The sequence below is a fragment of the Contarinia nasturtii genome, unplaced genomic scaffold, assembly GCF_009176525.2.
Source record: "Contarinia nasturtii isolate CC-2019 unplaced genomic scaffold, AAFC_CNas_1.1 Cnas_scaffold_220, whole genome shotgun sequence".
In the NCBI taxonomy this organism is placed as follows: domain Eukaryota; kingdom Metazoa; phylum Arthropoda; class Insecta; order Diptera; family Cecidomyiidae; genus Contarinia; species Contarinia nasturtii.
Window position 1 is genome coordinate 3,147,554 of NW_022197577.1, and position 66,707 is coordinate 3,214,260.

Sequence of the window (66,707 nt, forward strand, 5' to 3'; positions counted from 1 at the left end):
TTTTATGCTCTTTTTTTCGGTACGCGTTCGATTTTTCATCAGCAATCTGAATCGTCAGCTTTCGAACTCATGATTGCGCGGCAAAGATTAAACGAACAATAAAGATGAACCAAGAAAGAAAAAAGTCCGAAATATGGAAAACAAATAAAATATTATAATACAAAATATATATACTGAATAAGCTTCGTTTTTATTAGCATAAACAAATATTTCAAGCCAAAAAAAAAATGCACATAAAAAGTGATCGAAAACTGGCTGAAACTCAAACATTACGGTATCAAAGTTAAGCAGTCGAAAGATGTTAAGCTCTTGCGCGCTGTGTTGAAGTGAGAAATCATCTGCGCGCAACGTCGACTAAAATTATAAGTTATCTTCGTAAAACGGGTAGATTTATATGAGTTTTCGTGTTTTAAAAAATCTCTTTGTCGGACGCCGACTTCTCGTTCAGTTTTTCTGAAAAGATATCGAACGAGAGAAAGACTTTGTGTGTTTTACGAATCTTTGGCTTTAAGTTATGTTGGTTTGTGTTTTTTTTTTTTGAGCAAATAATTCGACTTTTTCCCCCTTTCTTTACACTGTGTAATTATAGATTTCAAATTTTATGTTCGAAGAATAATTTCTTCAAATTCGCATTTTGTTGCTCTTTTAAATTGGTCAAGTAACAAAAAAAATATGTCTGATCTTTATAAACTGTGTTCGTCATAAACAGTTGCAAAACTGAGATCAGTGAACTTGAAATTTATCTATTCGTTTTCCGATCAAAAAGTCACATGTCAATAAGTGAATATGAAGATCACACCGGCACAGTTATTCCGCGTGAAGATACGTGGCACAGCTAGTCGAGTCGGTGAAGTGTCGTTTAAGTTCGCATCATCAACTTGACTGACTCTCGGTGCGTGATTGCCAATTGTTCATTTGAATATCTTTTTGCTTTGGGACGTATCAACTAGTTTTTTCTTCGCGTTTTTTTCTGCAATGAAATTAATACAGAATCAATGCGGTTTACTTAACAGATTTCTCAGGCACAGCAGCACCACTTGATTTTTACAATATATGTAAACGTGTTTATAGTGCACACCGGTACTTGAGTGATTTTTTCTTGCTGTTTCTTGCACTGCGATCAATTTATTATTTGCCCCGTCGATTGTGCTGTTGTTGAACGCTGATTTAATGTTATGCAAATAATAATTAAAGGCGAATAAAATCCATAAATCCTTTATGTATTAATTAAGATTGAAGTTTCATGTCAAAAATTGACTTCAGGCAATATTTAACACACCTTTTATGATACACTCCAGCACAAAATGCTGTTGCACGCAGAACTGAAGAGAAAAAAAAACAAACACACACAAGTACACGCTCACGCAGCTGACCGGCAGTGAGTGTGTATGTGAATGCAGTGGATGCATACGACTTGTAGCTCATTCGAATTTGAGGTTATTTAAAATTAAGTGCCTTTATTATTTTTATTTTAATTTATTGACATTATATAATGAATTTTAAGTACGAAATTTTTCATACCATTTGGCCATTGATTGTGACGGTTAATACATCAACACTTTGCTTGTCACGCGGATGAAATAGTGTTTTGCGAGGTGTATCCTAATTATAATATATATAGCCATATTATTCCTAAGAGACGATCCACAATGGTTTGGCAACAATAAAGGCAATTATATTCTGCCGTTTCTTAGACACACCGTCGCTGTAAAATAAATCGCTAATGTTTTGATTGAAAAATCGTTCACCCTATTTGGTTGATCGGCGCGCGAGCGCGTGTGTGCGAAGCGAACAGATTATTTAAAAAAAAATAATTCGACTTCATATATATATATGCATTTAAACGAAATACAAAAAATGAATTAAATGTGAGACTATAGTCTCTATAGAGAGACGAGATGGAATTAAATGAAGAAAGATGAAGAAAATACAGAGTGAGAGAGAGAGAGAAAGAGAGAAAATGAACACTTCTTAGCTATAACAAACAAGGCAGAGCAACCTTAACTACTTATAGATTGGCTTTCGTGAGGCGGCCGCGGTCAAGAACTGTTTTACATTTTTACTGTAATATTTTGTTTTCGATGCATTAATTCAGTTCATTTACGCTGACGGGTGTGTTTTTTAAAGCATATATAGAAAAAAAAATGAAAATTTTGTCATAAATTAAATCTGAAAAGGTCATTACAAATTGTGGTACTTAAACAAAGAAGCGTTTTGGTTGAAAACTAGGTAACGAGCTTCGGTGTGGATGCTGAAGCATTGAAAGATCGATTTGTTAATTCAACTTTAAAACAACGCTCGTTGTGCACAGGAACATGAAATAATAGCTCGAATTTTTTTAGCTCGAAAAATCGTCCAACGGATAATTACATATAAATATAAGTTTAGACTTAATGAATTGGACAATGGTTTAAGGTACTTTTTTTCCACGAGCAAGGGATAGATATAAGTAAGTGTTGTATGGCACGGAAGCTCATTATTTCATTAATATACAAATAATCATTTATCACTTTGTCCATTTGATTTAAGCAGCACCAACAGCAGCCACCTATTTACCTCTTTCTGTTTGAGTTTGAAAAAGAACAGAGAGAAGACATGTAACAATTTTCATGCATGAGCAATCTTCGTCAGCTCCTTTCTTTGCAAACTAAAGAGACCTTTCGAAACAAAGAAAATGACGAGCTTCATAATACGCATAACGATGGAAAATTAAATAAAATAAAGAGAAATTATTGAGAAGCAAATGTGAAGTTTCTTTAAAGAAACTCTCTTCAGACAGAGAGAGCGAGAGAGAGAGAGAGAGAGAGAGAGAGAGAGAGAGAGAGGTAAAGAGTTGAACCAACATTTAGTCTAGCATTTAGTAACGAGTCTAAAATCGATTACTGAACACCGTTGTCTTAAGCACAGAACAGAATGTTTTTTAACTTTATAATCGAGTGATTAATTGTCTAAGTGGAATCGATTTCGGAAAATTGGATCAACGAAACGGATAGAATCCGGCACAGTTTCCATATAAAATCCAAATCAAATTGAATGGCTGCTGAGATTGTGTGTGTTACAGGTGATGCTAAGCCATTGGACATCGCACAAATCATTAAGCCGTTTTCAAGCATTTTGTTTTCGTAACAGAAGTAATGCTCATTTTTTTTGCTCTTTAAGATTTGTTTGAGTTGGAATTTAAGTGTGATCATTATAACAAATATAACAAATCGATCACACAGCAAATGAAACTGAGAAGGTCGACTGGTATCGCATAATGAAACCATATCGAAATCATTGCATGTATTTTGAATTGTTTGTGAAAACCATATAAAATAATATCTAATAAATCGTTTGTTTGATGTAAATGCATTTTGTTTTTAAGAAATCAGACAGCATTTGTCGGTTGCAAACAACATGGTGTTTGTAATTCATCATTGTTAAAGTAGTAATTTGCTTGATTTTGCCCTTGTTTTTTTTCCTTCTTATTTTTTTTTTTAAATTAACTTATAAACTGGATTATTTGAGCTTCAATTTATTTATTGCTTTCAAATCGCACGACGCAATCGTAAATAAGCACTTTTGAAAAATAATTCATTTCACGCGGATACTTTTGACACTGTTCACTGTGCAACAAAGAACATGTAGTTAATTTCATCTTCAACACCAAAATAGATTCATCTATTACACAGCATGTCGTCATTGGTGTAATTTTCATTTTTTTAAAACGTAAATGTCTTTGATAACACATCAGATATTTCTTGTTCTTCTCTCTGTTTTTTGGGGAAGCTTTGATCGTAGCTGATAACATTTAACATGCAGTGTATATTTCAAAACTAGGCAATTAGCACGAACCGACCGGTTTTAACAACCACCGCAATCGAATAATTTTCGAAGAGGACGGAATCAAATTAACGATAGATGTGTGATGTGTCTAAAGTGATGCGGTGATGGGCAGTTCGAACCAATAAAAATATAGCACTTTTTTTTCGACATCGGTCAATAAAATGCAGCTGCCGCATGTGGTTTAGTTCTAAACGTTTCTCGTGCCATCGTTCAGGCGTTGATCACCGTCGTCTACAATCCCATTTTATGGCATCCATTTGAACTGATCTAGGCATCTTCACGGCAATATACTTCTTGCTGTGATATTCTCGTTCTAAGCCGTTTTATTTGGCACTTTTATTGCTCGATCATATCAATCTCGTGTCAATGCCGATCATTTCGATGCGCGGCATATTTTGATCATTCCACTCATATTTCATTAAAATCTAGCCGACCGACTTTTTTTGGTGTATAATTTTGATGTGCTGAAGTGTTTTCGTCCTTCCACAAAGAGAGATGTAATAAGTGATTGTTCGAACGGAATGCATGTGCATTTGTTTGCCACCAGTGAAGTTAAACAAAGAGCCGTTGTTTTTAGCACTTGAAATTTTAAGGATCGAAAAAAATGGATCCATGTCAAATGTTGCCGCGCTCAAACGATGTTATTAAATTTAATATCCTGAACACCAAAAATCGATTCGTTTTCATTATAAAATCATTCTGGTGATGTTAACACAATGGCCAACAATAAAAATGCAAAACGAAATGCATGTATGTATGTTATTAATCGGTAATATGTAGTAAATGATGCACACGCAACGAGAAAAGACAATAAAACCCGTCACAATGTCGGGTTAATAAAATAATAATTTCGTGTAAAACGTAACCCAAAAAGTCTCGCCATTGGCCAACGACTAAATCTAATATATCCGATGCTTTGCATCACACAAAACAATTGATGGTTTGACGAAACAATGCACACGAAATAAACGAGAAGGCTGTCCATTGTATCATCAATGTGACGTTGCACCTGCTGCTGTTGCCGCTGCTATTCAATTTAATTTGCTTCAAATGTTGTTTGCTCACATGATATCATATACACATGTTTACGCGTATCGAACGGCAATGCTTTTGAGATTATTTAATTTTATCAGTTTTTGCACTGGGTGCTGCGTGAAAACTGTTTTGTTATTTCACACCGTTGACGATGACGACGATGATGCGTATACAGTAAGGAAAAATGCTGGTGGAATTCATGTATATCACGTATGGCTACTAAATTAATATTTTCACGCGTATATCGTTAAAATGAATCAGAGCTCCATATCAAATTTTTGAATCGATGCTTCATTTATTCCAATATAACTTCTTATCGCCTATGAATTGCGGTCTTCTTGAAACTTCCGAGTTTCGGAGATTGAAAGCACATATTTGATTACAATCAAGGTTAAAATCCTAATTGGATTTCTCATCTCTTTCTCTCTTTCTCTTTTCTTTCTTTTCCATCGTTATCGATATTTGATGAAAAATGTGGGCTTCACCCATCTCTCACCTGATTCATCGATATTAAACATTTTAAAAGATGGTACACTTTTCATTTCGTGGAATGGACTTTGTTTGGGCTTTGCCGCTGCTTATTTTTTTGCCCAGATTATGTCGCTTTTGATTATAATTGTGGGAAATCAATTGACACAGCACAACTATTATTAGTCACTTTTTTGCATTAATGCTTTTTTTCCGCTGGAAAAGTGTATTTCAACTAGTCTGGCCTAGAAAACTAACTATCAAGCCAATATGCTGAACATGTTAGAGAGTGAAAAAAAGAATGGTAATGCCACTCGATAGGTCGGCCATTAATTTGTGAATAAAAACGGTCCATTACCACTATAATCGATTGACATCAACGTCATCTACAAACCAAAACCGTTTCGCATATCATATGCACAGAACAGAAGCGTAAAAAAAAATTATCGCCGCTAGAACTTGGAGTTTCATGATCTCTATAATTACAAAAGTAAATCATCATCATTATTTTCTAATTAATTATTATTTATCCATGTTTTTGTTTTGTAACGAATAAAATGTAATCAAATGTGAGAGAAGCGTGAACGTGTGCTCGTTCATCGATGCGAACTTGCCGAGCAAAACACGGTTGAATGTTAAAGATTGCATTTAAATGTCCATTTGCATCAAATTGACGAGAGTGAGAAAATGACGACAAATGAAATGCTTACCATTTTGGTTTTTTTTCAATTTTCCACGTTTATTTTTAATAGACAATTAAACCATGAACAATTTTTACTAAACGCTAAGCGTTTTCCTCCCATTTTTACTATTCTTTTTCCATACAATCACCTTATTTCTATTCGAATTTTACTACATAAACACACGCTCGTTACGTTTACTTCTGGTGCTGTATGCAAACAACAACAGCGAAAAAGAACTTTTAGTGTCTGACTGAGAGCACGTGATTTGGTTTGCCATTCGTTATAATTATAGTAAATAAAATCGGTAATGAAGAAAGCTCGCGAGTTGCATGCAATTCAATTGGAGTGGAAAGTGGCTATGTCGGCGGCAATTGCGACCGCAACAAAATGAAAACACCTAACTGAAAATGGTTCGGTTTGGCGATGCCAGCAGCTATTGAAATGTTCACATTCGAAATCAACACTTCGAGAAATATCCACTAGATGTTCCGAATACAGCCGCCATATAAGATTTTCATCGTAAATAAGAAAAGTCGATATAATTCAAAGTGGAAAAGGCAGCCGCTAACCTTTTTTTTAATGACCATTTTGAATTGTCTCATAAATTTTTTTCTGTTCGGAAATTCGTTAATTTTATCTTAAGAAAATCGTGGTGCTTGCTTTGGATGCACACATAATTTGCTTTGTAATTGTTGTTTTGTTGTTATTTGCATGCGGCATTTTTTCTTTCAAATTTTCAAAGACTCGACCCGAAACACTTCATTAAATCCGTGCAATTTATTTAATGTGGAGGATTTTTGTGTTCTCGTTAATCAGTTATTAACGACTACTTCGGAAAATTAATTAGTTCGATCAATGAAACCGAGCATTTATTTATTTTGTGTATGTGTGCAATATTACAAATCGATTTTCGTTTGGCCGATAAATGTGTGCAGGTGCCAGTTTTTACATCAAATAAAATCAACTGACACCCACACATGCAAAATACACGTTCCATAAGCTAACGAATCTAAACTAATCATAGCAAATTAAAACCACTTTATCGCTATTTTTTTTGTTATATGGGCAATATGCTGAATTTTACAAGTGGATATAAAAATTGAATACAAGAAATGTTTTATGTAAATAAAATATAAGAAAACCCACATTAATTAAAAACCCTCACGGTGATTAATCGGCCTACTCAATTTAACACTTTAAGCAGTTTTACTTTACATAATTCACTTAACAAAGAAAACCCGAATGAAATTACCTGATTTTCAAAGATTTAATACGCTTTGAGCGTAGAATGCACCGTCATTTCAAACATACACACCGCATTAGATGCATTTTTCATTTCATTTTTGTTGTTGTTGCTAAATAAATGTGCAATTTCAGCATTCAATATTCGGTTTAAACAATCCGGTAGCTAGTGGATCTCAGCTAGCATGGGAACTCATGTCATATACATTCATGTGTGAGCGCGTTGCCATTTTTACGCGCTTCGACATGGTTCATGCTCTAAGGTAAATATTATGTGCAATATATGGTAATTTAATGATTTTGTTTTGCTTTGTATAAATAGACACTTTTCTCATATTCAATACAATAATCAACATCTCATGTACTATAGATAGATGGTGGCTGAAGTAAATAGGCGAAAATTGAGCAATTTTGTCCAATAATTCAAAATGTAAATGAAAACGGGAAAAGAAGTGTTCGTATGATTTGTTTTTCTCTGTGCCGAAAGCCAATCGAATGTGTATGTATCGAATTTGATTTCAATCGGTGGAACTGGAAAAGTGAGAGAGAGAGACTGTGTTTAACAGGAATTGATATTTAACAAAGAAACATTTACGAGATTACTGCTTCACAAATTGAGATTTTCCAAGTCATTACATCGATTTGAACAATTGGTTTAAATACTTGTCTCTGCAATTGGCATCGTATAGAGTGTGAAATTGTCACGAAGACCAAAAGAAAAGAGAAAAATAGAATAGTTTCAAGAACAATGCACGCCATGACAAGTGTATCAGAACAAAATTCCAGGCCACTTAAAACCATGTGATCCAAATAGCCATTAATATGATTGGTAATGTATAAGTCAATAAGCAATTCCAAGATTCATATATAATGCCGGTAAAAAAGAAGCCGAAGAATTTATCGAAGCGATTTTCGTTCTGTCTGTGTGAAATCGCTTCATCATGCATGAAATCTTTTCAAATTTCACACTGTACACAATAGCATAGTCCGTCGTACATTGTGTGATGGGATTGTATCAGACTTTCAAGTGCCGACCCGAAAACAAAGCACAAAACCGATCTTTGCGCTCTGTCATTTTGACCAAAAGAAAGAGGCTTCTATTCCATCAAGTAATGCTCTCTTTCTTCTCGTTTGTTCGATGTGTTTGTTTAATTTGTTCAATTATCGGTATGTTTTTACAGAGGTATAAACATTTACAGCAGCCCAGAATAAAAAATCAAACGAAGACAATACAAACAGTATTCAGTGGGAAAATGTCGATCAAAAAGATATGTAATACAAAAGAATGAAGTTATTTTTTGCTTTAAATTTGTATCCAATGGATACATTTCATGAACATTTATTGAATTTTTTTATTTCGTTACTTTTTTATTGTTGTTGGTTTCTTTCTCTTTTCTCAATTGGTATAGATTTTTTTTTGTTGAAATTTCGTTAAATGATTCGAATATAATAGACTCTACTTATGCATTATCATTCACAAACCACTACTCTTATTATTGTTATAATAATCTCATATTGTTTTGCTTTGCTTCTTTCACCGTTAAGTGAGCTTATTTAAAGAGTGATTAAACATTTAAATAATCTATTTCAAAACATTCAAGTGTTTTAATTTTCTAAATTAGACACAATTGTTATTCAATTTACACATCATCATTTCAGTTTTTTTTCTTCCTAAATACCAATCTAAGCTAGTATTACATAATTTTGTCCTGCTTTTCCTTACTATTGCCGTTTGTTTTCATCATCATCTTAATAGTCGCATAGATAAAATTCAATCGATTTTACAAACTATTTACATTCACAAAGCATGGTTTGCTTAAACACTGGGATTTGTTACCTTTTGAATTTTTCATTTTTCTTTCAATTCATTTATTTAATTATTGAAGATCTAACTTAATCGATTTTAAAAATAGCATTCCTGAATGTGTGTTTTCTCACTTCTTCCATTGATATTAAATAAATAATAAAATTACAATTTTTTTCTCTTTTTCAAAAAAAAAAAAAACAAAAAACAAAATTGACACTATGAAAAAAGAGCGAATGATTTAACTTCCGACATATGCAGCTATTGAATTAAACACACAAATTGGGTGGGTTATCATGTGTCAGAATTCATCGGAACAAGTTTTTTGTGTGTTTACAGTACAGAATTGAGGACCACATATCGACTATACAAAATTAGTTTGTCAGTATATAATTATATTGAAGCGGGAAATATTTAATAAAATCCATATTTATCAATTAAGTGCCTCATAAAATTGCCATATATCGGATCACTTCGCATTCCATTTGGAAGCGAACGTTTAAGTATCTTTAGTTAATTTATCATAATAGTACTATAATTATACATCTATATATATAAATTTGTTTACGACACAATCTAATATCACATTTCTAGCAAAGTCGTCAGTGGATTGGATATCGGTGATTCCGGATGGTTTGGATTTAAATGATGCTGTTGATGTAAGCTAAGGGTGTGATGCATCATGCTTTGGTTGAAATATGCGGCGGATGGTTGGAGTCCAGACAATGCAGCCTGATTCATCATGAGCAATGGATATACGGCGGCCGGCGATAAATCGAAACCCATTGAATGCGGTGGATATGGTAAAAATGGTAAACCGCCGACCGATCCATTTCTGGCAATATCCTTTGGCAAATCTAAGTGGTGAGCATGTATTTGTTGTTGTTGCTGCAAATGTGGATGACAATGTGGTGAATGCATCGATGATGGTAATGGTAATGCTTGATTGATTGGCGGTAATCTCGTTGGGACTGTTCGAATTGAATTTTGGCGTTGGCTCAATGTGTGATGATGATGATTTTGTTGATGTGAGCGTATTTCATGTGTATTTGTTAGATTTGTATTGCCACTAGTTTTACGGATTTTATCCGCTTTTTTATCGGGTGTTATAAGTGATTCAATTGTAAATGCACGTTTTGGTCGTGACTTTGCCGTATGCGTTTTGGCAGGCGAATGTGTCGTTGTGATGGTGTCTGAGATGATGATTGGCGGTGATTCTGGTGTTAATGGTCGCTTTGGTGATGCAATACTTGGTGAAGTTTGAGCTGATATTATGTCGGGCGTAATGTCTGTACGATCATCCATTGGCATCATTTGATCGGATGATGGTTGAAAGAAGAAACGATTTATATTGGCCAAAGCAGCTAATTCATCGTTTAAAATGTCCTTTTGCGTTTTATGCAATTTAAAACGCTTTCTTCGTCGCAATAGACTACCATTTTCAAACATATCGAATGCTTGCGGATGAAGTGCCCAATATGCACCTTTTCCCGGTCGATCCGGACGACGCGGTACTTTTATAAAACAATCATTGAAACTGAGATTGTGTCGCAAGGAGTTTTGCCATCGTTGTGTATTTTTGCGATAGTATGGAAAACGATCGGTGATAAAACGATAGATTTCATTAAGCGGTAACATTTTTTCCGATGAACTCCAAATCGCCATCGCTGTCAGCGAAATATATGAATATGGTGGCTTTTGATCACCATACGATTCACGTGATGGTCGTGGCATTTTGTTTTTTCAATTCTTTTATTTATTTATTTTTTGTAAAAATTGCGAATATTTTTTTCTTTTTCAATAAATTTCTTTTAAACAATTTTGCTGTGATTCTTTAACTTTTCATATTTTTTTACATTTAATTGCATGTGCAATTTAAAATTTCACCAATAAAAAATAGCACTCGTTTCGTTGTTTATAGTCAGTTGTTCACTTTGAAATAATCCTTTAAATTTGTTGTCCGTTTATGTTCAAATGCAAATAAAATTCAATAAAATCACTTTATCAATTTTTTTTCGATTAAGTTGCGTCTAGTGCAATTGCCGAAATGATTCTGTTTGGTTGTGAGATTGATTTTTATTTTCCTGTCCGACTTTTCTCGACTTGCGACGACAAAAACAGTTTTAAGCACACAACACAAAAAGACGCATCGACACTTCAATTGTTTGTTATAGACTAGTTCTCCTGTAAACACCGCACAGCAGAGGTGTTGAAATCCAAATTATATCTGCTTTACGTTTTTGATAAACAAGGCGTGCATGTGTGCGCTTATTCTGGTTGTGTGTTTGTATTCCGATGTGCGAGTATTTGTTATAGAGTATGGTTCAGTCCGGGACTTGGTTGTTGTATATGTGTGTTTGTTATGTGCTGTTCTGCCGTTTACTTGTTTGTTTATATCCATATATTCGTATATACGTAACCAGTATGTATCGTTCGTGCAGTGTGTTGTGTATTTTTTGCTGCTTTTTTGTTTAATTCTCTCTTTTCGCTTCTTCCATTTCCATGTTGAAAACACACGTTGCAATTGGATCGAACCGGACGAACAGAAAATAAAAAAAAACACGAACAACATACACATTACCAAGAGAATTTATTGTACGCGCACAAGAAAAGCTGGTCGTTCCAACATTCGAACGGTTTTTGTGGCGTTTGTTTTGTAGGGAGGAGCTTTGACACAATGTGTTGGAAATGGCTTCGTTGTCATTGGCTAACGAATTAAACAAACTGTTTGTGGTGGTGCTTATACAGCGTACGATACGTTTACATAGTCATTTGATTACACAAACAGGTTAAAGTTTTGTTTACATGTATATTACATCAAACCTTCAACAAAATCCGGCAAAACCACAATATTGTTTATATAAAATGTTAGACGATTTCTCTTCATTCCAACCGCTGTAGACGAAAAATGTACGCGAAACGGTATGGACGGTACGATGCGAATGGAAAGGAAACAGCATTAAAGCGAAAATCAATATTTAGGAAAATAAATTATTGTTAGCGTTTTTGATTGCGCTCGCTTTTTTACACGTTGGCCATCATCAGACGAAAAGTGGGTTCGTCTTAATCCGAATCTGGAGAGGCGATTTGATTTTTCCACACACATACAATCGGCTAAATTGTTGCTGTTTGTTGTCGCTCTTCAAACTCATTCGTTCACATTTCGATTGGTGTGTAGTATTTTCAAATATTTATGTTGCTTTTCCGCAATTCATTCGATAGCTTGTTAGTATTTTTTATTTGCTGTTTTCATTTCGCTTATAAAATTCAATTATGCCTAATTTCACATTCATTTATTATCGCTGATGCGATACGATAAATTTATTTTGTAAACATAGTTTCTATATTTCAATCAGATTCGAGCATTTTCATTGAGATACCATGTTGAGCTAGATAAAAAAAAAAGATTCTTCAAGAATATTTTAATTCCATTTTACAACGAATAGACATTTTCAAAGTGGTAAAGTAGCTGGTTTGTGATGTTTTCATTTCCAATTAAAAGAAAATTTGTAACTGAAACATGGAAAATGTGAAGCGTCATGCTTTGAATCATTAAATTAGAGCAATATCGAATGAACAACAAATCTATCGTATTAAATTCCAATATGATTTTCAAATATTTTAGAATTCTAATCAATCAATCAATTTGAGTGCCAAGAAATTTCACTCATTTTTCAGATGAAAGATGAAATACGTGTTCAAATTTCCCAAATAATAAATAGTTTAGAAAACAATGCCATTTTTTCCCGTTAACTTTGACTTTATCGGCTAACCATCACTACTACCTGTTTATTTTTGGAAAAAGAAAAAATTCATTTAAACGAAACACGTATATGAATTGGAGCTACTTTGAATAAATTGTAATTAAACAATTTGATCAACGTGAATTGCGAGCCTGAATTGAGGAAAGTAATGTAAATATTTTCCCTTCATTTACGCATGGTATACGTGGGGATTTATATATTTTGTCCAAATGATCTAAGATAACCTTGTTTCATGTACAAGTGCAATTAATGCGTCAAAAGTTAAATGAATTTTTGGCGTTTCTGAGTCACGGTCAATGAAATTGTATATATATTTTTTTGTGTCGGACAATGAAATTTGGCTTCTGTAAATCGAATGCCGTCGGAACGTAATCAATATCGTAATTCATTTGTTTGTATTCGAAATCGTGTTTTTTTCAGGTTAGTACTTCAGATAGAAAAAAAAAACTATTTGTTGATTATTATTGATTTTACTTAACATTTCTCTAAACAGTAGTAGAAAATCATTCCATCTATTGAAGCCTTCACTTTGTCTATTTCATTATTTTCAATGCGAGTCAACTTGTTTAATTTGCGTTATTAAATGATGAGATCTCTTGAATAATTTTATATTGAATTTTCTAGATGTATCGTGTGTAATTTGTATTTTCTTTCATTTCACTTGATTATATAGCCCATAGATGTATATCATCGTCATATCACTGACATAGCATGTGCTCGCTTCCAACTATCATTCACTACATTTTTATGTGCTTTTTCATTTCGAATAATTGCTCTGCCAACAAAGAATTTAAAGAACGTATCATCAAACCTGACATAATTACGTTAATGTTTAATGTGTAATATGACATTTTCAGTTTGCAGCAGCAAAAGAGCTATCAACGTATACAACAAAGTTGTTGACATTAAAAGCCCGATGTCTATCAAATAGAATTGACTGGAATTCAAATTGAATAAAAGAAAAAAAAACAATAAAGGAAAATATATCGCCAAAGAAAACGTTCTATTTGAAAAGAAAGGGGCTCGAAATTGAATATAAGACATTTCATAAATATCATTTTAATGTTTCAGCGTAAAGTCGGATTTATGTGCTCTAAATAAAATGAAATAGAACGATTATATAGTGACACATCCACATGAAGGTTCACTCTATTACTCTCTTGACAATCGTCGTAAAAATCGTTGTAATGGCATAATTTGTCGCCAGTAAATGAAATGGATGCAGAAAATGCACAATTTGTATTGCATTTATTTGTGTGCCACTGTTCGCCAATTTATTTGTCGGTGTAAAGAGACCACAATATGTTGGGGATTTCTTGTGCTCCCTTTTTACGCTCTTTCTCTGTATTCCTCTTCATCTACAGTTTAGAGGTTGGTTGGATAGCCGAAACGTCGGAACGTTTGAAATACACCAAAATTTTTATTCATGTTTTTTTTTGTTTCATTCGCTCGAACATTTATGTTCGGTGATTTGCTAACCGGCCATATGAAGCAAGCAGCTAACCAATTACACTGAGATTCAAACGTACATAGATAGTTCAAGACGAATGAATACCGAAGAGACCAAAAAAGATTCCGCACATTCAACACACAAAAGTGTGCAATAATAACACCACAGCCATAAGTACGACAAGAGAGATTGTAATCTTGTTAAGGCATCATAATAATAAACAATACCCACAACAATATGTTATTACGAGCATTATAAATTCATAAGAGAAAAAAGGAGAGGGAGAGAGAGAGAGAGGAGTCACAATAGCAACACCAACAACAACAATACGCAAAGAACATTTTACGTGCTGTGCTTGTGTGTTCATTCCATTTATTGTGTATGGAGCATCGTATGAAAATGTTCTTTTGTAAGGTTGCCTCGATGGTTTTTTTTTATTATTTCGATTTGTTGTTAGTTAGTCTTTATGAAATTTTTTCGATTATACACTTTAAGTACTCTATTTAAATCGGATGGCTTGAATTTCATGCTGCCATGGTGAAAGAGTTTTGTATACATATACACAAATTAAATACGACTAAATGGGCATAACTGGTAAATCATAATTGGCACAACCGATACAAACGAATTGAAACGGCTTTTTTTGTTTGCATTCAAAATGGAAATTAAATTCAAAATTTACCTAATTTTCCGGTGAATATCTGATCTTCATCTAGTTTCACGCCAAATTAAAAGAAATACCTTTTATTGAAATGGTTAATGAGAGAGATAGCTTCAGATCAACTGATACTTATTGTTTAGATATGGACTTTTATATTTTTAGATTTTTATACAATATACTCGATCCTTCTCCCATTTCGTTATGGAAATACTTTATGACCGACTCAGTACTCTGAATTTCGCGATCTCGTTTATGACCAGGGGTCCGAGGGATCGAATTAATTACTCCTGGCGATGTGTTACTCCCTCTGCAGTTGAAGATCTCTTCTTTCGATTGTTCAGGAGTTTTCGACGTAAAAATGTCCCCGGTCATCAATTTTTTCAGAGTTTGCACTGGATAGAATGACATTTCTTGCTTGAATGTAATCACTTTTGTGTTTTTTTTAAATTTTAATTGTTTGTTTCGATGCTGCCTTTTTTCTTCTCCTATTCATCTTGCAATTCTAAAGTATCACGCAAAAACAACAACAAATAAAATTGCGCTTAAAATGTAAAGATAATAATAATCAATCGTATTCAGCGACAGAAGTGCAACTTTTAGTTCATGGTAATGTGAAGTATTTCGCGCAAAAAATATGTGTATTGCTTGCGGCATTTATGCATAAATATTTTTTTTCTTGTTCGAAACAGTGATGAAGTTACGGCATACCATTCAATTGAATGTTCATTCGATGGTATACGACGACTTTTAGTCTATTCAATTTATTAAATAATATTCAAAATGGCATATTACAGCATGGAGGAGAGTACGTATGTACATATTTAAAATGTCTTTGGTCGCGGGTAGTTTTTCTATCATTTTCTGACTGAACATTAAAATGTAGTATTTATGAAAAAAAAAATTGTAAATCAAAAGTTTAATATTTGTGCCTCTTTAGGTGTCGTTTTACCTGTGCTCGAGCTCTCGTTGCTCTGCTCTTATTCCACTGTGTATATAAGTGTTTGCTCCGTGTGACTTTTCTACATTTCAGCGAAACTTCAAACGTGCGACGGCAGCGGTGTCTTTCTCTCTCTCTCTAAAAAATCATTTTTCATTCATACAGATAATATATGGTAACCAACAGCAAACTTTGGCTTGATTTTTATTCTTCTTCTGTGCTTGCTCGGTTTCACAGCTGAGTTCACATGAAATTTTGAAAGCAAAACGGCAAAATGTGCCATTGCAACTCATCTAAACATAATTTGTGTAATTCTAATTTACTGCCGAATAACTTTTGACAAACAATAAACAAAAACTGCGTCTTCTGTAGGGTTACAGTTGCCAAGTTGCATGAATGATGATCGCAAGAGGAAGCGCAAAAGATACCCAGAAAGAGTGTATGCGAGCGTGCGCGGCTGCTCGTTATTATAATCCAAAAAGCATATTATGATATTGACTGAGACTTTTTGCCGTCGTTGCTTTATACCACCTTCTCAATGCTGTAGCGTTGAGTTACTCGTGAATGCACCACAATCGATCTGATTCAGAGCCTCTTTTCTCTTTCTCTCTCTCTCTGTGCATTCACCAAGTCAGACAGTTTGTCGTCATTTTTGACGTTAATATAAACTCTTGTACAGTTCCCCGTTTCTTTCACGTGTTCTATTTTTTAATTCATCTACAACAAAGTCAATGCAATCGTCTCATTTCATGTTGATTCATTTCCATATTAAAATTCAAATTGATCTTCATTCATTCATTTGTGCTGTGTCAATGAAATTACACTTAATATGATATATGCGTGTGCAACACCTAACGGCATTCTCAACAATTCGTAACGGAGTTTTAATTCTATTTCCTTAGGCCAATGGTTAATGAATTTTCATCGCAAAGAATCACACGTTATTTTAGACAAATAACTAGAAAACATATATTATTTCAGCAGATCGCATGAAAAATTCACCAATTATCTCCGTTGGACATTTGTTTACAAGTCACATGGCGCTTTCTTCTGAAAATGACTTAATTTCATAGCTTCTCAGTCGCAATGTTTTTTTCTTTCTTTGGTTTAAATAACAATCATTTCGTGACAACTCTATACATTGTATTTTATGATTAAAAGTTTTTCATTCATTTCAACAAGAATGCTTACAGCAACTGTTGCCGTTGCCATTGATCTGACTTTACATTTGAACACAAGAAATGCTCAACCTTATTCTGTAAAAGGAGAAAATTAAAATAGAGAGAGAGAGAGAGAGAGAGAGAGAGAGAGAGAGAGAGCCCTGTCCAACAGAGACAATAATCGTTTCAGATACATTTCTCGCACTAATACCACAATGTTAGCGCAAGCATGTGACAGTCGAAAATGCGAATTTATGCATATGTTGTCAGATGTGCACTAAAAATGAATTATTGTCCATTTATCCGATGGTGTCAACCACTTGATGTCTTCATTTTGAATGCAGATAATTTATGACAGAAGAAAAACTTTTCAAATTTTCACCAAATCAGAAGCATCAATTAAAGTACATAACGTGTGGTTTTCAGATTATAACATACGTTATGCCCAGCAAAAGCCGTACAAAAAACCGAAAGAAATTACCATTTATTTTTCTTTGGTGCAAAAAAAAACAAGCAGTATGAAAGAAATTTTTTCAATTCACCATCATTCAAAACAGCATTTGTGAAAATTCTCATGAGTGCTCAATTGAAAGAAGCGTGTTTTTTTTCTATACAAAGTGCGATTTCTTGTTAAATGCCACAAAAACGCTTACTTAACATTCGTTCAATCGACATGCTTTACCATCGATGGATCAATCTAGTTTTTTTTATTCTTCTTTTCATTGTGCTGTTAACTAGTTGCAATTTTTCGATGTTCTCGTCGACGAATATGCCGACATTAACAGAATCTACCGATGAATTCTTCGCGAGATTTCGACATAAATCTAAACGCTAAATGCACGTATAATCTTTCATTTTTAAGATGTTATACGTCTAATCGCGATTTGATTTGAATAGCCGCGATTTTCACGATCTTCATGATGTATGCACGAATAAGATTATGATGATCGTCATTACAATGATGATAGTTTCATTTCCATTCCCATTTTTTTTTAAATTCTGTTGTTCGTCATTCTCTGTTCATAGCCAAAACAAATTTCAAATCACCGCATCGAGACCGATACACCGTCGTCATCGTCGTCGTCGTCGTAAGTTATGGAAAAATCAGCTCGATTATCTTGTAGTTAGCTTGTTATACACATTGACGCGCGCGCGCACTTACTTGAGTATGTGTAATTTTGTAAATGGGATAATAGGAGAAAAATAGTTGTGTATTAACGATATAGTACAACAACAAAATCAACAGCAGCACCACCTCAAAGACTAACGCTCTGGCTTGCTGGCTGGCTGACTGACTGACTAGCCTCTTGCAATGTGAATTTAAAACGCGAGAAACAAAAGAAGAAAAAATAGCGAAGCATAAATAAAAGCGAGCAACGCAAAGTAGCAAGAGCTGCATGTATGGAAAGCTATCAAAGTGCGAAAGAGGCGGATGATTCATTTGGTCGCTATTCTATTATTTTATTGCTTTTATTTTTTTCGTTAACCATATTTATATCCATGTCGGATCTCTTTATCGCGATGACTTAAGAACACCGCGCACAAATAATATATTGACTATAGTGAACCAACTTACATGATAAAATGTAAAAATATTGTTATGAAAACATCCGAGTCGTCTCTCTATTCGTTTTTTTCTCTCTTTACGTTCGTTCGTTCATTGGATTCTATTATAGCTGCGGCCGTCAACATGCATTTAGTAGATGTAAACATAGAAAAAATGCTGAATAATAAATAGAAGCGAATCATAAAAAAAAAATTTTTTGTATCATAGCATGTATCAGTTAATTTGAAAATGGGAAATGCACCCCATGCCTCAGTGTGTACAATTCACATATGTCCGGCATTGGTCAAGCGTGTATAACTTAGCATAACAGAGGCGTTGGTTTTTCCATCAAACATATCTAATTCAGTCTTAAATACGCGTTTTATTGGTTTGATGTGACCGCAGCAGCAGCAGATGAGCACAAGATCATCACACGTCAAACGGCTCACATATTTAACATACACATACAAATGCAGACCATTCGATTGCACCTATTAAAAACAAAAAACAAAATATGAAAATATTATAAATAGTTGTGAGCGTCATTCAAAAGTGTACTCATATCGATCACACACAAATTCATAAAGGCTGTATGCTTGTTGGAAAGTCGTTTAAACATTCAAGAGAATGAAAACAATAAATGAACGAGAGCGAGAGGTGCAAGCAAAACGATAGGAAAAAAAATGAAACAGAAACCATCCGAAGAAATGTATACAAACATAATTGTATTTTTACGAGGCATTTCGGCACATAAAAAGATTATTGTTATTAGCATTATATCACCTCGAAGAGAAGAAAACGGAAAGAATATACCGCGCGCGCACACACACACACAAACACACAATAGCCACAACTAGCCGAAAAGAAAGAATGAAAAAGAACAGTGCGGCAACTGACTGTTGAGAGTTGTACTGTGATCATCGCGACTTCAATGCGAAAAAGCAGGATAGCCTGAAAACGAGAGAGAGAGAAAAAGAAGAAGCAAAATGCGATGAAGAAAATAATTAATGTTTGATCATTTAACATTTTTCGTTTGAAGCTGGTTATTGGGCTCGTTATTGTTGTGTTATTATTGTTGGCCGCAATGAAAACGCAATGCGCTCTGCTTCGGTTTTTTTTTATATGATTATATAATGGCATTTATTATAAGCATAAAGATGCATGATATGCGGCAAAATTGATAACAAAAAAGCCGGCGAAATATAAACTCTCACACAACGCATTAAAACATATAAATTTGTACAATCTCGCACCTCGTCAATTTTTACATCAAAATGATCAATGCGAGAACACAAAACGAACGAATATGATGTGGAATATTACAAGAGGTGCGACAGAGAGGCCGCTCCACAATGCCTTTTGGTACAGAGAGACGTCCGCGTTGTACACGTATGAACATCGTCAAACGGGCCACATATATTCAAAAGCTGGCTTCGATAAAAAAAAGGAAGAAGAGAGGAAAAAATGTGTGTTTTAGCTATCGATTTAAGATCGCAATTGAGTACTGTGCACACATAATACACTGACGGTATTATGCGCGCAAAGGGCAAACAACAAACCACTTTTTTCCAGATCATTCTCACTCTGTCTCGTTCTCTTGTCGAGAGAATTTCACGCATTCAAATGTGCGCACACAACGGAGATGTGGCAAATCAACGGCAAATTTTTTAAAAGGACGTTGAGAACAGAAAAGATGGTGAAAAAAGGCTGCATACGAAATTGGACAGAGTAATAAACGTTAATCATGGTACGTAGGGATTTTTCTGTTTTGAATCGAGTATGCGCTCGCGCTCGCGCTCAATACTCTGATTATAACGATGAGACAATGCAAAGAGCAAAAGATGGAAACAATTCGAAAATTGCGCATCAAAGTCAACGGCAAATGATAAAAAAAACATACCAGACCAATTGCATTTTCGGCTTATTTTATCATTTTTTATTTTCGCTCTTGTTACCGCACGTATTTCATTTATTGTGCTGTCGTTTGTTTTTCAACCATTATTACAACTTTTGCTTGTTTATCGCTTGCTTGCTTTCATTTTGAAGATGCATTTTTTATGATTGCATTGCCAAACATACAAATTGTCTTCACATTAAATCGCTCTATTTTGCATAATTTTTCGGACACACTTGAATTTCAAATAAATGGGTTTTGGGTTTCATAATATCATGCTAATTACTGACTACGTCACTGGCTACTTTGTATATCATTGAATGAAGAAATAAATGGTTTATCAAATACGAATGACGGAAGATTTTCCCGAACGATTTTTTTCGAGGAAGTTTCGAGGTATTTGAGGCGTTTATCCAAATAGACTAAGCCTTTGTTTAATTTGAAACGACATCAAGCGATTACCACAATGAATTAAATTCCGCCTCAAAAATGATGAAAAGACGAAGGCGCAAGCAAGCCAATAATTCCTCTGTCAATACCCAAATGATTTCTTAATGAAGTTTATTCGTTTCTCTTTCAACAAGCCACAGTATTGGTTTATTCCGTTATTCTTGTAATTATAATTGGCTAAGCTTATAATTTGTTTGATTTTTTTTTTTTTGAACGGCGAATGGAAATCAATTTCGAGAAATAATCTCTTCAATAATGTGTCAGTCCATTTCAAATACTGAATACATTTTAATTTTGAGAATTAAAAACATGCATGGAGATAATGTTGTGTGTCAAATTGAGGATAAAAAAAAAATCAAAGGTCATTGGCCAATTGATTTTTCAATTTTAAGTATTGTTTTGATGAATAAATATTAATCTAGTGAACAAAACATTTAAATACTTGTAATTCCATTAGAGAAACAAACCGAGCTATGGATGAAAGAAACCGAAAAACTAAAAGCCTCTAAACTAAAAGAGACTGGGCGTATTTTATTTAAAATTTATCATCATAATGCTTTTCTATTTTGACATTATAACGCCGTGGACGATGTATTATCGTTGTATTTTACCTTCAAATCAGTTTACCACCATTAATAGATTTTGTGATCAAAGATCTTTCGATCTGTTTATTCAATTTTAATTATGAGAACAATGGGGTGAATGTTAAGCAAATTAAAAAGTTTTATACACAAAACCAGTTTCGTCAATTGTTTCTGCGATGGAAAAAACTGAAATTTAAATAATATGAGCCATAAACGTAGTTCAAGCACATATAAATCAGATGGAAGTTAGATAATACTATTTATTGTGCGAAACGATTTAAAAGTAGAAAATAGTGGCTTTTGAGAAAATTGCTATTTAAATAAAGAGTTGTTATTTTCATTCAATCTTATCACAATCTTTGATCGTCAAATACGAGCTATCTGTGAATCGAATCAATAATTCACTTTTGCATGTAATTTCTTTTTTACTGCAAATTAAAGACTACATAATTTATATACTGTGTATGTTCACAATGCGACCTGAATAAAAACAGTCCTTTGGGGTAGTATTTAGTCTGAGTTGTTGCATGTGAAATTAGCAAAAAATTCATGCATGATTGCACTTAAATTACTTTATTTTGTCACGATTGCGTATCATCGGACACAAACCTGTGAAGTCATCTAAAAATTGTGAATGAATATTTTATAAATATTATTTATCGAGTTTGAGGTTGTATACTTCTTGGCCACTTTCAACATGACAAAAAAACAGAGGCAAACACCCGACAACATGCACATTTATATATGCTTAATTCAAATTGAAACTAAGTAAATATTTTACTATGTTCGATTATCTTTCTTCTTGCCCACCAGAAATGAGTTCCATTTTTCATGCGCCAACCAAATATTTTGATATTATTTACATACACACATCGCACGTAACGAAAACCACAACAATTTTTATACAAGCACGAGACAACGGAACTGGTACCACGCCTTGTTTGCATTTGGCTTTCTCTCCGCTGCATGTGCTTTCGTCGCTATTCCTACCGAATACACAGATAATCGAAGAAGCACCGCCCAAATCCACTGCGTATCGCGACCTAATTTATAAATATGTACTTGGGATTATATTCTCGTTATTATACCGAATATATCGCAACGGTTAATAACATTGGATATACTATGCCAATCTTTTAAGAAGAATATACAAATTGATTGTTTTTTTTTGCACGAGAGAAAAAATGCTTCAAATACATTTTAATTTTATTTTATTATTTATGACACAATTTACGGATTATTTTGTAGTTTTTTTTATGTATTCATCAAAGAACATATAGCATTGTAATGTATTTAGGATTTATTATCAGAACAATACTCGATATTAATTTTTTTTTCGTTTTATCAGAAGTGCAGATTTTAAAATTGGTAAAAATGTAAAAAAAAATTACTAAAAATTCGAAGTTATTCTTTATTTTTCATTGAATTTTCCTCAAATTTGTTTAGCTTATGTATTTTGATAAGAAAATAGGATTCACAAGTTTTTACAGTGATAACACCACAGCAAATATACATTTTGGGAAGAGATCTAATGAATTTCGACTCAAGAAAATGCAATAAATCAATGTTTGTTGTAATTTAATCACAGTAAAAACACGTGAATCTTTTTTCTTAACGAAATACATAATTGAAGAAATTCCAAATAAATATAGGGATACCTCCCATACAACATTTTCGATTTTTTCGTCGAAATTCCTTCAAACTTTCAGAACATTTTTTTTTGTAGAAAAAATAACCCGTGCAAAGTTACACATCACTATGATATTATACATTATTTACTTACACTTAGTACCAATTGACACAACATTTTTTATTATAAAAGAATTAACCAAAATTTATACACAAAAAATAAAACACAAGGAAAAAACATGTATTTTTTTCTTCTTCTCTGTCTTTTTCTTATGAATATATTTTATTTCTTTATAGAATTGATAACTACTTATTTATTTATCATATATAATTTATAATTAGGAAAATTGTATATTTTTCATTTTGTATGAATATTTATCTTTTTTTGAACACCCGTCCAACAAATATTTACAATAAAACTCAAACTCTATTTGAAATATAACTATAGAATTTATAGACGCTAATATAATTTGACATGATAGGATTACATTAAATTTGCTACAATAATTTAGCAAATAAATATAAATTAAATTGAACGGACGGGAGCACGCCGACGATAAAAGAACAATGTGAATAATGTAAGTACACCCAGAATAGCAGCTCCACCACATGCACGAGCCAACACGTTTTTATAGTAATCGGGACAAGTTGCTCGGTCTTTACATTTACTGGAAATAGATAAGAAATATCGAAATGAGAATATCCTAAAAAAAATCGCAAGATATTTTTCAAAAGAAGTATGAAACATAATTCAATAAAATAATGTGACTCAAAGTTAAAAAAAAATAGCTAACTGCTTAAAATCGTTAGAAATTAATGCAATCAATCGAACCATTTCCACACTTACAATGATTCAATGACCAAAACGGCAACACCTGTAATCAATTTATCGGCAAATGTAACGGCTGAATAAATGAATCCACTCTGTTCTGCATGCTTGCCAATCATATTAGCAATTAGACATAAGCTGGATATCATCGTAATGGAACTGCCGGCACCAAATAACGTTGCGATGCTATACAGACGTGCGTTGGACAATTTGATTGAAATACTTGTTTCGACAAGAAAACAACCAAAAATGCAGGCCAATGAACCCAACAAATACAATGACTTATGACCGAGCACATGATGTGATTTATCCATCAAAAGTGACGATACAAACGATGCCAAATATTGAACCATGGGCACAATGGCAATGTGTTCAACTTCATGTCTTGTGTCAATGCGTTCCGTAAGACCCGGCACTTTTGATATTTGTACCTAAGGGGATAATCGAAAATAATCAACAAATAATAATAACGTAATAATATATAATATTTGTACCAGTCGATCGTTCAACCACAATGGAATGTAAACTAATGCTGTCGTAGTAAAAATTCGCGAAAAAACGTAAAGCAATCCATTTTGATAAATTTTTATAGATTTGAAAAAATTTTTGGGGCGACGTTGAGGTGGTGCATGCATTGTTATGGGTTGTCCATCAGGATCGTTTGAATCGCTTAGTCGCCGATACGATGAACGCGATTCTAGTGATGCTCGACGGTTATTGTATGCTTGCAATCGACGTAAACCATAACCACTGAATGTTAGTGAAAATTGAAACACAACCGTCGTACACAAACCAATAAATGTAAGAATCAATGAAATATCCTGGTGAAGAAGAAATAAATAAAAACCTACAATATTAGTTATTAAAAATCGCAGTTTGTTACTCACTCGAAAGCGGTACGCATCTTTTTCGGTGATTTTTGCTTCATCCGATGTACGGTTTGAACGTAATACGACCCATGTGACAATGAATACAATCACATTGGCTATAACCGATGCCGAATAACGCACTGACGTCAATTGAGTTCGATCTTTTTGTGTACGCGCCATTTCCGGAATAATAGCCAAATGTGAAACCTGTACAATTGGCCAACCGATTTGGAATAATAGAATGACAACCGAAAAGTAAAGCACATGCCACCACGATGGCCATACACTGCACATTGGGCACAGCGAAAATATCATCGGAAATGTGATAAATACGAGAAACGTTCCTGTGAAATAGATTAAAATATGAACATTTCAATTCGTTATGAGATTCACATTTTTTTATCTTACCAAATATATGCCATCTTTGTTTAGTCCCAAATTTATCCACCAAAAACCCAACGATCGGGGTGGCTAACGCATCGCCAACTTGACCCAACATCATCATTGCGCCCGACTCTGTGCCGGACATTCGTAGTGCACCTTTCATAAACAACAATAAGTAGCTAAACCATACACCAGCACAGAGATCATTGAATATATGACCAAAACCAAAACCAATTTTTGACCACGTTGAAATTGTCGATACCATTTGATCGGAACTTGATTGAATTGTAGACGTTGACAGAACGGATTGTGATATTAACGGTGCCGTTTCGATTCGATGCAATGGTGGTGTACTTGGACGTATATTATCGAAATTATGCGTTGAAGTTCTTCGAAGGATAGCACCGTAACCAGAGTTTTGATTGTCCTGTACTATTGCCGCTGATTCGTTTTGAGACATATTTACTAATCCTCGGGGTACTTGGCACTGTCGTGACGATTTGTTTTTAGTGCTGCTAAGCGTGGGCTGGAAAAACCTATGTAAATTACTTATAAACGAGTGAGACTCAAACATGCGCTTCTTCTTCAAACAATTGACGTGTTTGAAATGTCAAATTGAACATTGCTGTCAACTTAACCATAAAAAAATTTGTTTGTGCAATCTTCTATAGTTCATAATTCAAATTAAACAAGAAATTGAAATCTATACAAATATAATAACTAAACTAAAAATTAGAAAGAAAATGAAAAATTATTTTTGAACATAGCTATTTCAACTAAACATTTTTTTCAGTTTCTGTCGGCTTGTTATCTATCAGCTAAACGTTCAACTTGGTTCAATATTATCACAATAAAAAAATAAAGAGTCTTACGGGAGTAAGACGAACTTTTCCGCGCGGTGGTAGTTGCGTATTTTATTAGGCTAGTTCAAAATAATACTTGTTTGATTTTTCAAGCCTTTCAAGCGGCGTAAAGTTCGAGACCAAAAGATGTGTTCGGCATCGAAATATTCTTTAATTTACTACCAGCAGAAGTAGTCGCAAAAGATTTTTCACACTTTCATGATGAACCCATTTGTACGAAATTTGAAAGTATTCTATTTTCTAACACTTTTCATAACTAAAGTCACAAAAAATTTGGATTTTTGTATGGGAGCCATGTCTGTATGCTACCTTAATGGTGTGAAACTTTGCACAGGTTATTTTTTTCACAAGAAAAATAACATTCGGAGGGTTTGGAGAAATTTAAACCAAAATTAAGAGTACCTCCCATACAAAATATTCGTTTTTGATGGGAGGTACCCCTAATTTTGATTGAAATCTCTTCAAACTTTCAGAATGTTATTTTTTTTTGTATAAAAAATAAGCGGTGCAAAGTTTCACGTCATTAAGGTAGCATATAGGCATGGCTTCCATACAAAAATTCAATTTTTTTGCGGTTTTTTCAAGGAAACTGTATCAAAAATTGATTGTATCTCAAAACTACCTCGGATTCGGTTTTCTCGTGCAAAAAAACCCCCGAATACATATTTTTGAGGGTTTAAGTCTACATTAAGTATGACTTTTGGACGAAAATTGGACTCTTTTTCATAGGTATCACTCCAGGCATGACATTTCTTTCCATCAACCAAAGTCGCTCAAAATCTAATGATTTCTATTCCTCGCGACCCCCAATCATCCTGTACAGTCAGATTTTAAATAACTTTTCTGGGGGTTGAGATAATCGATGGACAAATTTTGCGTACGGCGGACAACGTGCAATACTTTCCCCTTACACACTAGGTGTGTGCGGAAAAGTAAAATGTGTTTTTGTCGGTCGTTGTCGGCTCGAAAAAATATTGTTTTCCTACTTTCATAAATTACTTAATATTGTCATCAATGTAATTATGATTATTTTTCACTTTTCACATTTGTTTCATATTTTAAACATCAACTAAATTTTCTAATTGTAGTAAACCTAGGGGCGTATTACTGATTAAGTTTTTACACATTTGCATAAAATTTGCAAGTTTAAACGAGTTTCAATGAGTTTCAAATGTTTAGTACAAGTAATGGCCAGTATAGGTGAGTTTTGCTAAGTTTTGATATCTGTATTACCGACGATGAATGACAATCTAGATGACAATTTATGAATTCGGACTCTTTTTAAAATCGGTTTATTTTCGAAGTTTTATCGAACCATTTTTGCTAGGGGCGCATTACTGATTAAGTTTTTACAAGTTTACATAAAATGTCAACCTTTCCACGAGTTTTATCCTTTTTTCACGCTTCACAGACCCAGTTTTTGATGTTATGAATGTATGAAACTGGCCGCCATGTTTGTTCGGTCTGTTTTTCTGTCAAATGAAAAACGCCAAAAAAACAAATCAAATTCAAAAAAAGAGCCCGATTTAAAGAAAAAAGATATTTAATAGGATATTTATGTTCAGATACTATACTACTTTTAACTATTTTTAACTTATTTTATTTATAATTGACGAATATATATTCTTCTTTTTTTCCTTTTGTTAATTTTTATATTTCTTTAATTTCTATTTAGAAACAACTTGTGTTATTCTTCTAGTTATTCAAGTATGTTGTATTGTCAAGTTATTTCTAGATAGAAATGAAAGATATATAGAAATTAAAAAAAAAGAAAAATATAAATTCATTCGTCAAATAAATTGATACTAAAATATAATATTTGAACATAAATCAAATATGTTTTTTCCAAAATCGGGCTCTTTTTTTGAATTCAGTCTGTTTTTTTGGCGTTTATTATTTGACAGAAAAACAGAACGAACGAATATGGCGGCGAGTTTCATTCATGATTTATGGTGCAAGTATGGTGAGTATTTGCAAGTTATTTCAAGTTTACGAAAGTTTTGAATATTTAAAACAAGTTAAAGTACAAAATGTCTGAGTAAACAAGTAGTAATACGCCCCTAGTAGTAAACATATGACATAATTTTTGTGGAGGTTTCAGTTTTATAGCTCGCCTGATGATGGAAACATTATTTCCGGAAACGTTAGCATTTTATAAATAAAATAACGTTAAATTTGTATCAGAATAAGAAGTTTTCTTCACGTATTTTTTCACGAGAGATGAGCAAAGTCAATAAGATTGTATTGTGAAGTCACATATCTTACAGAAAAACGCCATCTGTGTAAAACAGGCTTACTACAATGTAAAAGTATAGCGAGGGGAAGGAGATGAAGAAGAAGGGGAAACAGATATATGTTTGATTTACATTGTAGTCAGCGTGTTTTACGTAGATGGTGTTATAAGTATCTGTCCAAATTGCGCTTGCCCTTTGTTTTTTCATTCCTACTTTCGTTGAAATTCTATAAATTGATGATGACAAAATAAAAAAGGGTGAACCACATGTGACCTGGTCACATGTGATCTAGAAGTTGGGCACAAATGGGGTTAATATGCACACAAAAAAGACCTAACCTCAATATGAGACGATTTGACATAAAACTCAGTTTATCCGAAGTCTCATTTATCTAAATATATAAAAGCGAATGTATGTATGTATGTATGTCTGTGTGTTCCGGGCTGGCGCCCAAACGCCTCAACCGATCCGAATAAAAGTGGTACCGTTAGAAAGGTCTCGTTTTCAACTGTCTTTTCTGCTGCTATATGGCATGCTTATATGAAACTCTCGGAGACTCGGTATAACGCACAAAAAAATTGAAAAAAAAAATTGTTTACTCGAATTTATCCAAAAATAAATGAGACTTCGGATAAACTGAATTTTATGTCAAATCGTCTCATTTTGAGGTTAGGTGTTTTTTCAGTGTGTATTTTCTCAGAGATTGATGTCTGTAAACGGACTCATTAATTGTTGGAATCGGTTGAAAAATGAACACCCCTCAAAGACATGTTTTCTGGGTGTTTTAGGGGCCAGGGAACACGAATCTAGCATTTTTTCGATGTCCGAATGTATGTGCTTACCATATACGCAAAAATTTGTTAACACGATTACTTTCAAACAAGAAAAGTAATTCAAAATCTGACTTCACAGGATGATTGGGAGTGCCGAGGAATAGAAACCATTAGATTTTGAGCGACTTTGGTTGATAGAGTGACGTGTCATGTCTGGTGTGATGCCCATTGGCATCCATGGAGAAAATTCAATTTTTCTTCCAAAAGTGATATTTAATGTATTCTTAAACACTCAAAAATATGTATTGGGGGGTTTTTGGGTATGAGAAAACCGAATATGACGTTAGTTTTGCGATACAAATAATTTTGGACACACTTTTTATACAAAAATTTCAAAAAATTGAATTTTTGTATGGAAGCCATGTCTGTATGATATCGTAATGAGCTGAAACTTTGCACCGCTTATTTTTTTCACACAAAAATAATATACCGAGAGTTTGAAGTAATTTCAATGCATATTAGGGGTACCTAAAAACCGAAAATTTTGTATGGAAGGTACCACTTAATTGTATTTAAATTTCTTCAAACTTTCAGAATTTTAGCTTTTTGTGCAAATTTTCACATGATTACGATATCATACAGGTCTTGAAAAGTCTATCAAAAATGATTTGTATCGCAAAACTTATATCAGATTCAGTTTTCTCATGAATTCATATTTACGGTAAAAGATACGTAATAAATGCATGTTGTGGATCACAGTGCGGAAAAGTTCATCTTACGGATGTAAGACATTTTATTTCTCTTTGTTTTAATTAAATAAATATCTAGGGGCTTTCATCTATTCGTTCATACAAATTTTATTCACGTCCTATTCATCATATATATACGATTAAAATTTCTCGCCTATACCAGTGAATAAGATGTATGTGTGATTTTGCAACATAGTTCACTATTTACAGTATAAATCGTAAACATTTGAAGATAAAGGCATATGATACATACCACAAATATAAAAAAATATCAATGAAACAGATGAAAAAAACTTTCAAAAGTTCGTATGTAGTGAATTAATGTCAGTCTCTGGACAAAAAAAACTATATTATAACAAAATGATGTATAGTACACTGTACAGTTTGTGTGTTCCAAGTTACTAAACTGGCATGTTGATTTGTGAGCGAACGAACGTTTGTTTCACTAAACATCACTCACTTTAATTCGACATAGATCGGCATTTCTCTGTAAGATTCGTTGCTGATACACAAGTACAATCACAAGCGTCGAAAGAACCGTGTAAAAGAACGTATCGGACGAGGAGAGCGAATGAAAGAGAGCAAAATACACAAATACATACAAATGTCGCTTTCGTTGTTAATATATTAATTTCGTTGTTAATTATTTTTTGATTTAGTTCTCTGTGAGTTTGATAACAACCGATTCGACGAACAATACACTTTATTTTCAGCGGAAAATGATTTCAAGTACAATAACCGCGGCAAAAGTGATTGTGTCAGATGACAAAATTTTATATTATTGATATTGCATTCTGACCTTCGCTATTTATTTCACACTCAATGAATATGTTCATAAATAATGATACGATGATCAACGGATGAAAAGGCTTTTATCACTATTTAACGAATGAAAACACTTATCACCATATTTAATTGTAAATCAAACTAGAATCGTATCGGAGAAGAAATTATGCAACAAATTCAATGTGTCATTAACAGTAAGAATACAATCTGATTTCATCAGACATGCAGTAATGATGATTCAAAATACATTTTCAATTTATCTTTTTATTTCACAGATTGAGAACAGACGATTGTTTATTTTATTTTTTCGAAATAAATGTGCGTATGTAAAACAGATTTTTTTTCACCAGATAATTAGAGTGACAAGTAAGGCTAATGAACCACGATGAATCCATAGTAATGTTTGGATACGTGTGTACGTAAACAGTGGACAACACTGAAAATACGAAGAATGTTCAAAGACAAGACTGCATTAACTAAGGTTGTTCTGTATTTTATTAAATATGTGCCGCAAATTGTAACATAATCTATGTTCATTTTCGATTCTCCTACGTCATGTTTAGCTTTAAATTGGATTAATATCGGACATAGAGAAAAACATTAAGATTTACTACTACATTTTTAAGAAACGTCAAAGCACAACCACTATTGTGTTTTTTCCCACTCATTTTTTTTATTCAATTGTCAATGTGTATGCTGCGCGCATGTATAGAAGGATCTTTTACTCATGGTCAGAGAGAAAAAACACAACAGTTGTTTTGTTTTGAAGTTTCTCAAAAATGTAGTAATAAATCTTAATGTTTTTCTGTATGTGCGCTGGTTCATCAAAATGAATTTAGCGTTTCAAAACTTTGCATTGTGTTGACAGTTCATATTATTGACAACAGAGTGAGCCCAATTCCGAATATACAAAACCTTTATCAGAGAAGCAGCTTTTTATGAAGAAATTTTTAAATGAAACAAATTCAGAGGATGTTTTATAATGCTTCCATTCATAAGGCAGAAAATTACGGGCAATTTTCCGTTACGCATAATAAGAATATTACTTCCACTATCCCCGCTGATTTTTTCCATGGTATGGTGTAGGGAACTGGCGAATTATGACTAATCTAATATTTTTTTGTATAATACCGTAATGATGTGTAACTTTGCACGGGCTATTTTTTCTACAATTTTTTTTATATATTTATATTTTGTCTACATTTTTGGTGATTTTTTAAGAATTTGAAATCTGTTTGAAAAGTGTACCAAAAATGTGTTGTATTGCAAAACTAACATCTTATTCAGTTTTCTTGTGTCAAAAAATCCCATTTGATCTTATTTACAATAACAAAAGTTTGAATACATAAAGCAAGCCGAAAACGCTTATTATTACTATGCATCTGCCCGTTCAGTGCATACAGCGACACCTCTTGGATCAATTTGTATTTAGTATGTTTAGTGCGTAAATTACGCTGTTGTGAAATAAACAAACACTTCTTTTTTCTGTGTTGAAAAAAGTTCTTTTTTTATTTAATTAAGTTTAAAAACTGTATTACAAAGATCAAAAAAATGAAATGTACATTTTAAATTAAAAAAATGAAATGTACATTTTAAATTTAAAAAATGTCACATAAAAACTCAATCGGTTGTATCCGCAACGGAACTTTTCAAACGGTTCACATTCAAAACTCGAAAGTCTCGTAGTGTTTGACAGTTCTCATATTTTTTCTCTCTTCCAATGCAGCCATTGGTATAATTGAACGCAATATTTGTTTGTGTATAGATGGAGAAACATAAGTTCACAAATGCGTAAAAAAAAACATTCCGAAAAATTTGCGAACAAGTGAAAGTTTAAATAATGAAATATTGATAAAAGATTCGATAAAAAGTGAAGATTGAATAAAATTTGAAGAAAATTCTGTAAAAATAATTGGTAAAAGATGGGTCGAAAAGCAAAAGAAGCGGCAACAAAAAAAATTGGCGAGTGGACGAATAGTCGACGCAATATGTCAAAAACAACAACAAAGAATGAAAATACCAACGCATCAAATGAAAGTCGTACACCACTCCAAACACAATCCCAAAGCGATCTAAATGCCATGAAAAATTGTAGCGTTCGCTTAGAAAAAATTCGAATGGATCCAAAAATAACTGATACCGTAATTAAAACACCGGTAAAGAAAATTCCAGCTACTCATGTTATGACCAAGGACAAGGCAGCTAAACAACAAAATGTATACGATTATTCATTTGATGGAGAGGATACACCAGGGCCGATGAAGGAAATCGAAGACCAAATGAAAGATTTATTCGATAAATTGGCCAAAGATAATATTATCGAAGTGAAAAAGTATCGCCCGAAAAATGTGAAGAAAACAAAAACCGATGAAAAAAATCCGGTTAAGAAGGCAGTCACACAAAAGCGACGCCGTGATAAACAGCCAGTTGATGTTGAACCACCACAAAAGAAACCTAATCTTAAACGTAAAGTGGTTAATGTTCCGATCAAATCAACGGCCAATCCAACTGTTGTACCTTCAAAAGGTAGCGGTGATGATGTACGTGGACAAGTGAACGCAATCAACACTGTGAATGCAAAACTACGAAATCCAAATCTTCAACGTTTACAGTCCACACCAAAAACATCAACACCACTTGGCACAAAAGCAAATGCAATGGGAAAACAAAATAATGGCTCATTAAATTCGATATTTTTTGAAAATGCATCGCCACTTGTGGGCCGATCGACTCGAGGTAATATCCAGAAACAACGTTTACAGTTGTCAGCCATTAATGACAGTCAAGAAAATGTGCCAAAAACGGGCCAGAATGAAGACAATGAAAACGTACCACAGTACAACTACAACGATGATAATGATTTTGATGTTGGTAACAATGGCGTGAACGAACCAGATCATGATGTTGACAAGGAAAATTCATTGGATCGCCCAAGTACCAGTGCACAAAGTCGACCCACTAACAGTTCAGTCGCTTCACATTTGTGGGATCAACCAAGCACAAGTGCGGCTGCATTACGGTCATTGGACAAACCGGCAAATAGTGCATCAATTGATAAAAATCAGCCTGGAACTAGTTCGGGCATTTTACGATCACTGGATCGTCCAACCACCAGTTCGGCATCTACATCAAATGAATGGGATCAACCAAGCACAAGTGCGGCTGCTTTACGATTATTGGACAAACCGGGAAAGAGTGCATCAATTGATAAAAATCAACCTGGAACCAGTTCGGGCATTTTACGACCACTGAATCGTCCGAGCACCAGTTCGGCATCTACATCAAATGGATGGTATCAGCCAAGTATAAGTGCACAAGCTGCACGAACTCCACTCAAAAATAGCAATGACAACAGCGTTTTCGAAATATCAAGCGAATACAACATTTTTTCACCAACCAAACGTCGTGTTTATGGCCGCAGCCCATTGAAAAATATCGTAAGTATTTTCAGTGCATCGTAAAATTATGTTTAACTTACTAAAATATCATTTTTTTCATGTTTCAGACGAGTGAAGTGAACAACACAAATTCACCAAGTTTTGAATCGGTAAAATCGACAACATCGGCAGCGCGAAGTTTTGGTGTACTTCCCAAATCGACATTGAATTCAATTCAAACAAGTGTCAACTCAACAAAAGACTCTAGCGTTACACTCCCAGAAGCATCATATTTTTCATCGCGACGTGCCGCTCAAGTGTTCGATCGAAATGTTGACAGCCACAGTTTTGCCGACGATTGTTTTGGTTTTGACGATGATGATGAAGAAGAAATTATCAATGAAACTACAAACAAAGAATCGGAATGTGCCAAAACCACAACCAACACCACCGCCGGCTCAAAGTCAGAAGCTGAAAAGTCGGCACTCGATGAAATTCGCGCAAAATTAAAACGTTTTCTGCACAAACCAGATGTCGACAAAGATGAAAGCATAAAAAAGACAAAAGTCACAAGCAAACAAGCCACAGCCGATAAAACTAAAGCGAAACATGTCAGAAGCCCAGCAAAGAGTCCAGCTAAAGTGGTAAAAAGTCCAGTAAAGCAGAAACGAAATGTTGTCTTTGGCGATACTGGCGCTATACAAAAAGACATTCGAACCGCATTCGCGGTCAAACCAAGTGATAAACGCAAAAAAGACAACTCCAAAGATCCAGTAACCTTATTCGAAGAGGTTGATACGGTAAGCTTAACATTTTAGATAACATTTTGTGTCAATTATTTTACATGACATTTTTTTGGGTTTTTTCAATAGGTTCAAGACAGACGACGAAGTTACAGTCGCCCACAAAGACAGCGCAAACGACGAATCTCAATTGAATCGGAAGAATCGGAAGAAGAGGAACACAGTGACGATGAAGACTTTGACGATATTGGAAAGCCTTCGAAACGGGCCAAGCGTCGCAAGAAAACAACAGAACCAAATCCAAAAGTAAGAATTTTTTATTCAAAGGCAAACAACATTTTCCCCAAATACTAAGAGTACGACTATATTTAGAACGTTTCATTGTTACACAATGACAAGCTACCATTACTTTAATTCACATGATATATTTTATCGGCATGAATAAGATTTTGTAAAGAGAAGCAGCAGAAAGAGCTATTCATCGTTTACATTAAAGTAAAATTCGTTGATTATTTATATAATGAAAACAAGCAATTGTTGTTGTTGTCGCTTCATACTATTCGTGGAACTGACTTCATGCGACAATCAAATTAACTTTCAATATTTACTTTGATTCGGTGGCATAGCTCAGACAATACAGCGGTTGTTCATGATTTTTCTAAGAAAAATCATCAAAGATTAAAACAAATATTAAATATTTACAAATTTTTATTTAATTCACAGGAACTGGAAGAATTGGAAGACTTCGCGCGCCAAACCAATGAGCACTTTGATGAAATCGACAGCTTTGAATTGGTCGTTGAATGAAATGGTTTTCATAGAAAATACAAACACACACAAATGGCTGGCTCAAACATTTAAAATGAATTTGATATCAATATATATTACATTATTATTATGATAAACATGAAACCCTTATAACTCTATATGCATCATAGTTGTCTAGTAGGTTAGTATACATGAATGAAAAAACAAACAAACTTTATAAAGTTTAAAATCTATATTCCATAAACATATCTCCACATTGAATGACATACACGATACCAGTTTGCTCCAGTGCATGACAGTTTATACACAATATAACTTACCATATGTTCTTCGTTTGGTGGTCTGGTATAGCTTACTTACGTTTTTTTTGTTTTGTAAAAAAATAGTCTTTAGTTGCTCATGCATAATCTTTATTCAAAATATCAACTATTTTTTGAGAGCATTCAAATTAAGTACAGAAATATAAAAAAACATTGCATCTTAAAAATCTAAACCATGAGTATTCTTATTTCGTAAATCTCTTTTTTATTATTGTCTTCTAAGAGAGATTCTTAAGAGAGTTCTTTATGTATAATAAAATCCCATGTATCTTTCCATCTGAGTGCGATTATATCGTCAGCCGTAACGGAGTGACCGTCAATTTGAAGCAGTCCGTATGTAAGTACAGAAAATCGTTGGAAGACATATAAAATACAGATGAACCAACAGCACATTCCAACGCCATAATAATAGCACATTTTCTCCGATCGAAAGAGTTGACGAATTACATAAAATATATGCTCAAACATAAAACACAATAACATAATCTTAAAGACTAAAGCCGGCAAATAATTGTGTAAAAATAAAGTTCGTTCGACAAAAAAGTACGGCAAAAAGTGAAGAAGATAGCCAGCAAATAGAACTTCACCGCACCGACAAAACTGTAACCAAGTTCGTTCGTCAATGTCATAGCAATGTCTACGTCGTCGTAGTAAATAAATACAGAGTAATATGCAGTAGAGTGATATAGCCGCTACACCCGAATACCATGTCGCAACATTGCCAAGCAAATGAATTTGTGCATTTGAATTTTTATCCACCCAGTATGCAATTCCTTTCGTCAAGAATGGCCAATCCAACGGACTCGAACTGTACATATGTGTTTGTACGGCTTCTGATGCCGATGGCCAAAGCATTTTGAATTGAATTTCCATAAACTTTTCCAGAAATGTTAGGCTCGTCGGTTTGGTTGGAATCATTTCGGCGCGCACCATTTGCCGTTCACGTTCACGTTGATCGGCCGTCTTTGTATACCGATGCTCTTCAACATTCCATACACAATCCATGTGCTCCAGATTTCGATCTGCGACTATTTCATGCTGATTAAAACCCCAATCTATATACGAAAAATTTAATGAGTTTAGAAAGTTACATTTTTTCAACTTTTTTTTTTATTTATAACCTGGTAATTGACGTCCACTGAAACGTAATGCAGCTCCGGTTGCAACATGAATTAAACGAACATGTGATTTAATGGTATGCCAATCGTTGCCCTCGCTTGCTTTATTCAAAATATCGACTTTCCATAGATTTTGTGCCGCCATTGATATGTTGTAATCAATGTAACAGGAAACTTCTTGACTTTGTGGTGTCACCGCCGCTGCTACCTGTAAAGTGTGAAAGAAAATACAATGCATTTTTTTTTGTTCGGCTGAAGAAAATGTGACGACATACATCGTGTGAGTTAAGCGCTCTTGACGTAATACCATGAATCAGTTGAATTTCATCGCCGTGTTTAATAACATCCACTTCTGTGCTTTCGACCACCAGATCATCTTTGCTAGCCCGCTTCACAATCCACCAATTGTTGACATCTTTAAAACTGTAACACGTCACTTGCTGTTGATGGCTGGAGCCTCTTTTATCGGGATATCGAACGGGGTAAAGGTGAGCATGTGAATGAAGCCAACACGTACGTCCGTGAGTGTGTCGCAATGTTATTTGTGAGCCGTGTGCAACATTAAGCGGTTGTCCTTTTGTAATCGATGCCAATCCACCTTCGAGTGATGCTTGAAATGCGCTCGTCATTGCACTGTCGTGAGGTCCGGCCTTACTCAACACAGCCAAATGAATCCAAAACACCGACAAGTATATGATGATTGGAACAACAACGAATACCAGCGAACGAAAGACCACTTGCAATGCAATCGAAACATTTGTATTTTGATGATTGCCCAACATTTTCCACACTTGCAATAATCCAATGAACATGCCCAATAAACATGAATAAATAGCAACATATTTGATACACAATGCACATGTGAAAAAAATCGCCGAAAAAATGCCATACACCAACATCGACACGATTAAATCGAAACGATCTGGCAGCGAAGTGATTTCGCCGAGTTTGTCATAACAGTCTTGGTATTTTAATAGCAATAAAATTGCAAGAATTGAGAACATCAACAGCATCGGTTCCATGAGAATGAATTGCGATTGGGTGACCAGTGCGTTTTCAATGATGATCAAAATTCCACCCAATGTTGCCGTCCATACACTCAATTTGAGTTGTCGTAGTAACTGGTATACGATTGGCACCAACAGGCTGCCGCACAGGGCCGGAACGAATCGGAGCCAAAAAATTGGCACGTTCTCTGTGTATTGGGCACCAATGTGTGAAAATGTATAATTGCCATTGTATCCAACAAAATTGGCGACCGCTGATATTAGCTGTTTGCCTAGTGGTGGATGTTGATCGAAGAAGAATGTTCGTTTTAAATACAGTGACACATATTTGCCATAGTGTAATTCATCGAAAACAATGTTGTTCGGTTCACTTAATCGATAGAATCGCGTACAAAGCGCTACAACAAACAATGTGATCGATATTAAATCGATTTCGAATGTTAATCGAAATTGATGGGGTATGGCAATTTCTGGTAAAGTTGAGATTTGATCGGCATTTGCTGGTGAATTTTGTTCATTCGGCTGAATATTTTGAATTTTTTGTTCCGAATCACTTTCATTTATGTCAGACGATGATGATTGATCATCGGTGTGTGGCCTAGATTTTTCTGTGATTTTTGACACATTCTTTGAATCACTACGATTTTTTCGCTTTCTCACTTCGGAATCCATGATAATACTAATTGTTCACAAATCACAACTTTTGCCAACCAACAACACCATCAGTGGTCATTATTTTCGAATTAGTAAAATGTATAAATTAAATGCGGACTGGAATGTATGTGATCACTGTGGAATTTTACATTGCGTATTTCTCAATATTTTGGCATTTAACGGTATATGTTCGTGTTGTTGACACTTGTACACATCAAAAAAAAAAAAAAAGAAACTTTTCCATTCTAATCTGTTGACATAAAGCGTAAACCAGTTTTGAATGCAATTGACGGTTGTGACGTAGTAGATAAATTTATTCTAAAAAAAATGTTTTTAGAGATTTTGGTGGATTTTTCTTGAGATTTTAATACAATTTTTTTTTGAAATATGGTTGAAACCACTAAAAATCTAAAAAAACGTCAATTATCTCAGCATATATTCAATTATTGTTGTATTTTTGGTGTAATTCCTTTTGTAAGCACTAGCGCCACCAATTTGACAGCTGAAAAGCATGTGGCATTCTCCATCAAAATGACAGCTTCACATTACGATACTTCGTTCAGTACGTATTATTATTTGGTACAAAGTTATTTTCTTTTATTTGTCATTAAATTGTTCGTCTGTTCTGCAACAAATTTATAGTTCATAAGCGTCCTTTTTGTGTTAAATCATCATGAAGAATCGATTTAATAGTTATGATGTTGCTTGCATCACAGCTGAACTCCAAAAGTAAGTTGATTTTATTCAAATTATGTTGTATTATCAAAAGTGCATTAACATTTTTTTTGCTTGGTTTATAGATTGGTTGGTTTGCGTGTGAATCAAATTTATGACATTGATAACAAAACCTACTTGATAAAATTACAAGATAAAGATGTAAAACAAACGCTTTTGTTTGAATCGGGCATTCGGTTTCATACGACGGCATTTGAATGGCCAAAGAATCCATCACCATCCGGATTTACCATGAAATTGCGTAAGCATTTGAAAAACAAACGTCTCGAAAGCTTACAGCAAATGGGCACCGATCGTATAATTGACTTTCAGTTTGGTATTGGTGATGCCACTTATCATCTGATTTTGGAATTGTATGATCGTGGTAATTTGATTTTGTGCGATCATGAAATGACCATTCTCAACGTATTGCGACCACACACTGAGGGCGAAGAAGTACGTTTTGTTGTCCGGGAAAAATATCCAGAGGCACGTGCACGTGTGAATGCAAATCGACCGAGCGATGAAATCATACGTGAGGTCTTAGGCAATGTGAAATCTGATGATTCTCTCAAACGAATTTTGACACCGATTTTAGGTATTTCTTAAGTTTTACTTTTTTTAATATTTTTTTACTAATTAATTAATTCCAATTGACAAAATAGATTGTGGTCCAACGGTTTTAACTCATGTTCTGATGAAGTATGATCTGGACAATTGCAAGGTGAAAGGTCATGGGAGCGATAAGGTTGCCGTTGAAGAAACACCAGTGAACGAGAATCAAAAGGGCAAAACGAAAAAAGGAAAACAACAAAAAGCTAAAGATAACAACAGTTCGGCGCGGTTCTTTGACGAAACAAAAGATTTTGATACGTTGGTAAAGGCATTGAATGAAGCGAATGACATCATGAAAACTGTTGATCGCAAAGATAATGAACCACATGGATTTATCATTCAAAAAACCGAAATGAAACCATCAAGCACCGAGGGTGCCGAACCGGAAGAATTCCATTATAACGTTGAATATCATCCGTATTTATTTGAACAGAATCGTACGTCCAAATACAAAGAATTTGCCACATTTGATGCGGCTGTCGATGAGTTCTATTCTACAATGGTTGGTCAAAAAATCGATTTGAAAACGTATCAACAGGAATGCGAAGCATTAAAAAAACTATCGAATGTGCGTAAAGATCATGAAAAACGGTTAGAAGAATTGAATAAAGCGCAGCTATTGAATAAACAACGTGCCGAGTTAATCACCCGAAATACGGAATTGATCAATAGCGTGTTGGTGACAATGCGCAGTGTAATTGCCAATCAAATGTCATGGGAGGATATAAAGGAATTTGTTAAAAATGCACAAGCAGCTGGTGACAAGGTGGCAAATAGCATCAAACAATTGAAATTAGAAACAAATCATGTGGCATTGTTACTTACCGATCCCTATGCAGCATTCGATCAATCGGAACCCGATGCGGAAACGGCCGATAGTGATGATTTGCCATCGATGGTGGTGGACATTGATTTGGGTTTGTCGGCTTATGCAAATGCCACTCGTTACTATGATCAAAAACGTAGTGCCGCAGACAAGGAAAATCGTACCATCGAGTCATCGACCAAAGCCTTGAAGAATGCCGAACGAAAAACTCAGGAGCATTTGAAAGAAGTGCGCACCATTTCGAATATTTCCAAGGCACGTAAAGTGTTTTGGTTTGAGAAATTTTATTGGTTCATTAGTACAGAAAATTATTTGGTAATTGGCGGACGAGACCAGCAACAAAATGAATTGATTGTCAAACGATATTTGCGTCCGAATGATATTTACGTGCATGCAGACATACAGGGTGCTTCAAGTGTTGTCATTCGAAATCCGTTTACTGGAAATTCATCCGATCCACAGGCTATCATTCCACCAAAAACACTACTCGAAGCTGGCGCTATGGCCATTTCGTATTCGGTTGCATGGGATGCGAAGGTAACAACAAGCGCATACTGGGTGCGAGCCGAGCAAGTCAGTAAAACCGCACCAACGGGAGAATATCTTGAGACAGGTACGCTCAACTTTTGATGCAACCACGGGACATTTATTTTAATGGATATTTCTTCCACTTTATTATATAGGTAGTTTCATGATAAGAGGAAAAAAGAATTTCTTACCGCCATGCCATTTGATTTTGGGTCTTAGCATTATGTTCAAATTGGAAGAGTCATCGATAGCACGACATGCTGGCGAGCGCTGTGTACGAACCTTTGACACCGATGCACAAAAAAAGTATGAACTTAATGCTGAAAGTGTACAAAGTGAAGATGTTGCAGAAGCGCAACAATCAGATAAAGAGGATACAGCGGCCGCAAATGAAGACAGTGATAGTTCAGATAGCGATGATGACGCAAACCATTTTCCAGATACTCATATCAAAATTGGCGGCCTAAGTACTCAAGTTAGTCAAATAAGTATTGAATCGAGCAAAACTGCGGAAACGGCTGCTGGCAATGACGATGATGAAGAAGAAGGTGCTATTATCCATGCAGCACCTCAGCAATTACCACGCAAAAATCGTGTCATTCAAAAAGCGAAAGGAAAACATAGCGATTCAAAGAAAAAACAACAACAACAACCACAACAACAGAAAATGGAGAAAAATGATAATGTTGGTGAAAATGAAAAATCGAAGTCGGGTTTTAAACGCGGTCAAAAGAGCAAATTAAAAAAAATCAAAGAAAAATACAAGGATCAAGACGAAGAAGAGAAACAAATGCGAATGGAAATTTTGAAGTCGGCCGGCAACAAGAAGCCCAACGAAACAAAGGAAAAAGAAAACGAAAAAGCCGATTCGGAAAATTCAAAACGAAATCCAATGCACCAAAGCGGCAAAAAACCACAATGGGAGAATAAAAGTGCTGAAGCAGCAGCAGCAGGTGATGTCGAAGCTGGCGATGAAGATGAAAATCTTGGTGATGGCAATGATACTGATTTATTAAACTCGTTGACCGGTTGCCCAGTTGATGAAGACGAATTACTCTTTGCACTGCCCGTTGTCGCACCGTATAATGCATTACACAATTACAAGTAAGTTTTGACATCTTGTGGGTAGAATAAAAAAAATCCGTGAATTGACAAGTAATATGATGTTTTTGAAATGATTTCAGGTACAAAGTTAAAATAACACCGGGCACAGGTACTACTTCATATTTTTAGATTTTTTTATATATTTCTTACTAATCAATTCCAATTGACAGGACGACGAGGTAAAACTTCGAAGACCGCATTCGCAATGTTCTTAAAGGAGAAGCTGTGTTCAAACCAAGAAAAAGATCTTATTAAAGCCATTAAACCGGATGCGGCGGCACGAAACATGCCCGGAAAAGTAAAACTTTCAGCACCACAAATGCAACGCTTACGGAATTAAATTCTATAAATTGTTTCTAACAAATAAAAATTCTTTGTGATTTTCCATTTAATTTTTGTTATCGGTGAAAAAGAATAATAATAATAAAAATCAATCTATTAAATCAGAATTGATGTGCATTTTTATGAAACACTGTACAACTCTTTAACAGTATCAAAATATGTGAAAAAATGTACTATTTTTCGAAAGTATGAAAAAGAAATAAATGATGGGCGTTTATCGATGGAGGCCAACTTTCGTAATATCGTTCTCTCTTTCTGGTTTCCACCAAACGTTTTAAACGTCACACAATTCACGGTGGTGTCAAAAAATCCACTTTGACATTCAATTCGGAACAGATGTCAATATTCTGCTGAGTTTTTGGTTAAATTCACCGCAATTAGACTATTATTTTGTTGATTTGAACATATTTAACGAAAAATTCGTCGAAAAAAAATGCAGTCACTTCTACGTGGGGCCCAAATCGTATTTAAGCATAAAATTAGAGGCTAGTTCAAAATTCATCGTATAACTCGGACATAGTAATAACAAACAAGAAAATTTCTCTACATTTTCAGATGCCAGATTTATATATACCCGTACTTTGTACACAAGAGACGAGCTGGGAGTAGTTCATTTTGAAAAACTTCGTGCAGACGCCTTTAAACAATTTAAAAATCTTGAATCGGCCATAGAATACAAGGAAGGAATTATATCCAACTTTGACAACTATCAACTAGATCAACAAAGAGACAATTTGAAACATTACATTCTTTTAATCGACGGCAAAAAAGATGAATTGAATACATTAAAACGGTTTTTAATTAAATACACCGACAACTTTAATAACAATACGCACCGAGTAAAACCGTTTGTGTTTGGCACACAAATTATGCGATTATTTTATTTCTTAAATTTGCCTGATGAAGCGGTCACGGTACTTAAATGTCTATAATTCAATGCTCGCACTATTTATATGAATTTTTCGTTGTTAGTTATTCCGAGACCCGGATGTGAAGGAATGCTTTCATCAAATGGAGACGTATAAGGTGCTATTGAGTTTGTTGTATGAAAATAAGCGATATGAGGAAGTTATTGATCTGTATAAACAAATAAAACTTCGCTTGGATGCCTTCGAATTGAAGCCGAGTCAAACGGTTGATTGCTTGCTGTTTGCATCTTGTTACTTACAGGTTTTTCATCACCCTTATTGATTACACAATTTTTTTAATTCGAAATTTGATAAATACCCTCTTTTTTTTAGAATACCCCCGAACACTACGAATACACAAGAAAGGTATGGCAAAGCATAAAAGATCTGAAACCATTAAGGCGAACACAATTTCTTCTCGCTGGATTGGCCATCAAGCAAGATGATCCAAACTTTGCTTTGAGTTTAAACGTTTTTTCTTTTTACGTGACGTCAAGATTTATTCGGTTTATCGCCTTCACCAAGCTTGGTCAATTTGAAAAAGCATTTAATATATTAAATCAATCGATTGTTTCATGCAGTCGAGGAACTGACACGCAAAAACCGTGCATTGGGAAAGAAATGGTTTGTTGAAACATTGGTTGAATGGTGTGCCACAATTTTTAACTTTTTATTTTTTAGGTTGAAGATTTACGAAGATCGATAGAAAAGTCGGGGACGGAAGAACAATTAAATAAATTCAATAGAATTTATGATGACTTGAAATCATTTGACTTATTGAGTGATGAAGTGAGTTTGATTTAATCTTTTACCATGCTATATTTATCCAAATAAAATCTCTTTTTTGTTATTGCACAGACATTAGATGAACATTTATGTGCTTCTTTCCCGCCAATGCTGCCAAAAAACCAATTTAAAAAAATGCAACGGAATATAATTAAAGACAATTAAAGAAACAAGATATTATTTACAGTATAGTCAATAAAATAACAACATTCGGCTTTAACTATTTTACAATTTATTTGTTTAAAATCAGATTGCTTTTAGTTTCTTTTCCATCAGCTCTGTTTTTGTACAGAATAAATATATATTTTTTTTATTTTTTTTTATTGTATTTCACTTAATAGTGATAGTGACTAATTAACCTCATTCAGTAGAGTAATGAAAATTTGCACTGAATCAATCCTTACGAAAATCGCTCACTTCATTTTATTTAGGTGGTGAATCGCTGAAAATTATTATTATTATTTTTTAGACATAAGATATATAATGAAGTTGGTTTCTTTTTCGATTTATGGTTGTTTGATCTTTGTAATGTTCTGTACCTTTCGAAACCGGGATTACGATAAGCACCAATCCTACGTTCACGTTCACCCGAAGAAGTAGACGATCCACTGTCATTTAGGCTGACCTTTCGAAATGGTGCAATTAGCAATTCATCCAACCGTGATGATACTTGTTTATAGTTTGGAACAAGTTCCACCAAAGTAGCTCCATCAATCGACTTAACAGTTTCTTTGATAGAAAAAGCTATGGCCGTACATTGGAGAGTTTCTTCACTCTAAAGAGAAACATTTAAAAAAATGATCATCATTGTAATGATTATGCACACAAAGAAAGTTTTTCCCATTTTCTTTTGCTTTACCTACCAACAAATTTAAGATAATATTTTCATCTACAACTGTTCCGATCATAACGAAAGCCTCATCACCCAGTATGTATCGTAAAGAATATTTATCGCTATTTTCATTCCAATTTTTCGGTAAAAAAGTTGATGGTTTTTTCTCGCCTTGCTGAAGAGAAGAATTATATTGAGAATAAAATCTTAAGTAAGAAATATTTCTCATGTGGAAAATACTATAATGACAAATAAAACAATGTAAACTAACCTCAGAATTGGTTACCAAGCAACGAAATCCGACATCTGTTAACATAACATGAGTATAAACAACTATTATGTCTGTTTCGACCTTTATTTGTGGCTTAGCAATATCAAAAGATTGCTCGTAATATGCAGACATTATGTTTCGTATATTGATTTACGTGATTTCCAAATAATATTTCTTTCATGAACTGAAATGAATTGTTTGTTGCTTACACTGATGATAGTTACTTTTTTACTCACCAAGACAAAGCATTTTTGACAGTTAAATTGTCTGCAGACATCGATTGCGCGCGTAAAACTCTCAACATACCCAATGAGCCATTTTCATAAAAATATATGCATACACATGATGCATACAGTATGCATCGCAAAAACACCATATTGCAAATCCTCATTGATCTCATCTATTTTTTTATTTTCGGTATTTCTGTTATTTAAATTATTTGATTTTATTCAATGGTATATTTAAAAATATATCCCATCACAAAAGTGTACAAAATATATTTATTTTGAACCTCTGTGAAAAAATATCCGTTTTTATGTTTGGCTCTAGCTCGAGAAATTAACTAAATGAGAAATATCTCTGGTTTTTGGTATTGAATAGTTTTGTTGTATTTATTATCACTATTTTAATTCACTCAAATCAGAAAAATATCCAACAGTGATCGATTTTATATTTTCGTGCAAAAATTTGTAATTTACGTGTTACTTCATATATGAACAATTTTGAATTTGGGAAATGGGAGATGAAAATTTTCGTTCTTGGTATTGAAGCGATTTAAATTACTTTTTTCTTTTTATCATCATTATTTAAATTCATACGAATCAAAAAAGGAACAAAAATAACTCAATTTTAATAAATATCCGAAGAAACAAAATTAGTTCAAAAGTCGCTCAATATATGAGACATATTGAATTCAGAAATCTACAGATGAAAACTTTTTTTTTTGTATTTAGGTCATTTGAATAGTTTTTTTGTATTCATTGGTACTATTTGAATTTACTCAAATTATAAAACTAGCTGCTGATAGTTCAATTTTATTTTTTTTTTCGAATTATCTTTTATCAACGTATAGTGCAAAGTGCCCATCGAACAAGAATTTTTTTTATGAAAATGCGAATTTGACTAATTTTCCGTAATTTTATGATTTGAGTGAATTTTAATAATGAAAACAAGCATAAATAAAAAGGAAAAAAAATCTAGTGGATTTCCGAATTCAAAATGTCTCATACATTTTATATTCTATGGGAGCGATTTTTCTTATTAAAACTTTAAACTGATTCATTTTTGCTGCGTAAATGGTTTTGTTGTATTCATTGCCATATTTTAAAATATATCCTATCATAAAACTTCGCGACATATATTCATTTAAAAATTTTGCGAAAAAAATTTGATATCGGTTTTGCATTGGAAGAATATTGAAGCCAATAAATGTTTAAGAAATTTTGTCACATGCTAATTTTGCACGGTTCTAATGATTTGATTTTTTTCAATGACATGTTTCAAAATATATCCAATCATAAGACCGTACAAAATTCGTTTATTATTCGTTTAATATGATGCAGAATGTCCTGAATGCAAAGTGCAATGTATTTTTTCATTAAATTTGTAAAATAAACCTATTTTGTACAAAATTATGATTGAATTTTTTTCAAAATGACCCCTTGAATACAATAAAACCATTTGATTCATCAAAATATCGAAAATAAACGAAATTGTGTAAGAGAAGTCGAAATCTATATTATAGTTGATAAGTAGATGAATCCAGTATGCATACCACAATATGCATAATTTATGCACCATATTAATGCGATTGTACCATTACATTGTATGCATATTTTGTGCGAAATATAGCATTACAATGGCTCACTATAGTTTGACAACATTGAACGCATCCAACAAAATCATAATAGAAAATGCATACATCTAATCTACATTTGAATTCGATTCGTTGATTTTGTGCAGGATTTTGTAAAAAAAAATTAATCAATAACAGAAAAAAAAAAAATAATAAGTTTTATTAAATTTATTGCTGTTTACATATTTAAAAAATCTCAACCTGAAATTTCAGTTTCAACTGTTTATCAATGCTAGAAATGCTTTGAATGGATGACAATCATATTCGTATTTCTGTAAATACATTTTGTTTACTTATGCCTGAATAATATTGATGAAAATAAATAAAAACACAATTTATTAGATGTTTGTACAATTTAATTTTTACAATGTGTGTGTGTGTGTGTGTGTGTGTATGTATAGGCATGTAGAGAGAGAGAGAGGTATAGAAAGAGAGGAGCGAGGTGGTAAAAAGCCATGGCCGTACATTGGAGAGTTTCTTCACTCTAAAGAGAAACATTTAAAAAAATGATCATCATTGTATTGATTGGACATTTTTGCATATCATCATTCAATCGAATTAAAACCATCTGAACCAGAACCGCCATTGCAGCAACTTGATGATGTGTATGAATACGCTGCTCACAACACAGGTGAACTAACGTCAATTGAAGTAACACCTGCGTATGGATTTTTAAGTACAGTGAATGCAACGGATTTACCAGATATACAAGTATTCATATTTTATTATAAAAAGAATTCAACGAAATTGAAGGGCTATCTTGGAAGCTATAAAAAGAGTATTGCACAAGCATTAATTAAAGAAAATGAAAATCATGACGTTGCTTATATTGCTGTAAGTAAAGCCCACCCCAAATCGAGAGGATATGTTACGTTAGATAGTCCTTCGCCTTACGATAAACCGATCATTGTTCCCGAATATTTTACAAATGCAGAAGACGTTGAAACATCAATTCGAGGAATAAAACAGCAGATTTCGTTCACAAATACACCTGCATATCAAAAGAATGGAGCCGAATTTATACATATACCAATAGATGAATGTGATCGTTTTGATTTTCAATCGGACGACTATTTTCGGTGCTACATCAAGTATTTCGGAAGCGGCGACAATCATCCAGTCGGGACTAGCAAAATGAGACCAGATTTGGATTCAGATGCTGTTGTTTTATTAAAAATTTGCGACAAGATGATGGTGGGGTGTAAGTCTTTTTAAAAGTCTTTTCTTATAGAGTTGTGTTTTAGGTTGGAAAATGCTAGTTTTAAATCCTTTTTGATCATTTAATGAAAGCATGCACCACAAAAAACGAGATAAAGTGCGTTTCAATTTTTGTTGCAACAATATTGCAAGAACGATTTAAAACTAGCTTCCCTTGTATGCCAAGCTTAAAACTTATTAACCGCCAATAACCTTTCAATAGAATGCCATGGACTATTACTGGAAATGTAAACGCTGCGATAATTATGATTGGAGAAAAAGCAGCCGACATAATAAAGGAGGACCATGGATTCATTCAGAAAAACGATAAATGAATTTATTGCCAATTTGCGTCGTTTTCTTTTGGTGTCCGGAATAAAACAATATTCGATTTAGAAGTTGAAGGAATTTTGCTTAAATGAAATACCCGAAAATTTTTATTTAATCAATTTCAACAATGTTTTACTTTTTAAAATTGTTTATTTCATTCATAGTTGCCTTGTAAAATGTGTCCATCATTTCATAAATAAACACGATCGCAGAACTATAAAACTGAATTTGTGTGAAACCTTAAATGTCTAGCTTCTGAATCTAATGACTAATGTCCTATGACAAATTTGTTGTATAAGAAGTATCCTGTTATTATGTTATTGAATATAAAGGGGGAAATGATGCTGGACAATGCTATAAGTATTACACGTTTTGAAATCTTAATTTATTAATCTAAAATTAATCTTGAATATCAAAATCTGAAAAATAATTCTTTAACTTCATTCCATATTTATATATGTACTTCAACTTAAAAATACTGATCATTTGATTTTATTAGTGTGTAAAATTTTTTTTTAGATAAAAATGCGTAGAGGCTCGAACTTGATTTGGTTTGTTTAATTTTACTTTTTGGTATGTACATTTGAAGAAAGTATGCGATTTTGACAATCTAATGAGTCCTTGACGAAAAGCATGCATTATTTGGAGTCATTGCTTTTCTTGTCCAAATAATTTGACTTATTCTTGTTGCTTTCGATATGTTGACTATTCTTGATGTTAAATGAAAATTTACATTTTATATAACTTAGATTAATCTGTTTTGCAGATCTAATTAAAATATTGACTTTGCTGAGTTCACTTGAATTTTTCACAAAAAAAAAACGTCCCATATCTACCACCTACTAGTTGTATCGCAAAAAAGGCCGACACACCGGAGGACCACGAAAGCCATCAGTTACATCCTGATCATCTCCATCACTATTCGGGGCTGAATCGTCGATGTACGGGCCATTAATCACATTTAAATATTCTTGGTTCGAAGACGTAGTTAAAATATTATCGAGGTAAAGAACGATTTCAGTGAATGTAGGTCGCAATCTTGGCTTCCAGTTCCAGCATTGCCGCATTAATTTATATCTGAAAGAACGCAAATCACAAATCATATAGTTTTTTAAATTGAATGAAAACCATAAAACACTTACATATCAATATGACAATGTGCTGGTTTATCCATACGTATTCCTCTCTCTAGGTATTCCAATAGTTCCACCGAGGAATACAGAATATTTGGATATGGTTGTTCACCGAAGGTCATGATCTCCCAAAGCAATATTCCATATGACCACCTATATTGAAAATTGAAAAAGAGAATTGAAATTGTGGTTGTTGCTTTGATTCGGTCACGTTTCGAATTAATTTACGTACACATCACTTTGACTGTCATAGAATCTGTCTTTCAAAGATTCGGGTGCCATCCACTTGATTGGCAACCTGCCATTGCTACATTTCCTGTAGTAGTCGGTCTCTTGTACATCTCTCGCCAAACCAAAATCGGCTATCTTTACGATATTATTTTCGCAAACTAGCACATTCCGTGCGGCCAAATCACGATGTATGTACTGAAATCATCAAATAAAATATTAAAAATCAATCGCATCGTATCCATTTGAAAAGTTGAATACTTACTCGTCTTGAAGCCAAATATTCCATTCCGCGGGCGACTTGATATGCGAATGATGTTAGCTCCTTTTGTGTCAAAACATGTTGCGAATTGAGCAGATTGTAGTCAGCCATTGCAAGATTTTTCTTCAGGAAATCTTTTAAATTGCCATGCGGTGCATATTCAACGATGACATACAATGGACCCTCTTGACTGCAGCAGCCCAACAAATTGATGACGTTTATATGCTTTCCGATCATTTTCATCACTTCCATTTCACGCACCAAACCGGCTATATCGGAATCGGTATGTCCTTCTTTCACCATTTTCACGGCCACGATTTGTGTTTGTTGTGGTTTCTCCAAGCCATACGCTTCGGCTAAAACGACACGTCCAAATGCACCTTCGCCAAGTGTTGGGCCAAATTTTAAATGATTCCGTGGAAATTCCCAATTCGCGTCGAGCGGAAATTCGTATTCATTCATCAACGATGGATCGTTACAATAGACGGCTGTACGGTGTTTTTCAATTTGAATAACTGGAATTTGAAGTCCGTCCGAACCGTCAACCTCATCTTGATTTGGTTTAACGATAATCACTTTTTTCGTCCATTGATGTACCGTTTCCATGGCACGATGTTTCTCCAATTTTTCCCGTTTTAGTTTCTTAAAACCAATCAGCATGATGAAAATCGCAATGAGAAACAATGCACCCATCGATACTATTATTATGTAGCTCAGCAATGAATTTAGCTTGTGTCCAGCTATTAATCGTTTTCCATCCTCTAATTCTATAAAATCAGTTGCAAAATTAAATCATTTAATCTGGATTTTAATGCGCTCACAAAATGCCATGAAATAATAATTTAAAAAATGAACGAACCGTCAACAACATGTAAATAAGCGCTGGCCGTCGTATGACCCAAACTGTTTGCTGCAATACATGTGTACCATCCTTCGTCGGCGTGTGTGATATTATGAAGTACTAGCTCTTCCGACTTATCTTCATCAACCTAATGTCGAAAATACAACAATAAACTTATCAATTGGAACAAAGACTACATTTTTCGTCCAGATAGAACCATATTAGTGGAAACATGCAATTAATTTTAGTACAGCGAAATTTCAGTTTTTATTGTTTCAAGTCATAAATCAATTAATTCAGTTCGTATACTTCTAGATTTCTACATCCGACGTGCCCTGGCGTCGAACAAATTATAATTATTACTTTTATTAGTGTTATTGTTAAAATGCCTTGCATAACTTAATGAGAGTGTGTTAATCCAAACGATGTTAGTCTTAACGTAAATTAAACCACATAGATAGATCAACCATCACCTCGATAATAGTCGCATTTTTGCTACAATTTTGACAATCAGCGCGAATCCATTGAACGCCGACGTGAGAATGGGAAATAAATTCACATCTGAATTTGTGCGTGGTGTCAACAAGAACGGTAGCATTTTGTAGTATTTCCGATAAAATTGGTTTGTGCTTTACACGATCTAAAAGAACAAACAGAAATATTCAAGTTTCCTCCTTCCACCAGTATAATTTGCCCACTGTGAAACATATACTAAATTTTTTTATCCCAAATTCCATGTATTTTTGGCAAAAATCAATCAAATTAAGAAAATTTCCATCAAAGGTAAAGAGACCCAACAACCAGATTTAGAAATAACTAGAAAAATACCCATCACCATTGACAAATAAAAAAAAATCACATATTCGTTGTACCTCAAGACGAACTGCACTTATTGGCGAAGTAAAATTATCATCGGAATCATTTAACGCATGATATTTAGCCCACGTAATATGTGCGGCTACTTCTTTTTGGATAACTGGACATTTAAATGTAATATTTGCGTTAACAAGTGCCGTTTCATTGACGAGCTGCTCTTTTATAATGTACGGCGAACCCGGAAAACGATCTACATGCGATTTAAATTTACGCAATCAGATTTTTGAAACATGAAAATGGTATTCAATATGAATGAACGAAATAAATTGTTTAACAAATCATAATAAGAGATTGAGAAACAAAGCGGCTTCTTTGTAAAATAAACTGAAATAGAAACTTATTGGATGGAATTGTTTCGTTGTAATTTACCTTCCACAAGAAGTTTAGTTGTGTGGTCAATACATCCGTGTATGTTGCACAACTTGCAAGTGTAGTCTCCGGCATCTTTTGTTGTCAAATCTTCTAATATAATGGCCCATTTTTTATATTGAACCGTGCCCATGTGCCTCACGATTTCTTCGTTATTTTTGGTCCATGTTATGTTCGGTGTTGGATTTCCTGCGCAAGAAAATTAAAATATTGATAAAATTAACGATTCATTGCAACAAAATAACGTTGTATTATTTGCTCACCGGCTCCTATACACCGTATTCTTGCCATGTTTCCAGATGGTTTTGGTAAAAATTTCAACAGTGTGGTTTTTTTCGGAAAATATGGAGCTTCACCATTTTTTAAATCAACATCCATTTCCGAGAACTCATCATTTTCTTGGTTTTCATTGTGCAACTCCTCCTGAAAATATAAGCGATTATTTTAATATTTGGTCAATTGTGCCTAGGCTGATTTCTATCTTACCATATCAGATTCGGTTGTATCAAAACCGGTAGTAAATTGATTTTCATCGTCATTTGATTCTTTTGAATGAGTTTCATCACTGTTTGATTGTGTATTTTGTGTAAATGTCGAAACCACCGCCAATTGTCCGTTTGATTCTTTTGTAAGATTTTGTTTCATCGCTATCGAACGACTACGGATTTGACTGTAGATTTCATCAGGTTTTGACAACAATTCATCTAAAGAAAAAAATCAAAAATATATATATGGAGAGAGAGAGGAAAATGGGAGAGAATCATTTATACAAACCATTTCGGGTTGCTTCAGCTGGTACGAGGTCATGAATATCGTGATCTAAAATTAAAAGATAAATTAAATGAAACCGCTTTTAATGACTGTTTATGCATTGTTTGTGTGCATTACCTTGTACATCAAGCTGAGTAGCATGCTCAATGCATCCATGTACATTACATATTTTGCAAACATACACCCCTGTATCGCTGAGCGTTAATTCATTTAAAAAGATGGCCCATTTATTTTTCATTTTCGTTAGTTTTGCTGTATTTTTTATCTCAATTGAATCTTTGGTCCATGTTATATTCGGCGTGGGATTTCCTTTTGATAATAAACAAACTCATTAAAATTTCATTCACATTACCAAAAAAAGTTGATGGTTTACCTGCAGCCGGGCATCGAAATTTCACCGTGCCGGTGATATTTCTTCGAATATGCGTACTGAGAATGGCGGGATTCGTGAAGTACGGCAGTTCACCTTTATTTTGATATTGTGTTTGAATCACATTTCCATCGTTTTCATTATTTGTTGACCCATTTGTATAGAAATCCGTACCATTGCCATCTTTATAATCATAATTTAATGTGAAAATTATAAAAAAGAAGAAATAAGTTGAGTTGAATTAAAGTTTTTTTTTTTCATAAATGAAATGCCATTCATTAAACGCAGCAACAGCAAAGGAATATAAAATATTGTGTTTGTTTATCAGATACCTGTGTATGAAAAAATGAACACAGAACATACCTGTTGACGAGCTTATGAATTCCATGGATGTTGTTGGCATCGCATGGGATGGTTGTTGAATGCGACCAAGCTTGGCACATGATAATAAATTAAAAATTGACGATAAAACAATGACAATGGAAACATTCATATTTGCCGTTTTCATATCGTTGAATCGCTATCTCTATGCGTGTGTGTGTATATATACTTAATTGTACGTGGATCGTTCACTTAATATGATTTTTATATATTCGTTCATTCAATTTATTTATTCAAGTCATCATTCGGTGAGCCGCATTACGCAAATCATATTACAAAAAAAGAGAGAATGCGATCACACTGAAGAATTTTAAATGCGCGACTGAGGTAAGCGTGACGTGAAAAAGATCTGAATGGAAGTGAAATACAAATTCACATCAAAGTTATTTGTTCATCGGTTACCATTGATATAAACAACAATACTTACATTTGCTTGTTTTTTCCCCAGTAATTAATTAAGGCGATTCATTTACGCGCACCAACCAATCAGCTTCTTTTTCTTCCGTAATGTCAACATAATCTAAATAAAGCAAAACAAATGTAAACGGTAAAGTACTCGTATGTATTTTAAGGTATGGGGAAAACATTTTTTTGTGCTCGGCAATAAAAATTGATTTCGTTCTTTTGTGGTTCGAGGCGAAAAGTGTTTATTTGTAAATAAATCTTTCTTGTTCAACATTCTTTCTCCCTCTCTCTGTCTCTTTCCATTTCTCTCTTTTTCATTGTTTCCCAATTCGCTCGCTCGTTAAGACCAGCAAATAAGAAAATCAAGTGGTTGCAAATCTACTGTAGTAACATCAAAGTAATACGAAATGAGCGCAGATATAGCGAATTTATTTTTAGATTTTCAACCATTCTGATAAACTTGCGTTCTTCACTCTCTTCCTCGTTCTCTTTCTTCTTTGCTTTTTTTCTTCTCATACAACTGCCACATACAAGCAACAACATATAAATTATCATCAAAACCGAAACTGATTTAAAATGCCAATCTGAACTCATCGATAAACTATAGCATAGTTACTGTATGGCCTTTGATCATTTCAAACAAAATTATGAATTCTGTTCGTAGAACATTTCTTTGCTTGACATTTCAAACGGTTAACTTTCCAAAATGGTTAAGACATGAAACCGTCTCGCATCCCGAAGACTTTGGCGCGATACTTTTTACAACTCGTAATTGAAATGAACAAAATGCATACAGGAAATAACGTTTGTCATTTTAAAATGTTCAACATAACATAAGAGGAAAGTATGATGAAAAACAAATGTGGTAAACGGAAAGAATAAAATGGAAACAATAGAGTAAAACGGATCGCATATATTATGTCAATCGGATATTATATTCGATGTTGATAAATTTGTTGGTGTTGCATTTTGAATTCTAATTCATCGGTGGCATCGCACTCATTCTCAGTGTGTGTGAATAAAATGACTTCTATTTTTTTGCCGTCGATTTTGAATTTAAAAACAGAAAATTTCAACGAGAAAAAAAATGTGGTCTTAAGGGAATCTCGAACATTTTTGGATCTCAAAAAAATGGTTGAATTTAAAGAAGATTTGATAGTTGAAGACATATGCTGGCTGCTGCGATTCATTTGACTTGACTGACTGCGTGTCCGCTTCTAGCATGTCGTTTTTTTGTTATTTGAATTTTGTGTGTCGCATATTGAATCACTTGAGCACAAATATTTTCACATGTCGGGATCGAATATCGAGATTTATGGTGAACACTGTGCTGAATGCACGAGTAAGCGCACGTTTGAGTTGGTGCCGGATTAAGAAGATACTGCATCAGATGAACTGAGCTGAATTTAAAAAAAAAACTTTAACGCAGAGAGAGAGAAAGAGAGAAAAGGGAAAGGTTGAAAGAGAATGAAAAACAGACACCCGATCTCAAATCGTATGTCACACCGGAAGCGTTGTTTTGTGCTGCACCAAGAACGTTGAAAGAAAAACAAAAACATATTACGTGAAGAAAATATTTGAGCGGCACGGGAACACAGTGAAAAAGACTTGTGTCTCAAATGTGAAATAAAAAAAAGATTCAATTTTTTTTGATGATATTTTTAACAAAATCGTGAAAGGTGCATGAAATCCATTGGACTCATTTGTATTTATAGCTATCTGGCTTTCAAATGTGCATCATCGTCGATTTGAAAGAAATAATATAAATATCGAATTGTCAGACAGTCATTTGTTGTGCCAACACCGAGAGCACAAAATGGATCGTTTATCTTGTTAATTTTTCCCCAGCGTATGCGCGTCTAAGACAAACGTCTTTGACACAAAGGTCAGTGTGTCTGTGAATCGCACAAGACCGAGACTGCACAATTTTCATTAATAAATGTATTAAATAATGATTGGAATTCGAAAAATTGCCATGGCCACAAAACGATTTTATCTTAAAATTGATGATGTGATGATGTAAAGGCACTTTGCAACAATAAATTTCTTTCAATATTTTTCTTTTATTTCTCTCTCTCGCTCTCTCTCTCTCTCTCTCTCTCTCTCTCTCTCTCTAGATTCATATAATGCAAACGGCATCGTATTTGTTTCATCTGGTGCCATTCATTTCAGTTTTGTGTGCGTGTTTTTTTTCGTTGGGATTTGTTAAAAACACATTTTCTTCGCTCGCACGAATGACTTTATTCTTTTTGGCTTTTTGAATTCACTTGTTCGTATTTTCTTCGGATCGAATGCATTCCAACATCTGGTTGTGTTTGACGGCAAATTGCCTCGTCCTAATTCGTTCGGTACATTTCGAGTAAAAACATTCAACTGCGTTCCATAAACAAAGAACAAACTCATAAAATTATGCAGAAAATAGGCATATGTATACGATCTGACTAATCCATTAAAAAAATGATGTTCCTCCAGTTTTTAGTCAATGATTTTTCTCATTTTCAATGTAGTTTCTACAGCAAAATTTTCCATTGAGATTTATGCTGAGCTCTTGATTCATGCAGTTTATCCTTCCGCTTCGTTTACGCTTTGGTTCGGAACATTTTGCCCGAGAATATTTATTATTGTTTGGTTTGAGTTGCATTTTCCTTTGCTCTTTTGTTTTCCATTCAGATGAGACAAGTGCCGATTTATTTATACACTGTCTGCATGATTGCAAATGTCGACATGAAAATGAACCGGCAAGATGAAGATTGGGAAAAATGATATTATTATTTTTTCATTCAAGAAAAAACTTAAAATGGGAATGTGTTTTACTTTTCCGCACACATCGAGTGTGTAAGAGGAAAGTATTGCAATGGGTCAAAATTTACAACATCTGAAAAACATCTTTTCTGGACGTTTTCGAGGCCAGAGAACCCGAATCAAGCCATTTTGAGCATGGTTGTTGTGGGTCTGTTCCACGTTGTACGTTGTACGTTGTCCGCCGTACGCAAAATTTGTTAACACAATAACTCTCCCCCCAAAAAAGTTATTTAAAATCTGACTATACAGGATGATTGGGGGTCGCGAGGAATAGATATCATTAGATTTTGAGCGACATTGGTTGATGGAAAATAATTTCATGCATGTAGTGATGATACCTATGAAAAAGAGTCAAATTTCCGTCCAAAAGTCCGTAGCTTTAAACACTCAAAAATATGTAATGGGGGATATTTTGGCACGAGAAAACCGAATTCGAAGTTAGTTTTGTGAAACAATCAAGTTTTACCAGAGTTTCTTTGAAAAAATCACAAAAAAATGAATTTTTGTATGGGAGCCATGCCTGTATGTTACCTTAATGACGTGAAAATTTGCACAGACTATTTATTCACACAAAAAAATAACATTCCGAAAGTTTGAAGAAATTTCAATCAAAATTGGGGGTACCTCCCATACAAAATCGTAATTTTTGAGCGAAAAATCCAAAATTTTGTATGGAAGGTACTCTTAATTTTCATTAAAATTTCTCAAAACTCTTCGAATGCTATTTTTTGTGAAATAAATAACCTGCGCAAAGTTTCACGTCCTTACGATACCACACAGGCATGATTCCCATACAAAAGTCCAAATTTTATGTGACTTTTATATGAAAAGTGTTTGAAAAATTATTTTTATGGCAAAAATAACGTCAAATATATTTTTATAGTATTTTATTAGAAAATAGAATGCTTTGCGAGTACTTCTGCTATTAAATTAAAGAATATTTCGTTGCCAAAGTTGAGACATATTTTTTTGCCTCGAATTTTACGCCGCTTGAATGGCTTGAAAAATCGAACAAATGTTATTTTGAACTTGCTTAATAAAATACACATCCACCACCGTGCGGAAAAGTTACTCCCGTAAGAATTTTTATTTTTGTTTTGTTTCAACAAATACAAAGAAAAACTGAAAAAAGAAGAAGAGCCATCCAACCTCTTCTAATTTCAACGTAAATGATCGAAATTACCAAAGTTCGATAAAATTTGTTCGGAATTCGCTGAAATTCTTCAGCATCAATTCGGAAAATTTGAAAAACAATTTAAAAATAAATGAGTGTGAATTTTGGCATTAAGTTACTTGAACGAAGTGTATGTATAGAATGTATGATGCGCGCATACAAGACATGCTGATTTTAGCCGTTTGTTTGTTTTTTCTCTTCGGTTGCTGTTTGATGTGCGATATGCGATGCCAATTTAAATTTAGAATTGTTTTAAACGTACAAACATCGTCGATACAGCTGCTTTTTCCGTTTAGTAGTTTCCGACGAATAAACGCAGAGTGAAATGAAAAGTGATTGAACTTATTTGCGTTCTACTGTCAAAAAAATATATATGAAATATTCGTTTTGTGAAATAAGTAGCAGTCGCAATAGCAAACAGCATTAACAAAACACAGCCATGAAATCGATTCTATTTAATTCGTTGTTGCGTTACATCGTGACTAAAGTTCAGAACATTTTGGCCAGTTAAGCTGAGCGTCTAGGAAGTTGTTCGATTTTGTGAAAAAGAGAGAGAAAATCACTTGTGCAACGAATGTGGCCACAAATCGTATTCATTGTGTCGCGTTTATACTCAAAAAGCTGGCTTCTTACACATATAATCATCTTAAATCGTGAATGACACAAAATACTTAAACAAAATACCATATTTTACTTACTGGTCGGTTTAAATCAATTGTCTTCAATGTAGTTAAATGCGTGTCTTTTTTTTCCACTTTTTGTCTCTCTTTCTATCTCGTTTGCATTTGAAAGATCCAATTGTAGGATTTGATTAACTTATATTTTGATCACTGTGCACACATAACGATACACTGATGCCTCCGTTTCTTCTACTCTCCCGTGCTCTCTGTCGCTCTCTCGTTTTGTCGTTCACAATTTTATTTAATCACCGTTTAAAATGTAAATGCATGACAATCGTGCCAGCACTTTATCGTATTGGAATCCACACAGAAAAATCTCGGCCTAAATGCGACTCAATATGGACACAGTTATTTTCACAGATTCACATTAAATTACATGATTTGTTTCACTTTGTATGACTGCCAAACTGAAAAGAAACACGAACCATATACACAAATACAATATGAATGAATACGGAGCACTGTCTTTACATACACATTTCATGAAAACACACAATGAATTTTATGCTACCATTTGAAATGATTTTCTTTCATAGTAACAGAGACGACTTTTTGTTTGATCGCTGGATTCAATTTACTAACGAAAATTCCACAAGTTTTTCTAATACATTGATTTGGTTTTTCTCTTCAGCCAAGCCGTTTTCTACGTCAAAAAAACACTTCACTCCATTCGTTGATTAAGATGTTCCAAATTCTAATTGTTGCAATGATTTTGTTTTATTGTCACATACACTGAAATGCACTGCCACAATTTATTGGATGTTTTTTTTTTGAAGGGGAGCGCGAATGTAGCTGAGATCACTTCTATTTCATAAACAAACCGATTTAGAATTTAAAAACATTTCACAATGATTTATTTTTTTAATAATTTTGATGCCTTTTTTCCATTAACCTTTCACTGTTTGTTTATATTTTTAATTTTTGTTCGATAAAAGCACGCGTAAATCAATTTCAACACATTAGCATTCACTGCGATTTGGATGAAGTCATGTTTTTTCTTCACAATTTATTTTTTGGTGATGATCGCAACTTTCCAATTGAAAAATTGTTCTTCAATACAGAGTCGTTTTATTTTTTTTAGTTCAATTCACTTTGTAATTTTTTTTCACTATATTTACGAACATTCAACGGTCGAAAAAATCTGCGTTTACAACTTTTCCTCGAACTGGCGAAAAAAAGAGAGTTTCGTGTTAACTAACATGCATTCGGATAAATACTAAAATAAGTTTGTATGTACTGAGTAAGCAGTGCCTGTGGCTTGCCGTTTATATCAATGAAACGTATACATCGCAAAGAATAAGACAAACACATTTTGGAGACAGAAGCATACCCACACAAATACACATATAATCCAATAATGCGCATGTCAAGCATACAAAAAACTGTGTGTATCGGTCGTCTTTCGAGTCGATGTAATGCGTTCGCGCGTACTACCTAGAGAGGATCACACATGTTTGTACGCAAATGGCATAGAATCAGAGAAACGAAAGAAAGAATGAAAACACATTAAAGGAGCCCAAACAACTTATACAAATATACTCGAAGCAATTGCACAAGAAAACAGAACACAAACGCTGCACTTGGTTGCACATATTGTTTTTGTATCTTCTGTTTTTAAATATATGTGTTTGTTTCATAAATCGAATCATTTTAAATTATTGGTTTTTGGAAAAAATATTTTCAGATTATGGACAATGGATTTGTTACAGTTCATCTTACCGTTAGATGGATTGAAATTCGTTCTGCAAAATGTATTTAACTCGCAATAATAATTTATTCTGTATGAGAGATGAATTTTTATTAGCGAATAAGAGAAACTACGCATGAAAAGTCTGTACATTGTTATTATCTCCGAAGCATTTGCAGAACAGCAATGTGAGTTTGCGCACAACGCGCACTTTATTACGTTTCAAATGACTGATTATGACTTTCTTGTGAATGCATCCATGAGCATCGCTGTCTTCGTCGTAGTCTTCATCGTCGTTGCCGTCATTGGCGGCGGCACTCACTGTGAGGAACAGAATAATGTGATGTTTATATATTCAAATATATACGTATATTAACTATGAAGACTTTAAACCGAACTGAAATGCATCTACAATGACAATGGATTGCGCACAAGTAACTTACGCCCCAGAAACTGTCTGTCTGCTGCCTTTTTATTTAATGGTAAAGAGAGACTAGTTTATGATCGAGTCGCACAAATAAATATTAAAACAACCATTTTACTAATCATTGACTCTAGTTGATATTGGTTTTGTTTAAAAAACAAAAACGATAAAAGTTGCATCAAGCGTTCGTGTTCTATGTTTATCATGTGTTGCATACTGTGTGGTTCTTTCGTCGCTGCACTTTTATTTTGAATATGTACAGAGTACTGCATTGATTTTTATTTTGACAACTGAAATTATTTGATCAGCTATTGTTCTGCATTTCGTTCGCAGTTGTAGTGCAACGAACGAATGAAAAAAAAACTGCTACACACATGGTTGAAACATTTTGTTTTTTGCTCACCGCATGCTGTGTGTGTCGATCGAGAATGTAAATTAACATATTCTTCATTGCAAACGAAATGTTGAGACGGTTCAGCCATGAACTTTTTCGTATTTTTTTTGTTTGTGATTATTCTCAAATAGGCATACGTTGTCTGCATGAATCAAGTGTCTGTTTAAAATATAGCATTTGTTTGGAACCAATGTCTTGGTCATTGAAGTCCTCATGTGTTTTCATTTACAAAAAAAATATGTTCGACTGTGTCACCAAAAATTTCTGTATACAGTTACACTCGAGAAAAAAAATTGGCGGCAAAAATGAGTTAGGACCAACAAAAAAAGTGCTAAGAAGAAGAAAAACAATCAAGAAACAAAAACGGACGGCAAAAAATCGGCGCATTAAATTCGAAATTGGTTTCAGTCTGAAAATGGGTCTTAACACAAAATTTATGGAAAGACTTTTTTCAACAGATTTTGCTCCATAAAACTGAAGTTTTCAGACGAAAAACACACATGTGCGTCTCATTTCTTTGGCGTGTAATATGACTAAATTACAATACAGTTTTTGGACTAATGATGTTTTGGCAAAAGAAAAATAACTTCGATTATTATGGTGTGCCTGTTTATTTATTACGAAGAGATGAGAATGTTGAGAGGAAGAAAATGTCGAAAGTCATACGATATCGATCTATGATGTTACATATGACCTTAAAACTTCCACTAGTTTCCGTTCCTCGGTTCGACTAAATTAAATATGAATGGCTGATAAATTGAATGATTGTTAAATGGAATTCATTTATTTATTAATTACACAACGAGAGCCGGGCGGCTTTCAATCTCACATTTGCAACATCAAAATGCATAAAATGAAATTGTATTAATCGAGCTTCAAGACATCATTTATCTCGTGAAGAGAAAGTAAGATGAGCATAAAGACAAGAAGGAGATACATCGGATACGAGTTACCACAGCTACAGAATATTCTATTCTTGGAACGAAAGATGATGATACAACGCGTTCTTTTGTACATTACCGTAAGCATTAATATCTTTTTTTTGTACGGCAATGTAATATTCGCTGTTGACTGATGATAAAAATGAAATCTAATATTTTTCTACCATGAATTCTCTTTCTTTCCACTCTCTCTCTCTCTGGTGGAGAAATAGAGAGGGAATATGAACAAGAATAACCACTTCCGTTTTATTATATTTATTCGTTTGGAGGTGTGAAACGATAAGCAAAAGCATTTAATCACATCAAATGATTTGTTTGACAATCTGTTAAGAACACAAGCGTGTCCGTTTTTATGTGCCGGTTGCAGAATCAAAACGCCACTCGAGTAAACATTCAGCACTGGATTGTGGAGTAGAAGTAGAAATTAAAAAGGAGCACGGTCATAAATGCAGTTTATCCACTACAAAAGCAGAAAAAAAAACAGTATTATTAGTACTGCTGCTGCTGCTGCTGTTTGTTTATCAAATGTGATACACATGTTTTGTTCACTTTTCTGTCTAATTATAATTTGAACATGTTCCGATGCATTCCTGCTAAACGATGCCGCACTGTATCCATAAATATATTAAGAATTATACACAGCAGCCACGAAATGAATGAAATTCTTTCTGGTTTATCATTCATCTTTTCTTCCGTTTGCCTCATGCCGTTTTTATACGTTTATACTTTCCGTTTTGTTCCTTTCTTCGGTGTCTTTTGGTACATATAAATAAAACTGTATGGTTCTCGTTAGGAACTCGAAATCGAATCTTGTCGAGAGAAAAAAAAACAACAACAACAACATATATCCGTTTTATCTTATTTTTGAATGTGGTTTATTATAGTTTTAGCGACGAAGAATTTAAGTGGTTGCTGAAATGATGTGTACTTACATATTCTAGATATTTAAACTTGATATGGGGTGGTTCATATAAAATTAAATTTAATTCCATTGAAGTTGATGAACGACATACTTTCATTTAAATTCATAGCACACAAAAAAACGAGCAAAATATACAAAAAAATCGATATTTTGGCATAAAATCCATTCCTTTATGTATGAATCCAATTTCGAGCCATTGGCCTTTGTCTTGACTGAGTCCCTAAGTGTAAAGATATGCACATTCGGATTGCTTTACCCTGGATTACCATTGAGAATACAAAGACGTTGTTTTGCCCCCGATTGACAGCGGTTATTTATTGATGCTTGCTTCTTGAATTATGTGTTGGTGCGTGTGCACCATAACTAAATTTTATAACACTTCCGGATCATTTTTTTCATGTAAAGCTGTTTGAACATTTTCAAATTGCGTTAGTTAAACACAAAAACACATTTTGGCTCGTGCCTTTAGTCTAATAAAGTGCCTGGAATATATTCAATAAATTTTCATAAAGTAGATGTTTATAGTCCAAAAGGTGGCTATAATAAGTTTTCATTTGATTTTGCACAAAAGTATTCTTCCATTCGGAAACCCTTTGAAATACAGAAATATACATGCACAACTTTTGCGAAAAACGTGAAATCTTTTTTTTTTCTAATCAAAATTATTCTTAATATTTCGAAAATGCACGCACATTGAACTTTAATTTTGTGAATTCAAGTAGTGTATACTCGGAATCAGCGTCACCAAGTCAATTTGAATATTTAAGCGAGTAATAAATTAAAAAATTGACGATAAAGCAATGCCCATTGTCACATTCATATTTTTTAGTAACTCATGCAATATTAAATTCATATCCTCTGTTGCGAGCCACTGAGTGTGTGTTTTAAAACCGGTCTTGCTCTCTCTCTCTCTCTCTCTCTCTCTCTCTCTCTCTCTCTTGATTCGTCATTATTATTATTTACATGTTGGTCATCGTAACTCCAAGTGTTTTCGTTGTATGAATGCAAAACAATAGCGATATAATAAAAACTATTAAATGTTTTATGCCCTTGTTGGTAAATATTTTATCTTAAAAAAATTTGTTTTGACAAAATTGGTATATTATTCAAGTCACAATCGCTTGCCAATCGCTCCCCGTATCACGCAAATAACATTAGAATATAAAAAAGGTGATTGAATTTAATATATGACTTTGAGCAAACGTTGCTTGTGCAAACATATCAGCACAACACATCTAGTGGTGGCTTCTGGAATTTGGCAAATTAAAAACACTTTATTTTTACATATTCTCTTCAATATTCTACCAAAATATATCATGACCGGTTTCTATTCGAATACAACGGTAATTAAAAAAAGGAAAAACACATGTAAACAAAGTGACTACCATTACAAAATAACATTGCTTTACATTATACTACCGATGCGTATATTATATGTTTATAAGCAATAAAGTGGTTCACAGTAGCTGAACTTCACTGAGCTCCCGAAAGAGTTTCATCAAAACTATTTTTAGACTTTCAACCATCATTCACTCTGAAAACGTTTCATATTAACAAGATGAAAACATTGCCAATGCTAAAAATATTGGTGCTTAATGTTAAAGTATCATTTATCGTGTGAGAAAAAAAATGCTCGAGTGAATTGAAACGTCGTAGAAAGAGAAAGAAAAAATGAATTTCTGAAGTTTTAATCATTTTTTTACTCACAACACAGGGTTATACATATGAGATTATACTAAAAGATTATTATAGTTAAGAGAGTCCTCAAGATAAATGTATTCGAGAAAAAAATTTACCACAAATATTAAGTTTCAGCTGTGTATTGTGTCAGGCAATTAGGAAAACACGATATATCTAATTCCGCAATTTCAACAAACTGCACATAACATTTCAAAAAGGATAAAAAAATGTTGTTTCCGTTTCATGATTCTTAATCGCTTGACTTTGAGTGCGACGTTCATTCATCAAAATGACTTTGTTTGGAAAACAAGCAATGCAAACACATCGTGCTTTGAATTTTTATATTTAGAATTGCTCCATCGATGCTTACCGAAACCGAATTCACTTAATTGAATAAACCAAAAGCGAAAGGTGAAATTCAGTGGAAATCATGTTTGTGAGAATTATTTTGGATTTCACCTAAAATACTGGCGTCGCTTATTTTATTTACGAAATGAGATAGTGTCACTGCGGTACATTATTTGTATCTAATTATAATTTGAGCGTGTTTTCCATAACATCCGTATTGCGTTCACAGAAACTCTCCGTCTGATTTATCATTCATCTTTTTCTTCCGTTTATTTTTTACTTTTTCTCATATATGATATATATATATATACTTGGATAGTTTTATGTTTTTGCATTCAAATGAAGTTTTCGATATGGAACGTATGAATCAAGTGAGATTTAAATTTAAAAAAGTTTATTGATTTGGTCGTCGTTGCAAAGGCCGATCATTGATGAAGTGAAACAATTGGTTAAACAATATGGAGTTGAACCCAAAAACACGAATTGAACATCCTGGAAAAAACTAAGTAACGAATTCTGTTACTTTTACCGTTCGTTCGTAGTGTTTTTGCCCTGAGAATTTTAATTTTAATGAATTGTTTTCATTGTTTATATTTTATTGTAATTTATAGATAATTTTCAAAAAGCCGCAGAATATTTGTGTCAAAAAGCCGTTTTCGTTTCGACATCGTTCGAACTTATAATCTTTTAGGAATGGCAAACGCACATTTGCCCAGGGTTTTGTATTTGTCAATAAAAATGTGTTTTTATTATCGATCATTGATTTTTTGCCAATTGGTGTTTTCACTTGCTCAAAAATGAAGGAACTTGAGGTTTCTTTATCCATTTTCGCTGAAATACGACCGCAAATTAATTCCGATAAGGACAACAAAGCGATTATCATTTGCAACAAATACAATGGCCGCAAATCCCATTTTATTACAGGCGTGTCAAGAAGTTTTCCACCTGACACATAAGGAGCAGTAGTTTCAAATCGTTCATGTGCCGTAATTGATGTACAAACCCTCAAACGTGCCACCACAAATAATTGGGTCAATATCTTTCATGGAGAGTTTTTCACGTTAGTCAATTGGTCATCACTTCGAAATCCTTGAAATTTTTTATA

At 33.8% G+C, this 66,707-nt stretch overlaps 9 protein-coding genes and 1 long non-coding RNA gene across 19 annotated transcripts; 5 read left to right on the forward strand and 5 right to left on the reverse strand.

Moving 5' to 3' along the window:
- Positions 1-8,634: 8,634 nt before the first annotated feature.
- On the reverse strand, positions 8,635-11,218 carry LOC116337009 (fork head domain-containing protein FD4-like). Its single transcript, XM_031761284.1, has one exon. The coding sequence runs from the start codon at positions 10,789-10,791 to the stop codon at positions 9,640-9,642; it is 1,152 nt and encodes a 383-aa protein (XP_031617144.1). The 5' UTR covers positions 10,792-11,218; the 3' UTR covers positions 8,635-9,639.
- A 12,307-nt stretch (positions 11,219-23,525) lies between these two features.
- LOC116337286 (major facilitator superfamily domain-containing protein 12-like) lies at positions 23,526-31,116 on the reverse strand. 7 transcript variants are annotated; one of them, XM_031761717.1, is made up of 6 exons: positions 30,967-31,116; positions 25,239-25,750; positions 24,849-25,174; positions 24,456-24,782; positions 23,980-24,392; positions 23,526-23,800 (listed from the first exon to the last, which is right to left on the reverse strand). In XM_031761717.1, the coding sequence occupies exons 2-6, from the start codon at positions 25,672-25,674 to the stop codon at positions 23,659-23,661; spliced, it is 1,644 nt and encodes a 547-aa protein (XP_031617577.1). In that variant the 5' UTR covers positions 25,675-25,750; positions 30,967-31,116; the 3' UTR covers positions 23,526-23,658. The 7 variants fall into 7 exon arrangements, with proteins under 7 accessions (XP_031617577.1, XP_031617576.1, XP_031617579.1 ...); XM_031761716.1 differs by lacking the exon at positions 30,967-31,116 and adding an exon at positions 30,633-30,734; XM_031761719.1 differs by lacking the exon at positions 30,967-31,116 and adding an exon at positions 30,633-30,702 and having other exon boundaries at positions 25,239-25,740.
- LOC116337288 lies at positions 30,509-31,140 on the forward strand. Its single transcript, XR_004200797.1, has 2 exons — positions 30,509-30,813; positions 30,895-31,140. It is a non-coding gene; the product is annotated as an uncharacterized LOC116337288 (long non-coding RNA).
- A 1,205-nt stretch (positions 31,141-32,345) lies between these two features.
- LOC116337283 (protein dalmatian) lies at positions 32,346-36,000 on the forward strand. The gene is made up of 4 exons (XM_031761711.1): positions 32,346-34,056; positions 34,125-34,796; positions 34,869-35,045; positions 35,463-36,000. Exons 1-4 carry the CDS (start codon positions 32,542-32,544, stop codon positions 35,544-35,546), a joined length of 2,448 nt encoding a protein of 815 aa, XP_031617571.1. The 5' UTR covers positions 32,346-32,541; the 3' UTR covers positions 35,547-36,000.
- Positions 35,934-38,831, reverse strand: LOC116337285 (protein O-mannosyltransferase 1). The gene is made up of 3 exons (XM_031761712.1): positions 37,221-38,831; positions 36,949-37,153; positions 35,934-36,882 (listed from the first exon to the last, which is right to left on the reverse strand). Exons 1-3 carry the CDS (start codon positions 38,622-38,624, stop codon positions 36,059-36,061), a joined length of 2,433 nt encoding a protein of 810 aa, XP_031617572.1. The 5' UTR covers positions 38,625-38,831; the 3' UTR covers positions 35,934-36,058.
- Positions 38,832-39,166: 335 nt separating this feature from the next.
- Positions 39,167-42,842, forward strand: LOC116337128 (nuclear export mediator factor NEMF homolog). Its single transcript, XM_031761469.1, has 6 exons — positions 39,167-39,335; positions 39,407-39,918; positions 39,986-41,374; positions 41,445-42,393; positions 42,474-42,502; positions 42,564-42,842. The coding sequence occupies exons 1-6, from the start codon at positions 39,280-39,282 to the stop codon at positions 42,731-42,733; spliced, it is 3,105 nt and encodes a 1,034-aa protein (XP_031617329.1). The 5' UTR covers positions 39,167-39,279; the 3' UTR covers positions 42,734-42,842.
- A 212-nt stretch (positions 42,843-43,054) lies between these two features.
- Positions 43,055-44,673, forward strand: LOC116336976 (pentatricopeptide repeat-containing protein 2, mitochondrial-like). The gene is made up of 6 exons (XM_031761229.1): positions 43,055-43,220; positions 43,291-43,649; positions 43,708-43,905; positions 43,977-44,267; positions 44,325-44,432; positions 44,502-44,673. Exons 1-6 carry the CDS (start codon positions 43,169-43,171, stop codon positions 44,592-44,594), a joined length of 1,101 nt encoding a protein of 366 aa, XP_031617089.1. The 5' UTR covers positions 43,055-43,168; the 3' UTR covers positions 44,595-44,673.
- LOC116336978 (proteasome inhibitor PI31 subunit-like) lies at positions 44,639-45,772 on the reverse strand. Its single transcript, XM_031761230.1, has 4 exons — positions 45,533-45,772; positions 45,293-45,436; positions 44,969-45,204; positions 44,639-44,871 (listed from the first exon to the last, which is right to left on the reverse strand). The coding sequence occupies exons 1-4, from the start codon at positions 45,662-45,664 to the stop codon at positions 44,853-44,855; spliced, it is 531 nt and encodes a 176-aa protein (XP_031617090.1). The 5' UTR covers positions 45,665-45,772; the 3' UTR covers positions 44,639-44,852.
- Positions 45,773-47,893: 2,121 nt separating this feature from the next.
- LOC116337229 (glucose dehydrogenase [FAD, quinone]-like) lies at positions 47,894-48,952 on the forward strand. Its single transcript, XM_031761625.1, has 3 exons — positions 47,894-47,905; positions 47,979-48,588; positions 48,808-48,952. Coding segments are annotated over exons 1-3 (624 nt in total). The 3' UTR covers positions 48,810-48,952.
- Positions 48,953-49,044: 92 nt separating this feature from the next.
- LOC116337088 (fibroblast growth factor receptor homolog 1-like) lies at positions 49,045-60,399 on the reverse strand. Of its 4 annotated transcripts, none has more exons than XM_031761400.1 (16): positions 59,718-60,399; positions 59,225-59,613; positions 54,573-54,665; positions 54,128-54,494; positions 53,768-53,947; positions 53,512-53,703; positions 53,398-53,442; positions 53,110-53,327; positions 52,887-53,046; positions 52,624-52,812; positions 52,251-52,444; positions 51,397-51,526; positions 50,541-51,304; positions 50,280-50,473; positions 50,057-50,200; positions 49,045-49,991 (listed from the first exon to the last, which is right to left on the reverse strand). In XM_031761400.1, exons 4-16 carry the CDS (start codon positions 54,270-54,272, stop codon positions 49,757-49,759), a joined length of 2,790 nt encoding a protein of 929 aa, XP_031617260.1. In that variant the 5' UTR covers positions 54,273-54,494; positions 54,573-54,665; positions 59,225-59,613; positions 59,718-60,399; the 3' UTR covers positions 49,045-49,756. The 4 variants fall into 4 exon arrangements, with proteins under 4 accessions (XP_031617260.1, XP_031617259.1, XP_031617261.1 ...); XM_031761399.1 differs by having other exon boundaries at positions 59,682-60,399; XM_031761401.1 differs by lacking the exon at positions 52,251-52,444 and adding an exon at positions 51,852-52,018 and having other exon boundaries at positions 59,225-60,399.
- Positions 60,400-66,707: the final 6,308 nt, after the last annotated feature.

Excerpts from the sequence above, each read along its gene's own strand:
- LOC116337009 (XM_031761284.1), bottom strand. The coding sequence starts at position 10,791 with ATGCCACGACCATCACGTGAATCGTATGGTGATCAAAAGCCACCATAT.
- LOC116337286 (XM_031761713.1), bottom strand. The coding sequence starts at position 25,788 with ATGTTTGAGTCTCACTCGTTTATAAGTAATTTACATAGGTTTTTCCAG. Across the intron at positions 24,393-24,455 it reads TGTGGTTGAACGATCGACTG|GTACAAATATCAAAAGTGCC; the intron begins GTACAAATATTA and ends TTATCCCCTTAG. Across the intron at positions 23,801-23,979 it reads GTTTTGGTCATTGAATCATT|TAAATGTAAAGACCGAGCAA; the intron begins GTAAGTGTGGAA and ends ATCTATTTCCAG.
- LOC116337283 (XM_031761711.1), top strand. The coding sequence starts at position 32,542 with ATGGGTCGAAAAGCAAAAGAAGCGGCAACAAAAAAAATTGGCGAGTGG. Across the intron at positions 34,057-34,124 it reads GCAGCCCATTGAAAAATATC|ACGAGTGAAGTGAACAACAC; the intron begins GTAAGTATTTTC and ends TTCATGTTTCAG. Across the intron at positions 34,797-34,868 it reads TATTCGAAGAGGTTGATACG|GTTCAAGACAGACGACGAAG; the intron begins GTAAGCTTAACA and ends TTTTTTCAATAG.
- LOC116337285 (XM_031761712.1), bottom strand. The coding sequence starts at position 38,624 with ATGGATTCCGAAGTGAGAAAGCGAAAAAATCGTAGTGATTCAAAGAAT. Across the intron at positions 37,154-37,220 it reads GAGCGCTTAACTCACACGAT|GTAGCAGCGGCGGTGACACC; the intron begins GTATGTCGTCAC and ends CACACTTTACAG. Across the intron at positions 36,883-36,948 it reads CAGTGGACGTCAATTACCAG|ATTGGGGTTTTAATCAGCAT; the intron begins GTTATAAATAAA and ends TTTCGTATATAG.
- LOC116337128 (XM_031761469.1), top strand. The coding sequence starts at position 39,280 with ATGAAGAATCGATTTAATAGTTATGATGTTGCTTGCATCACAGCTGAA. Across the intron at positions 39,336-39,406 it reads ATCACAGCTGAACTCCAAAA|ATTGGTTGGTTTGCGTGTGA; the intron begins GTAAGTTGATTT and ends CTTGGTTTATAG. Across the intron at positions 39,919-39,985 it reads AATTTTGACACCGATTTTAG|ATTGTGGTCCAACGGTTTTA; the intron begins GTATTTCTTAAG and ends TTGACAAAATAG.
- LOC116336976 (XM_031761229.1), top strand. The coding sequence starts at position 43,169 with ATGCAGTCACTTCTACGTGGGGCCCAAATCGTATTTAAGCATAAAATT. Across the intron at positions 43,650-43,707 it reads TGCCTGATGAAGCGGTCACG|TTATTCCGAGACCCGGATGT; the intron begins GTACTTAAATGT and ends TTTCGTTGTTAG. Across the intron at positions 43,906-43,976 it reads TTGCATCTTGTTACTTACAG|AATACCCCCGAACACTACGA; the intron begins GTTTTTCATCAC and ends TCTTTTTTTTAG.
- LOC116336978 (XM_031761230.1), bottom strand. The coding sequence starts at position 45,664 with ATGTCTGCATATTACGAGCAATCTTTTGATATTGCTAAGCCACAAATA. Across the intron at positions 45,437-45,532 it reads GCTTGGTAACCAATTCTGAG|CAAGGCGAGAAAAAACCATC; the intron begins GTTAGTTTACAT and ends TCTTCTCTTCAG. Across the intron at positions 45,205-45,292 it reads ATATTATCTTAAATTTGTTG|AGTGAAGAAACTCTCCAATG; the intron begins GTAGGTAAAGCA and ends GTTTCTCTTTAG.
- LOC116337088 (XM_031761400.1), bottom strand. The coding sequence starts at position 54,272 with ATGAAAACGGCAAATATGAATGTTTCCATTGTCATTGTTTTATCGTCA. Across the intron at positions 53,047-53,109 it reads ATACAACCGAATCTGATATG|GAGGAGTTGCACAATGAAAA; the intron begins GTAAGATAGAAA and ends TTATATTTTCAG. Across the intron at positions 49,992-50,056 it reads GCACATTGTCATATTGATAT|ATATAAATTAATGCGGCAAT; the intron begins GTAAGTGTTTTA and ends GCGTTCTTTCAG.